The 72,089-nt window shown below is 45.9% G+C and overlaps 1 protein-coding gene across 4 annotated transcripts; it reads left to right on the top strand.

Moving 5' to 3' along the window:
* Nucleotides 1-21,403: 21,403 nt before the first annotated feature.
* Nucleotides 21,404-50,388, top strand: NFYA (nuclear transcription factor Y subunit alpha). Of its 4 annotated transcripts, XM_040424069.1 has the most exons (12): nucleotides 23,359-23,603; nucleotides 23,657-24,390; nucleotides 24,638-24,712; nucleotides 37,062-37,161; nucleotides 44,733-44,876; nucleotides 45,633-45,764; nucleotides 45,851-45,956; nucleotides 46,234-46,382; nucleotides 46,465-46,638; nucleotides 47,370-47,471; nucleotides 50,054-50,097; nucleotides 50,130-50,388. In XM_040424069.1, exons 4-12 carry the CDS (start codon nucleotides 37,087-37,089, stop codon nucleotides 50,140-50,142), a joined length of 939 nt encoding a protein of 312 aa, XP_040280003.1. In that variant the 5' UTR covers nucleotides 23,359-23,603; nucleotides 23,657-24,390; nucleotides 24,638-24,712; nucleotides 37,062-37,086; the 3' UTR covers nucleotides 50,143-50,388. The 4 variants fall into 4 exon arrangements, 3 of the variants coding, with proteins under 3 accessions (XP_040280004.1, XP_040280002.1, XP_040280003.1); XR_005777522.1 differs by lacking the exons at nucleotides 23,359-23,603; nucleotides 23,657-24,390; nucleotides 24,638-24,712 and adding exons at nucleotides 23,138-23,251; nucleotides 49,929-49,970; XM_040424070.1 differs by lacking the exons at nucleotides 23,359-23,603; nucleotides 23,657-24,390; nucleotides 24,638-24,712 and adding an exon at nucleotides 21,404-21,415.
* Nucleotides 50,389-72,089: the final 21,701 nt, after the last annotated feature.

Here is a 72,089-nt window from a genome sequence, read left to right as displayed (position 1 = left end):
ATATATGCGTGACTCTGCGCAGGGCTGCCGCCTCCAGAACGCGATCCTGCGTTAGGCGGTCCGGAGGCGGTTAAACAAATTTCCGTTTGTAATTTAAATGAAGCACTCTATATTGCGATTAGACCTTTATCAAAGCATCGATTAATGGTAGAGTTGTCGGTGCGGTAGCGGTGGTGTCCCACGTAGAGGACGCTAGACAGCGAGCAGAGGTCTGATTGCTAGCCTGATCTGAGATCTAATGAAAAATATTTTTTCTTATTGTACTCCTGTAACGGTGCAGCTTATAGGGCGAAAAATACGGTAGATATAAATGTTATACACCTATGAAAAAGGCACAACAAACACCAAGCGATCAAAAAGGTGTATGCCCCCCAAAATAGTACCAACTAACCGTCACCTCATCCCCAAAAAAATGAGCCCCTACCTAAAACAATCGCCCAAAAAATAAAAAAAACTGTGGCTCTCAGACTATGGAGACACTAAAATGATTTTTTTTTGTTTCAAAAATGATAGTATTGTGTAAAACTTAAATAAAAAAAGTAGACATATTAGGTATCGCTGCATCCGTAAGAACCTACTGTATAAAAATATCGCTTGACCTAACCCCTCAGGTGAACACCGTAAAAATTTTTTAATAAAGAGTGTCAAAAAAGCCTTACATCACAAAAAGTGTAATACCAAGTGATCAAAAAGTCATATGCACCCCACAATAGTACCAATCAAACCATCATCTCATACTGAAAAAAATGAGCCCCTATATAAGACAGTCACCCAAAAAATAAAAAAAACTACGGCTTTTAGAATGTGGAGACACTAAATAATCGTTATTATGTAAAACTGAAACAAACAACCAAAAAAAGTTGTCATATTGTCGTGTCCGTAACAACCTGCTATATAAAAATACCACCTGATCTAACCTGTCAGATGAACGTTGTAAGTAACAAAAAATAAACATAAAGATTATAAATATAACAAAAAGTGTAATATAGAGCAACCAATAATCATATGTACCCTAAAATGGTACCAACAAAACTGCCACCTTAGGCCTCATGCACACGACAGTATTTTTTCACGGTCCGCAAAACGGGGTTCCGTTGGTCCGTGACCGTTTTTTTCGTCCGTGGGTCTTCCTTGATTTTTGGAGGATCCACGGACATGAAAAAAAAGTCGTTTTGGTGTCCGCCTGGCCGTGCGGAGCCAAACGTCCTCCATTGACTTTCAATGTAAAGTCAGGAGTTAATATACCATAGGATCAGAGTTTTCTCCAATCCGATCGTATTTTTTAACTTGAAGCGTCCCCATCACCATGGGAACGCCTCTATGTTAGAATATACCATCGGATTTGAGTTAGATTGTGAAACTCAGATCCGACAGTATATTCTAACACAGAGGCGTTCCCATAGTGATGGGGACGCTTAAAGTTAGAATATCCTATGAACTGTATACATGACTGCCCCCTGCTGCCTGGCAGCACCCGATCTCTTACAGGGGGCTGTGATCAGCACAATTAACCCCTCAGGTGCCGCACCTAAGGGGTTAATTGTGCGTATCATAGCCCCCTGTAAGAGATCAGGTGCTGCCAGGCAGGAGGGGGCAGACCCCCCTCCCTCCCCTGTATTATATTCATTGGTGGCCAGTGCGGCCTCCCCTCTCCCCCCCCCTAATTAAAATCACGTTCCCCCATCATTGGTGGCCAGTGCGGCCTCACCTCTTCCCCCCCCCCCAGTTAAAATCACGTTCCGAATCCCCCATCATTGGTGGCCAGTGCGGCCTCACATCTCCCCCCCCCCCCCTAGTTAAAATCACGTTCCGAATCCCCCATCATTGGTGGCCAGTGTGGTTTTCTTTGATTCAAAGTTCATATCGACCTTAAAAGGATATGCTATAAGAGACTTTTCACATTCTCAGGATTCCTGTGGACACTTTATGAACACGCTCCCAGTGAATACACCTACAACATTTTCTGTGACATTCAGTTTCCCAAATTGGGATAGAGCGCTAGAAGATAATACCCCCTCTTTCCCAAATAACAGCATATACTTAAAGTTTTTTGGTGTGATATATGTTATTGAATTTATCGACACTATTGAGTGGTATCGAATATTCTATTAAATATTTCAACATTGAATTTTCTACCATTCAATTTATCGAATATTTCTATTGAATATATTTTTATCGAATATAGTATCGATCATATCTACCACAATATATGTGACTGTAATGTTGTATATTATTGCTACATTGTTCTTATAAATTTTATTACTTGTATTTTATGGGGATTTAATAAATATTTTCTGCACATGTCAATTTGGTTGCCAAGTGTATGAGTGCTCGCTCATTTTCCTATTACTCATATCTGAAAAAGCTTTTATGCAGACGGATCTGCGATCCGTCTGTGTGAAAGTTGCCAACGGCCACGGATCACAGACGCGGATGCCAATCTTGTGTGCCTCCGTGTTTTTTCACGGACCCATTGACTTGAATGGGTCCGTGAACCGTTGTCCGTCAAAAAAATAGGACAGGTCATATTTTTTTGACGGACAGGAAACACGGATCACGGACGCGGATGAACAACGGCGCATTTTCAGAGTTTTCAACGGACCCATTGAAAGTCAATGGGTCCGCAGAAAATCACGGAAAATGGAACAACGACCACGGATGCACACAACGGTCGTGTGCATGAGGCCTTATCCTGTATTTTCCAAAATGGGGTAAATTTTTGGGAGTTTCTACTCTAGGGGTGCATCAGGGGTGCTTCAAATGGGACATGGTGTCAAAAAACCAGTCCAGCAAAATCTGCCTTCCAAAAACCATATGGCGTTCCTTTCCTTCTGCGCCCTGCCGTGTGCCCGTACAGTAGTTTACTATCACAAATGGGGTGTTTCTGTAAACTACAGAATCAGGGCAATAAATAATGAGTTTTGTTTGGCTGTTAACCCTTGCTTTGTTACTGTAAAAAATGTATTAAAATGTAAAATCTGCCAAAAAAGTGAAATTCTGGAATTTCATCTCTAGTTTCCATTAATTCTTGTTGAACACCTAAAGGGTTAACAAAGTTTGTAAAATCAGTTTTGAATACCTTGAGGGGTGTAGTTTCTAAAATAGGGCCATTTTTGGGTGGTTTCTATTATGTAAGCCTCACAAAGTGACTTCAGACCTGAACTGGTTCTTAAAAAGTGTGTTTTGGAAATTTTCTGAAAAATTTCAGGATTTGCTTCTAAACTTCTAAGCCTTCTGACATCCCCAAAAAATAAAATGGCATTCACAAAATGATCCAAACATGAAGTAGACATATGGGGAATGTAAAGTAATAACTATTTTGGAGGTATTACTATCTATTATAAAAGTTGAGAAATTTAAATTTGCATTGTCATGAAGTACATTATGTGACGAGAAAACGATCTCAGAATGGCTTGGATAAGTAAAAGCGTTTTAAAGTTATCACCACATAAAGTGACACATGTCAGATTTGCAAAAAATGGCCTGGTCCTTAAGGGGAAATATAGCAGGGTCCTTAAGGGATTAATAGCTTTGCTTTCTCCTCATCGCCTTCTGCAACTTCTCCCTCATCACTCTGCAAAGGGCCGACACCTTCAGATTTATACTTTTTACCATTTATATAATTGAAGAACATTTTAGGGTTAGTTTTACTCTCTTTGGCAATGAATATCTCTGTCTGTAGTTTAGTTTAGCTGCTTTTATTTGTCTTTTACATATTCTATTTTTTTCCTTATAGTTTTTCAATTCTTCCTCGCTACCCTCCTGTTTTTGTGATTTAAATGCTTTCTTTTTGTCATTTATTATTTATTTATTGCTTTCTTTACAATTCTATTTATCCACATTTTATTTTATTTTTTCTTGTTCATTATCCTTTTATTCCCATAAGGTATGTACCTCTCACAATTAGATTTTAGGATGCTTTTAAAAATATCCCATTTTGTGGCTGCAGTACATGGGTGGATTCCTATAGATGAGGGGGCTTATGGATAAGGGGGATAATAGTCACATTTAATACAAACACAGGCCAATAATGGTACAGTCCTTGGATAGTGTTTATATTAAATGACTATAACCCCGCATATCCTTAAGAATGCATCCATGTACTGCAGTACATAATTGTATTCCTATGGGTGAGGGGAGGTTATAGTCATATGTAATACATACTTGTCCAGGTTGGCCCTTGAGGTCCTCTTCTTCATATGCAGGCTGTCACTCACTCAGTCTCAGGTGGAGACAGCCCAGGAGTTCCAGTAAAAGCGAAAACAGTGCTGCCGGAACGCGCCTTCCTTCTCTCTTTTACAGCGGTGGCCGGGCAACTGACTAAATTGGTGGAGGCTGTAGTTCCCACTGTGCTCACCACTAATTGGCTCAACATAGAGAGCAGCAGTGCCTCCTCTATCCTTTGCCTTGGAGCAGGACCCGGCTGCAGAGCACAGGACATGCAGGCTGGCGGCATTCAGCTTTAACGACCGCCGACGCCTCTACATAACTTAAGTCTCATGCAGACGTCCGTGGAACACAGTCCGTGAGATACCGGACTGGCATCCTGCTTAGTGCAGGAGTGCATGGCGTCATTGGTTGCTACGACGCCGTGCGCTTCGTGCCGCAGTACAGTAATACACTTGTATAGATCATATGAGTGTATTACTGTACTGTGGCGGCAGCACAAAGCGCATGGCGTCATAGTAACCAATGACACCGTGCGCTCCTGCACTAAACAGGATGCCAGTCCGGTATCTCACGGACTGTGTTCCACTGACGTCTGTATGAGGCTTTAGGCGGATGAACCGCCAGCGCAGGAGAGATAAGGACTGGCGTCTAAATTGCCGTCGGTTAGGTTAAGTTAGGGCTCATGCACACAAACATATTTTTAGTCTGTATCCGATCTGCAGTTTTTGTGGGTTGGATGCGGACCCATTCACTTCAATGGGGCCGCAAAAGATGCGGATAGCACACTGTATGCTGTCCACATCCATATGTCCGTTCTGTCGCATGCGTATGTCCTATTCTTGTCTGCATTACGGACAAGGATAGGACTGTTCTATAGAGGCCAGGAAGTGGAACGCACATGACCAGTATCCATGTTTTGCGGATCTATCATTTGTGGACCGCAAAAACAGCCGGCGTGTGCCGATCCAAAATTTGCCCTGGGGCCCATATAATTCTAGTTACGTCACTGCATAGATGAATGATGGGGCTGGGGTATAGATGGTAATGATGCCATCCTGCCTACAATATCCCACCATGTCTGAGCAGCCTGAGAGGAAAACTCAACAATATGTAGTGTACACAAGTGCCAGAATATAGTGTGTAGTGACGCTGTGCCCTTTTACCCACCTAGGCAGTTCTGCAAGTGGAGGCAACCAGCCCTGCTCACATTCTCAGACAGGTTCCTGGCAGCCTTTAAGCGATGTGCTATCCTCGGGGTGGGGGCCTTTTTTGAGGACACATTTAACACATGCGCCTATTTGTCCGTCCTTTATTGGCGTACAAAGTGGCTTAAAACTACAACACTTTGGGGGTGGCATAATTTAGACTTTTTGGTGCACTTTTTCAGATATGTTCTACAATGTAATCTTTGACCTTTTCCAAACAGCTTTTTGTCTAATAAACTTAAAATTTTACTGCCAATTTATTACATTTTTTCTTGCCAATGGGTAGGGACAGGAAAAACTTTTCTGATATACTTTATTTAGGGAAAACATTTATAGTAGAAAACTAGGGCTGAAATGTCCCCTTTTTCAGAACTGCTGCTAAGTGACATCCGTCTTCCTAACAGTGCAGTGCTGCACTGAGTAGGAAGATGGGCTGGGAGCAGGCGGGCGTCTGCCGTCACATAGTAGTGGGGCAATACAGTTATTATTGTTAAAGATGTGTGAATTTGACTGTTAAAGATGTGTGAATTTTATTCTATATTCAGTATCTCTAGGACTGTAATGAGTTAAACTTTTTCTTTTCCAAGTGCCTCCCTCCCACCCCTCTCTTTGTCTCAAGACTGGAGAAGAGAGGAGGGGGGGCAAAGTGCTGTGCTGTGGGCAGTGTCTGATTTCACATCTTTCTGCAGGTGTCCCATGGAGTGTGGTGGAATGTGTAAACCAATCATATGACTTGATGATATATGTTGTTCACTGCCTATAGATAAGCACCTCTTTGAAGTGTCACATATGACGTATGCAGTAGTAGTGTTAGACCGGTCACCATTAACAAATGGCGACCCTTAGATGTTTACATTAGCTTAACATTCCAAAGTGGTACCTACTGCGCAGATGTGAAGAGTGTTATCTCTGTTTCTCTTATCTCTTCTTAACTTTGACCAATGAAACAATGGTTTGTGTCTCAGTGAGGACTGCCCTCTTCTGAAGATATATATATATGCTTAACTCATGTAATAAAAGTTAGAGATTGCTTTGACCAACTTCTGTGTCAGTTTTCAGTCTCTCAGCCATGCGTGGATATTAATCCCCTGGGGGGGGGGTACATTGATCTGGAACACCAGAGTGTATCTAAAATGCCCTTATTTAGGGCTGCTTTAACAAATGGCGCCCCCAACGTGGGGCCCCAAGGCGAAGGGAGCATCAACAGCCGACACACAAGAGGCCCCAGGACTTGACGAACGGCAGAGAGGAGATGGCCGGCTTTCATAGAACGGTAAGAATACTCTTACCTGCCTTTCTGCCATTTAGTTCGTCACTTCATGTTGGCTTAGTCTGCTGTGAGGTGGTACCCATGTAAGTATAGTAGTCAGCTGTAATGCTGAAAGCCTGGGGTCCATAGAACCATAGTCTGAAATCATAGATCACTCTGGTGTGTATGTTTTGTGTGTGTTTGTAATTTATGTGAGGAGTGAGTTGAGCACAGACGGTAAAACCACAGACAAAGGGAGGGGACAGTAACCTCCTGGTTTGGAAGGGGGCGCTGTAGCGCCGAGGTGTGGGACAAGAAACTCCGGCTGACCTGACCAGGAAGACGGTAGAACCACATGACTCGTTGATCTAAGGGAAGACTGCGGAGACTACCTGACCTGACCCCAGGAAGACGCGACGGAGCCCGCCTGACACTCTAGGGGGAAGACGTGCGGAGAGTCCCAGCTGACTAGTCAGACGTGATAGTCAGATTTGAGCAAACCAGTGGGGAGGGTGAATCCTTTGTCTGCGGAGGAAAGGGTTAAAGGTGCTGATCACTCCTCTGTTTTGTGTGTGTGTCAGTTTGAAATACTGTTGTTAAGATGGGTCAGTCCCACTCACATGTAGAAGGAGAATATACTGCTCCTCAGATTGTAGCGAGAGAAGAAGGAAGTCAACATGTGAAGAATTATAAGAAATTAAGGGAGATTATAGGAAGTGATATGGAGAATTGAAAGTTAAAATGTGACAAAGAATGTTAGAGAAAGTGTGGCCCCGGACAGAAGGTCGCCCGGCTGGCAACAGGGATGAAAATCTGTAAGAAACGGTGAAGTTAGAGCTTACAGACTGAGGGCATCAGAACTCCGGTGATGTTGAAGGGGGAGTTTTAACGAGTGAGAAAACAGAGCAGTGTCAGGATGATAACTGATGGCATTAGCAAGAAAGAAAGTGCCCCAGTGTCTGCAATCAGAAAGGCGCTTGTGTTAAATGTTCAGAAATGAACTGGTTAAATAGGGAAGATCCTAAAGGAAGGTCAGTTAATGGAACTGTGAAATAGAGAAATTCATTTCCCCCCCACCTTCACACAGAAACATTCCTGAGATAAGAGCAGGGAAAGGGGGGAGGGAATCATGGGGGCAGGGAATCATGCAGAGTAAGTGATGTGTACTATATTATACAAGACAGAATTGTTCAATAATCTTTCTTCTTTCCCAAGCAGTGTACTGTGGGAATCCAGATTTTAACAAAATGACTGTATGATTATAACATGTATATTGTCTTACAGCGACAGACCATCAGCAATTCTGGGTGTGGTGTGGCTATCTGTTTCCAGGAAAGCTGTGTTTGTCTGTGCTGCAAGTTTTTGGGATGAAAACAGTGTGGCTAGGTTGGAAGACATAAATGATTCAGTGGAATGTGAATGGGTGTGGCTTTGTGACTGATGGATGTTTTTAGCAGAGCTGTGAATGCAATTCATATTTTATGTGTAAGGGCGTGGTTATGAGCTGTTAATGAAAATGAGCACATGAAAATGTATATGAATGCATATGGAGTACGGTATTTGTTTTTTAAATAATATGCGCATTGAGGATTTTATTTTATTTTTCTTGGAAGTTTTTGGTTTTTATTGGTGCCAACAGCATTGATCAAGCTGTACATTTTTTTTATATCGAAGTCAATAAAAAGTTCTTTATGGGCCCTTTGTGTGTTCATGTCTGTATTGTCAGATCTGTTTGTTTCAATGTTTTGAAGTTACGTGTTACATGTTAAGTGTTGTGCTAAACATCAGAGCTCTGTTCTAATGGACAGCTGGCAGATTACTGACGGACAAAAGGAGGACCACAGCGTCCGACTGAAGGGGGTGGACTTAGATGACTCAGAGCGGAGGGAGGAGGATAGGGGTGGACGTTACAGACAACGACAGCCCTTGTGACAAAAAGGAGAAGGTGAGGATTGATAGTAAGCAGCTGTTGGTGGGCGATTCCATCATAAGAGGTGTGAAGTTTGAGGAGAATGGTGTTGTGAGATGTCTCCCTGGTGCTACCGCTAGCAGGGATAGACGAGGGATCCTAAATATTGTTAGGCAAGCAAAGCAGAAAAGGGAAGTGGATGTTATTCTCCATCTTGGGACAAACGATCTGGCTTGCAATGAGGTTTCAAAGGTGAAAGAAGCTTTTCATACACTTGGAAAGGATATACGGGAGGTTGCATCAACTGTTTCATTCTCTGCAGTTTTGCCTGTGCATAACCTTCAGCATGACAGGAAGATGCGCATTAAGGAATTCAATGTATGGCTTGGTGAATGGTGTCTGAACCAAGGGTTTGGCTTTGTGTCTCATGATAGCTCTTGTTGGAATGGAAAAGAACTGTACAAGAAGGATGGTTTGCATCTTTCTCTCAAGGGAACGAATGTCCTCGGTGAGCAGTTCCAAGTATTTGCTAAGAAGCATTTAAACTAGGAAAGGGGGGCAAAAGAGTGATAATCCAGTAGTCCGACTGCCCCCCGGAACAATGCCAGAAGAGGCTAGTAGCACAAAGGTTAAGAAATGACAAGCTCAGAGTCTTGTCTACAAATGCTCGCAGTCTAGGGAATAAGATCAATGAGCTTGAGGCTATGATGGCATCTGAGAATATAGATGTAGTGGCTGTTACTGAGACGTGGTTCAAGGGGAGTAATGACTGGGATATATCAATACCAGGGTTCTCTCTATGCAGGAAAGACAGAGAAGGCAAGAAGGGGGGAGGGGTGGCCCTGTATGTGAAAGATAGCATAAAATCTAATTTGATACAAGTTAGCGAGAACAATTTAGAGTCAGTTTGGGTTACCTTGCAGCTTGATAATCATAAGGTAACTCGTGTAGGTGTGATATATAGACCACCTAGCCAAGTCAAAGAATTAGATAATCTACTAGTTGAGGAAATAGCTAAAATGACATTGAAGGGGGAAGTTATCATTGTGGGAGACTTCAATCTTCCAGATGTAAACTGGAAAACCAAAATAGCTAGTTCTGCCAAGAGTACAGATATTCTAAATTCCCTACTGGGATTATCTCTACAGCAAGTAGTGGAGGAGCCAACCCGGAAGGAGGCCATTTTAGATTTAGTATTCACAAATGGGAATTTGGTATATGATATTACTGTAGGGGAAAGCTTGGGATCTAGTGATCACCAGTCAGTGTGGTTTACTATAAGTACAGTGACTGAGTCACACCACACAAAAACAAAAGTTTTAGATTTTAGAAAAACAGACTTTTCTAAAATTAGATTAGTAGTATACGAGTCCCTGGAACAGTTTAATTGGAGTCCAGGAGAAATGGGACTACTTAAAAGTGGCACTATTGAAGGCAACAGAAGATTGCATTAGGCTTGTCAGTAAAAGCAAAAAAAGGAAGAGACCACTGTGGTACTCAGCAGAAGTGGCCAAAATCATTAAAAACAAAAAGATAGCATTTAGGAATTATAAAACAAAACAAAACGAGGATGACAGACAAATTTATAAGATTAGGCAGAGAGAGGCCAAACAAGTTATAAGAGCTTCTAAAGCACAGGCAGAAGAGAAATTAGCTCAATCAGGGAAAAAAGGCGATAAGGCATTCTTCAGATACATAAATGAAAAAAGGAAACTAAAACAAGGAATTACCAAATTAAAAACGAAAGAAGGAAGGTATATGGAAGAAGATAAAGAACTAGCTGACTGCCTCAATGAATACTTCTGTTCAGTTTTTACAAAGGAAAATGAAGGAGAAGGACCTCAGTTGGGAAAGAAGACTAATGAATCTTTTGACGCATGTGTCTTTACAGAGGAAGAGGTTCTAAGTCAACTGTCTAAAATTAATACAAATAAGTCACAGGGGCCTGATGGGATACACCCAAAGCTATTAAAAGAGCTCAGCGGTGAACTAGCAAAACCATTAACAGATTTATTTAACCAATCACTGGCAACAGGAGTCGTCCCAGAAGATTGGAAATTAGCAAATGTTGTGCCCATTCACAAGAAAGGTAGTAGGGAGGAATCAGGCAACTATAGGCCAGTAAGCCTGACATCAATAGTGGGGAAATTAATGGAAACCATACTTAAGGAGAGGATTGTGGACCATCTAAAATCCCATGTAATGAAAGATGAAAAACAGCATGGGTTTACTTGAGGGAGATCATGTCAAACTAATCTTTATTGATTTTTTTGATTGGGTGACTAAAATAATAGATGGAGGAGGTGCAGTAGACATCGCTTATCTAGACTTTAGTAAGGCTTTTGATACTATCCCACATAGAAGGCTTATCAATAAAGTGCAGTCATTGGGCTTGGACTCCCATATTGTTGAATGGATTAGGCAGTGGCTGAGGGACAGGCAACAGAGGGTTGTAGTCAATGGAGTATATTCAGACCAAGGTCTTGTTACCAGTGGGGTACCTCAGGGATCTGTTCTGGGACCCATATTGTTTAATATCTTTATCAGCGAAATTGCAGAAGGCCTCAATGATAAGGTTTGTCTTTTTGCTGATGACACAAAGATTTATAAAAGGGTTGATGTTCCTGGAGGAATACACCAAATGGAAAAGGACTTAGGAAAACTAGAGGAATGGTCAAAAATCTGGCAACTAAAATTTAATGTTGATAAGTGCAAGATAATGCACCTGGGACGTAAAAACCCAAGAGCAGAATATAAAATCAGTGATACAGTCCTAACCTCAGTATCTGAGGAAAGGGATTTAGGGATCATTATTTCAGAAGACTTAAAGGTAGGCAGACAATGTCACAGAGCAGCAGGAAATGCTAGCAGAATGCTTGGGTGTATAGCAAGAGGAATTACCAGTAGAAAGAGGGAGGTGCTCATGCCGCTCTACACAGCACTAGTGAGACCTCACTTGGAGTATTGTGCTCAGTACTGGAGACCATATCTCCAGAAGGATATTGATACTTTGGAGAGAGTTCAGAGAAGAGCTACTAAACTGGTACATGGATTGCAGGATAAAACTTACCAGGAAAGATTAAAGGACCTTAACATGTATAGCTTGGAAGAAAGACGAGACAGAGGGGATATGATAGAAACTTTTAAATACATAAAGGGAATCAACAAGGTAAAAGAGGAAAGAATATTTAAAAGAAGAAAAACTGCTACAAGAGTACATAGTTTTAAATTAGAGGGGCAAAGGTTTAAAAGTAATATCAGGAAGTATTACTTTACTGAGAGAGTAGTGGATGCATGGAATAGCCTTCCTGCAGAAGTGGCAGCTGCAAATACAGTGGAGGAGTTTAAGCATGCATGGGATAGGCATAAGGCCATCCTTCATATAAGATAGGGCCAGGGGCTATCCATAGTATTTAGTATATTGGGCAGACTAGATGGGCCAAATGGTTCTTATCTGCCGACACATTCTATGTTTCTATGTGCCCATCCCCTAGTTATAAGACACTCCCATGGAAGATGAGAAGTCCTGTTTTGTTTTCCAGTCTACTAATTCCGCGATAGGAAAAGTTGGATACTTCTGTAAGCCAAAATGCAAAGTAACATCAAGCGCATTGGGTGGTTCAGTGGTGCCAACCATAGGTAGTGTTCCTTTGGCATTGCTTCAGCCCTGATGTCAAACGCCTCATTGAAGTGAGGAAAAAGTAAGTCTGCCACCCTATGATGGGCCTGCAGAGTCTGTGGGACACAGATCCCAGAAGAGAGAGTGTTGTGCTGTGTGTGGTACTCCTCGTCCACACCACACGAGAGGATTGTATTCTATGTTGACCATGCCCGGATCACTGTCCGTCCCCACAGACACCCATGTTTTTTGTTATAAGGAGAACACAAAGACGGGGGGGGAGTTAGATCAAGATTAGGAAACAGGAAATCCAGTATCGGCTCTACTTTTAAACATTTTAAGCAGATTCAGTCTGGCCCAATGATATCCCTCACTCTGGGTGATAAAAAAGTAGTCCCGTTTTTTGATTGATACTGGAGCAGCCAAGACAGTTGTGCACAGCAAACATGGCCTCCCCTGATTTACTCCCCAAGCACTCCAGTCTTTGGGTAGAAGTGGATGGGAAAGTAGTACGCTCCTTTTCAACAGAAACCATCCATATTAGATTTGCCCCTAACCAAGATGCGCTTGCCCGTTTGCTGGTCAGTGATAACGCCCCTTGTTGCCTCCTAGGTGCAGATTTGCTTGCAAAAGTACATTCTGGTATCTCATATCAGGAGGACGACACTGTGAAGCTTACAGGTGCCCTCAACGACCAGGAACTTTGTTGGCCATTAGTGATAAAATTCCCTGGTCCATGTTTGTATCAGTACTCCCAGAAGCTGAGAAAAGCAAAACCACTCACCATTGGATGGTACATGACCTACATGTCGTTAATGAAACCACAGTTTCTAACACCCACATCGTGCCCAACACACACACCTTGTTGGCTCAGATTCCCATTACCCCTGCTCACTTCACTGTGATTGATTTGTCCTTCAGTCCCTACCGCCTCACAGATGAGGTGGTAGATGCTTTTTATGCCTAGAACTGGCAATTTTGTGTTCCCCCACACTGGGCCTATCAGGGAGGAGGGAAGAGTTAGGGCACCGCACTTTAAACTTTTCTTCCAGATTCAAAGGAAGAGGCTCCTGACTGTTTGCAGATGATGTCACAAGAGGTAGTGGGATTTGGTAAATCAGCCATTAGGTAATCTAGATCATGTGCTCTTTGTGGATGGATCGAGTTATGGCCAGGATGGCAGGTACTACACAGGTTGGGCAGTGGTGATTAAATGGGAATTACCACACATGTCTGCTCAAGAAGTGGAGTTAAAAGACTCTGAAGATGGCTTGCAGATATGCAGATGGAAAAACAGCCAACATTTACACTGATTCCAGGTGTGCTTTTGGGATAGCCCATGACTATGGGCCCATATGGAAAGCCAGAGACTCCTTGATCGCTTCAGGTAAACCCATCGAAAATGGGGAAGCAGTGAGGTCTCTGATGGAAGCCCTCTTGTCACTAACATGAGAGGTGATGATAGCAACGAAAGGCCACTGTAAACAGATGCAGAGGAGGCAAAGGGGAAAGCCACGGCAGATCAGGCGGCAAAAATGGCTGCCAAATTACCTAAGCAGACCCCTGTCTTAAGTGGCCACAGTTCAGGTCCCTGAAATAACTCCTCCTGTCTCCCGAAAGTTCTTAAGACCTTACAGAACCAAATGGGGAAGGAGGAAAGGGACTGGTGGATGGAAAAGGGGGGATTACAAATAAGAAGGGAAAGTTTACCTTCCCAGGTCCCTCTACTCCACGATGGCACAGGCAACCCATGGAGTGATGCACCAGACAAAAACTGCTATGTGTGATTTAGTACGTAGCATATGGTACGCCCCAGGGTTCAGCACTGTAACAGTCAGACATACTCAAGGATAAATGGTTCGTGTCCAGAACAACGTGGGCAAGGTGGTTAAGGTACCCAAGAAACACGTCTTGCTTTTTGTATCTGTTTCAACGTTTACAGACTACCTTCAACTACACAAGGTGGGCATGTATGAGTATGTATTGATATGTGATGACTTGTTTTCAGGATGGCCAAAACCGTACCCAAAGAAGTAAAGAGGATTATGGCCAAAGTTGTGTGCAGGTATGGGGTACCTTAGATCATTGAAAGTGACACAGGTGTTCACTTCACAGGTGAAGTGATGCAGGAGATAATGAAGGTTTTGGGTGTAGGACAGGCCTTACATGCTTCACAAAGCAGCAGTAGAGTAGGGAAAAGGAACAGAACGGGACACTAAGTTAAGATTCAAAAAGCCTTAGAGTGCCTGCTGGTAGCCCTCTTTTAGTAAGGTATACGCCTAACCGTGAGACAGGCCTTTGTCCCTATAAGGTCCTTTTTGGGTCAGCCCCTAGGATAGGATTTATTTCCCACAGCAGCTTCAGATGCAACATGGTTGTCTGGCAGATTATGTGATCAGTTTTGTACAAGCATTTGACTAAAGTACATTTTCGAGTTTTTGCTTCACTTCCAGGTTTTGATAAAGTACCAGGAACCCACCCACTTGTGTCTGGAGATTGGGTGGTAGAAAAAGACACGTTAGAAAGTCCTAAAACCCTGGTTTGATGGTCCATTCCGAGTGTTGTTGACCACAATCACAGTGAAGCTCAAAGAAAAGCATAATTGGATTGATTTCAAGGAAGTGTTGAGACTGGTTTTCCCTTGTGTGACTGTTGATCATGACTCAAAAGAATATGGAAAATTGTATGAAAACATCGATCCAGAAAATCAGAAGCATTGATGACCTCCAGTCCCCCCATATAATGTCAACGCCAGTTAGGAAAAGATCATCTGACTTCCCCGTGCTCAAATCCAGTGTCACGGGAGATTGTTCGCTAGGAATGACTTGTCGTGGAAGCTGGTGAAGAGGATGTCGGAGCATTGGGACAGATGTTTAGGTTTAGGGAGAGAATGAAATTCAAGGGGGGACTGTTAAAGATGTGTGAATTTGACTGTTAAAGATGTGTGAATTTTATTCTATATTCAGTATCTCTAGGACTGTAATGAGTTAAACTTTTTCTTTTCCAAGTGCCTCCCTCCCACCCCTCTCTTTGTCTCAAGATTGGAGAAGAGAGGGGGGGGGGGGGGCAAAGTGCTGTGGGCAGTGTCTGATTTCACATCTTTCTGCAGGTGTCCCATGGAGTGTGGTGGAATTTGTAAACCAATCATATGACTTGATGATATATGTTGTTCACTGCCTATAGAGAAGCACCTCTTTGAAGTGTCACATATGACGTATGCAGTAGTAGTGTTAGACTGTCCACCATTAACAAATGGCGACCCTTAGATGTTTACATTAGCTTAACATTCCAAAGTGGTACCTACTGCGCAGATGTGAAGAGTGTTATCTCTGTTTCTCTTATCTCTTCTTAACTTTGACCAATGAAACAATGGTTTGTGTCTCAGTGAGGACTGCCCTCTTCTGAAGATATATATATGCTTAACTCATGTAATAAAAGTTAGCGATTGCTTTGACCAACTTCTGTGTCAGTGTTCAGTCTCTCAGCCATGCGTGGATATTAACCCCCGGGGGGGGGGGGGGGGTACATTGATCTGGAACACCAGTGTGTATCTAAAATGCCCTAATTTAGGGCTGCTTTAACATTATCAATGAAATATACTGTATATTAATATAGAAATCTCTTTCCTTTCTGCTCATTGAGCAGCGTGACCAGCATAGGCCAATGAGCTCTTGTGTGAGTAACCAGGACATACAGTTGCAATAAAAAGTATGCAAACCCTTTGGAACTATATGGATTTCTGCACAAATTGGTCATAAAATGTGATCTGATCTTCATCTAAGTCACAACAATAGACAATCACAGTCTGCTTAAACTAATAACACACAAAGAATCAAATGTTACTATGTTTTTATTGCACACCATGTAAACATTCACAGTGCAGGTGGAAAAAGTATGTGAACCCCTAGACTGACCTCTCCAAGAGCTAATTGGAGTGAGGTGTCAGCCAACTGGAGTCCAATCAATGAGATGAGATTGGAGGTGTTGGTTACAGCTGCCCTATAAAAAACACACACCAGTTCTGAGTTTGCTTTTCACAAGAAGCATTGCCTGATGTGAATGATGCCTCGCGAAAAAGAGCTCTCAGAAGATCTACGATTAAGAATTGTTGACTTGCATAAAGCTGGAAAGGGTTATAAAAGTATCTCCAAAAGCCTTGCTGTTCATCAGTCCACGGTAAGACAAATTGCCTATAAGTGGAGAAAGTTCAGCACTCCTGCTACTCTCCCTAGGAGTGGCTGTCCTGTCAAGATGACTGCAAGAGCACAGTGCAGACTGCTCAATGAGGTGAAGAAGAATCCTAGAGTGTCAGCTAAAGACTTACAAAAGTCTCTGCCATATGCTAACATCCCTGTTAGCGGATCTACGATACGTAAAACACAAAACAAGAATGGATTTCATGGGAGGATACCACAGAGAAAGCCACTGCTGTCCAAAAAAAACATTGCTGCACGTTTACAGTTTGCTCAAGAGCGCCTGGATGTTCCACAGCAGTACTGGCAAAATATTCTGTGGACAGATTAAACCAAAGTTGAGTTGTTTGGAAGAAACTCACAACACTATGTGTGGAGAAAAAGAGGCACAGCACACCAACATCAAAACCTCATCCCAACTGTGAAGTATGGTGGTGGGGGCATCATGGTTTGGGGCTGCTTTGCTGCGTCAGGGCACAGCTAAAGCTCAACAGAAGATGGGTGTTGCAACAGGACAACGACCCAAAGCTTAGAAGTAAATCAACAGAATGGCTTAAACAGAAGAAAATACGCCTTCTGGAGTGGCCCAGTCAGAGTCCTGAAGTCAACCCGATTGAGATGCTGTGGCATGACCTCAAGAAAGCGATTCACACCAGACATCCAGTGGCGTCGCCAGGGGGGGGCCAGAGGGGGCCACGGCCTCCCCTACATCATGCTGTGCCCCCCCAACTAAAATGCCCCCCCCCCTAAGTGAGCCGCCGCCGGGCACAGGGAGATGAGCGCTTCCATTGCGCTCATCTCCATTGTAATCTGTGCCTGTGCCAGCGGAGGTGCAGGGGAGGGAGAGGCGTGTCCCTTCCCCTTCCTCTGATAGGCTGCAGGCACTAGGCCGGCAGCCTATCAGAGGCCGGCGCAGGCGGAGCGATGACGTCATCGCGCCGCCTAAGCCTTACAGCGCGGGACACAGGAAGAGTCTGCATCGCATCGCTGACACTGAGGTAAGTATCAGTGTTTTTTTTTATTTTTATTACAATAGTGTTACTGCCACATTGGGGGGGGGGGCTTATTACAATGGGGGGGAACTTAATACTGCCACATGATGGGGGGCTTAATACTGGAACATGGGGGGGCTTAATACTGGCACGTAATGGGGGGGCTTATTACTGGCACGTGATGGGGGGCTTATTACTGTCACATTGAGGGGCTTATTACTGGCACGTGATGGGGGGCTTATTACTGTCACATTGAGGGGCTTATTACTGGCATGTGATGGGGGGCTTATTACTGGCACGTGATGGGGGGCTTATTACTGGCACGTAATGGGGGGCTTATTACTGGCACGTGATGGGGGGCTTATTACTGGCACGTAATAGGGGGGCTTATTACTGGCACGTAATGGGGGGGCTTATTACTGGCACGTGATGGGGGGCTTATTACTGGCACGTGATGGGGGGCTTATTACTGGCACGTGATGGGGGGCTTATTACTAGCACGTAATGGGGGGGCTTATTACTGGCACGTGATGGGGGCTTATTACTGGCACATTGGGGGGCTCTTGTTACTGGCAGTGGCACGTTATTGAGGGCACTTATTACTGGCACATTATTGGTGGGCACTATAGGGGCATCTACTGAGGCCACAAAGAAGGGGTGTTTTATATGGGGGGGCTCTGTACAGTAGCATTTTATACTGGGACACATTATGGCGGGTACTATGGAGAAGGGGAGACAGGAGTACTATGGAGTCATCTACGGGGGGCACTAAGAAGGGGTATTTTATACTTGCAAATTATGGGGGACACTGAGGGCATCTACTGGGGCACGATATATGGGGCATTTTATACTGGTACATTATGGGGGGCACTAGCAGGAAGGGGAGAGAGGAGCACTATGGAGGCATTTACTGGGGCACTATATAGGGGTATTTTATACTGGCACATTATGGGGGACATTAGCTCAACTGGGGGCATAAGGGGGTATGTTTTGCACATTATAAGGAGAATTATTTCTACTGGGGGGGGCTTTATTACTCCCCCATGGTATGACCCCCTAGTAGCAGCACCAGCCTCTCCCTGCTCTGCTATCCCTCTGCCCCTTCTCCAAATCCTTATTATGAAATCTTTCTCATTAGGATAAAACACAACATCAGCTCCGCCGCGCCCCCGGCCAAAGTGTGGAAGTGGCGTCCGAGATCCCCAAGGGCCAAGCCAAGTAACTGTAGGTGTTCATGTGAAATATGTTTATTTTATATATGTACACTCCTGTGAGAGGCGGGGAGGGAGATCTGTGGATGACACTGTTATGGAGGGGGAAATGGGGATGACCCTGTCATGGGGTGGATCTGTGGATGACACATATAGCATAAGATGCTATATACGGTATGTGGAATCCACAGATCCCCCCCCCCATAGCAGTGTCATCCACAGATCCCCCTCTCTATAAAAGTGTCATCCACAGACAGCTGGACTTTTCTTCCCTGTTGCGGTTTTAGGTATTGGGTAAAGTATTGCAGCATTTCTAAGATTACTTGTGTAAATGTATCGTTGTTATAGCTGCCCCCCCTACTTTTGTCCTGGCCCCCAGTGTGCCCCCCTAAAATTTGAAAGCTAGAGACGCCACTGCAGACATCCCAAGAATATTGCTGAACTGAAACAGTTCTGTAAAGAGGAATGGTCAAGAATTACTCCTGACCATTGTGCACGTCTGATCTGCAACTACAGGAAACGTTTGGTTGAAGTTATTGCTGCCAAAGGAGGTTCAACCAGTTATTAAATCCAAGGGTTCACATACTTTTTCCACCTGCACTGTGAATGTTTACATGGTGTGTTCAATAAAAACATGGTAACATTTAATTCTTTGTGTGTTATTAGTTTAGGCAGACTGTGATTGTCTATTGTTGTGACTTAGATGAAGATCAGATCACATTTTATGACCAATTTGTGCAGAAATCCATATCATTCCAAAGGGTTCACATACTTTTTATTGCAACTGTATTACCGTATTTATTGCCATATAAGACGCCCCTAGGTTTTAGAGGCGGACAATAAGAAAACATTTTTTTCATTAGACCTCAGGTCAGACCAGCAATCAGACCCCTAATGTTAATCAGACCTTAGATCACAGCTCCAATCAGATCCTGAATGTTAATAAGACCCCAAAAATACCTCAGATCAGACCCCCCAATCAGACCTCAGCTCACACCCAAAAGTGAATGACCCCCAATCAGACCTCAGATAAGAGCCCCAAAATAAATAAGCTGACAGCCGAGGACCAGGAAGCGGTGAGTACAAACCCTTCACCGTTTCCCAGTACTCCGGTACTAATGAGCGCTTCCATAATGGAAGCGCTCATTAGTATTCACCCCATAAGACGCAGGGACATGGGGGAAAAAAACTGCGTCTTATGGGGCGAAAAATATGGAACATACCTTGCAGACAAAAAGCTTTCAGGAAAGATGAGACCAAATATTTTTCTCACACAGGCTGCCTGTATATGGGTAACGGAGGCGCCAAAAGCAACCTGGACCACATAGACACTTGGCAGCATGCGCCACTATAATACATTTAATAGTCTCGCACCACAATTGATAAGTACTATCAAACGTAAAACCTCTGTGCTGCAGACAAAATATGGCTCATTTTAGAACAGCAGTGTGCCAAATAATAAATCAAACCCTAAATGCGTGCACATGATGGGGAAGGGGGGTGGAGGGGGGGGGCAGAGAGCAGAAAATGACGGCGAAAAAGGCGAGCTTGGTAAATGTGCCCCCATGATTTCCTGTTCTATGCAGGTAACTTTTCATTAGCTATTGTTATTATAACCACAGGCAGAATTAAAATGTCAAGTAACACCTCTGTATAGACAACACATGATCCACCATTCACAATAGGTGATATTACAGCTTATCTACTTCTTCCTGACCTCTGCAGCTGTCACAGAGCATACCTAGAAAGCTCACCCATATAAGTCAATGGCGTCCCGTACTGTCCATTGTGTCTATGACGCATGTAGCTGCTCTCAAAAGACAGTAAGTCTAAGGGTCCATTCACACGTCCGCAATGTTTTGCGGATTCACAAAACACGGACAGCGGCAATGTGCGTTCCGCATTTTGCGGACCGCACATTGCTGGCACTAATAGAACATCACTGTCCTTGTCCGCAATTGCGGACAAGAATAGGACATGTTCTATTTTTTTTCAGGAACGGGTCCGCAATTCCGTGTCTCCATAGAAATTAATGGGTCCGTAATTCCATTCCGCAAAATGCGGAACGAAATTGCGGACGTGTGAATGGACCCTAAGACCTCTTTCAGACAAATGTCTCCTGTGCGGAAATCATGCTCCATGTGTGAGTGTGATTTCCCGTTATGGACACTGCTCGTTTTGTAGGATCGCAGGCATTATAATGATTTATAATGCTGGGTGTCTCTGCCTGACTTGTATCTACTGAATTAGGCCTCTTTCACACGACCGTATGGCTTTTTCAGTGTTTTGCGGGCTGTTTTTCACTGATCTGTTGTTCCATTTTTTGTTTCTGTTCCGTTTTTCCGTATGGCAAATACAGTAATTACATAGAAAAAATTGGGCTGGACATAAAATTTTCAAAATATGTTTCCGCAAAAACAGAACGGATACGGAAGATATATGGATGCATTTTTCTGCGCAGGCACGGTGAGAAAGCTGTCAGCCTGCGAGTGTCCTTCCCTCACCGCGCCTGAGCACAATACTAAACGGCGCAAGATTTCCCCAGGGCACAGGGCAGGCAGAAGGATGCGAATGATGCCTGGCCCTGTCAATCAACACTTGGAAGGTGTGACTTGAGGTGGGAGCCTCTAGGTCAGGGGTCAGCAACCTTCGGCACTCCAGCTGTGGTGAAACTACATCTCCCATCATGCACACTTGCTTGGCTGTTCTCAGAACTCTCCTAGAAGTAAATGGAGCATGCTGGGAGTTGTAGTTTCACCACAGCTGGAGTGCCGGAGGTTGCTGACCCCTGCTCTAGGTGCAGGAGCAACGACCCCCCCCCCCCCCCCCCCGGCTCATTTATATATTATAAAAGTAAGAATTCTACAGTAACGGGGGCACGGATCATCATCATTAGAATAGCAGAGTTAGGCGCAGCTGACAGTAACACATCACTAATGTCAGCCAGTTTAAAGCGAACCTTTCACCTCATTTTCACTTGTTAAACTAGCCACAGTACCTTATAGATTATATTGAATGTGTTGTTATCCATGTTAGTGCCGCTTTCCTGCGCTTTTTATTCATAAAAAAAACGTCTTATAAAGTTCTGATTTCTGCTCCAACAGTCAGGCAACAAGTCAAGGGGGTAGCCCTTCCCTCTCCTCTGGCCGTACCTCCCCTGCCCTAACGCCGCCTCTATGCTTTGTGATTGACAGCCGGCTCAGTCGCCGGGACGGCGCTTCTGAATCCTGCGCATGCGCCGTCCTCCTCATTCGCCGCGCGATCCCGTCTTTCTGGCGGACAGAAGCGCGACCATGTAACAGGATCGCGCATGCGCCGTACGCGATGCCTGCCTGTCTGCTCTCCCTCCCGTGAGCGCGCTCCACTATCTTCAGGCTCCAAGTGCCCCACGTGATCACTGTAGACTTGCCGCAGATTGCAAGCCAGTGATCATCGTGAGCGCCAGAAAGACGGGATCGCGCGGCGAATGAGGAGGACGGCGCATGCGCAGGATTCAGAAGCGCCGTCCCGGCGACTGAGCCGGCTGTCAATCACAAAGCATAGAGGCGGCGTTAGGGCAGGGGAGGTACGGCCAGAGGAGAGGGAAGGGCTACCCCCTTGACTTGTTGCCTGACTGTTGGAGCAGAAATCAGAACTTTATAAGACGGTTTTTTTATGAATAAAAAGCGCAGGAAAGCGGCACTAACATGGATAACAACACATTCAATATAATCTATAAGGTACTGTGGCTAGTTTATAAAGTGAAAATGAGGTGAAAGGTTCGCTTTAATACTGAAAATTCTAGTGACAGAAACCCTTTCAGTGTAGACCAGGGATCGGCAACCTCTGGCACTCCAGTAACTTCCAGCATTCTCCATTCACTTCAGTGGGAGATGTGAGAGCAAGCAATTGTGCATGCTGGGTGTGGTAGTTTCACCACAGCTGAAGTGCTGATCCAGGTTTAGGCCATGCTTGGACTCTGGTCCAGATGTACTAGTCCTAATCCACGAAGTGGAAATCGTGCCATTTCAAAACAGACTTTTGGTGCAGAGACCTTAGTAAATATGGGCCACTATATTCACTCCCGGGGGAGAGCAGGGCTTGCTCCTATGTATTTCGCCACAGCGTCCATTGTAATGCAGTCTGCACCGCATTATTATCACTTTCTGTGTCGTGTGTACTCTATTAAAAGACCGACAGTGTTTGTTTTCCAGTTTCCCCTCCGCATAGACCTATTACTCAGGCGGACACGGGCGCCATTTTCTGTAGCCGCAGACTGCTGTTATCAGGCACAGGATACCATGAGAGCACTACAGTCTCCGCGGTTCTAATGTATTCATGTGCCGGGGCAGCAGCGTCTCTCCTGCCTCCTACAGCTCTTTCTTCGCCGTTACAGACGATTTCTCTGACACCTATGTTTCGCATATAGGTAGGAGACTACAAGTCCCACCTCCATGGCGGACGTACGATTTTACTAGAAAGTTCCGCAGAAGAAGAGGCTAGTACGCGTGCTCGAACAATAATTTGGACAGAGGGTGGGTCTCCGCGTTGTCCTTGTGCGCCTGCGTAATAGGGTGGGCGTGGGAAATTACGCATGCGCGTGAAGAGCAGTTTTTCGGCGCCTTTGTCCTTCCGCCATTTTGCGTGTCTAGCGCTGATTGGGCTCCGTGCTCCGGTTCTGGAACCAATCAGAGCGGAGAGGAGAACCGAGACCGGGAGAGGTGGTGAGTAGGACCGGGGGAGAGAGCCAATAACACCACGGGGAGGGAGAAACATGACCTAAGCCTCACAGCCAATAACACCAATGTATTAGGCAGTAACATAAATAGCCAATCCGGGCAGACAAAGCCAGCATCTCCCGGACAAGACGCCTGATGATCCAGTAGTCAGGCTGCAGTGTGGAGAGCTGTGGTGACGCTGCTGCCAGTGCGGTCCCGCTAGATAGCGGCCTCCTGTACAGGGACTGTAGGGAGGGTATGGCGGTGTAGTGGTGGTCCTCCTGTACAGGGGCTGTAGGGAGGGTATGGCGGTGTAGTGGTGGTCCTCCTGTACAGGGGCTGTAGGGAGGGTATGGCGGTGTCGTGGTGGTCTTCCTGTACAGGGGCTGTAGGGAGGGTATGGCTGTGTAGTGGTGGTCCTCCTGTACAAGGGCTGTAGGGAGGGTATGGCTGTGTAGTGGTGGTCCTCCTGTACAGGGGCTGTAGGGAGGGTATGGCTGTGTAGTGGTGGTCCTCCTGTACAGGGGCTGTAGGGAGGGTATGGCTGTGTAGTGGTGGTCCTCCTGTACAGGGGCTGTAGGGAGGGTATGGCGGTGTCGTGGTGGTCCTCCTGTACAGGGGCTGTAGGGAGGGTATGGCGGTGTCGTGGTGGTCCTCCTGTACAGGGGCTGTAGGGAGGGTATGGCGGTGTCGTGGTGGTCCTCCTGTACAGGGGCTGTAGGGAGGGTATGGCGGTGTCGTGGTGGTCCTCCTGTACAGGGGCTGTAGGGAGGGTATGGCGGTGTCGTGGTGGTCCTCCTGTACAGGGGCTGTAGGGAGGGTATGGCGGTGTAGTGGTGGTCCTCCTGTACAGGGGCTGTAGGGAGGGTATGGCGGTGTAGTGGTGGTCCTCCTGTACAGGGGCTGTACTGAGTGGATAGAGAAGGTCTATGGATTGAGTAGATATTGGGGTGGTCCTTAGCATGTCCTGTGTATATATGATCCAGTGTGATATATACATGTAATTATTTCTCTGATGTGTTTAACCCCTGCAGCTGATAGTTACTACCCCCTTCCCCATCCCTTCCAATAAAACTTTGCTTTTGTTCATGTTAGCAAGAGTTTATTTCTCGGCTGCCGCCTGGAGCGCTGTGTGACAGTATGACCCCACTACGTCTCTCTTCTCCATCAATTCAGCATTTATTCACCAAATTTCTTAGCGACGTTTCGACCACACTGGTCGAAACGTCGCTAAGAAATTTGGTAAATAAATGCTGAATTGATGAAGAGAAGAGTGCCGCGGTATACTTTGAATATTTTATTTGCTGAGACGGGGTATGTGGACTGTCACCTGACACCGCAGGCACCACCACTATATAATCCCACTGTTGTGCTGCAGCATTTTTCTTTTGTCCCACTACGTCTCTGATATTGCACTTCTCTGGACATATAAAGGTGACCGTGTAATACTATTAAAGTCTGAGCTAGGTATCTGTACACTGCTGTGAGCATTATTGTGACTGTCTGGGAACAGTAACTATAGGCTAATTCATATCTATACCACCCTACAGCTCTTCTGTTTTGAATAAACCCACCTAGTCAAGTATATCTTCTATGTAGGGAATCCCTGCACCGTTTGAGTGGTGGTCCCGGGATTACGGTGGAATAATGATGGCTTATTCCAGTGCAGGGCGGCTGTCCTCCCCTGTCACAGAGGAGTATATGCGTCTACAGGATTGAGCCGGTATCGGCACCCTCCCCGCACTGAGAGGTTCAGAACCGCTGCATCCTCATTTTATTTATTTTTTTCCCCCCCAAATTTTTTTTTTGTCTCAAAATCCAAAAAATGATACAAACCACTCTGAACCACCTCTGATCCGGTGCTCTGATGTCATGTTTTCGCTGCAGCAGTGACAGCTCTGTTTACACCATGTGATCAGTTCAGCCAATCCCCAGCCTAAGCTCTATACTGCCTGAGACGGTTCAGGCCAGTGATTGGCTGCACTGAGGTTTACCGACATCACTACTGCAGTCATGAAAACAGCGCCTGACGCTAGGATGGAGCGGCACTGTGCGGAGTTCAGAGCAGTGAGTCACATGACCCGTGTGCCAGCTGAATCTCCTGACCCAAACTGACTTCATCGTAGTGATTTCCTTGGAGGACAACAGGCTGGACTGGATGGACAGATGTCTTTTTTTTCAGCCTTACAAACTATTGGGGTCATTTCTCAAACTGGTGTAAAGTAGAACTGGCTTAGTTGCTCATAGCAACCAATCAGATTCCACCTTTCATTTTGGACAGCTCTTTTGGAAAATGAAAGGAGGAATCTATGGGCAACTAAGCCAGTTCTACTTTACACCAGTTTGAGAAATGCCCCCCCATATGTTACTATTTATGATACAGTCAGTTCCTATCTGATTGTGGGTGTATTGTACTGTGCTTACATCATCATGTCAGTACTGTATAATAGACCCACCATCAGACAGGAACTGACTGTACCATAAGTCACTAATACACTCGGGTCAGTCCAGGAGGTGGCGGGCGATCACAGTTGTGTGAATTGGCTCCAAGTTTTTTATTTTATACCTTCATTGCCTTTAAAAGAGAATAACTGAGTGACTGAGACAACCCCTTTCATTTTCGACAGTGGTAGATGTTAGGCTACTTTCACACTAGCGTTTTTCTTTTCCGGCATAGAGTTCCGTCACAGGGGCTCTATACCGGAAAAGAACTGATCAGGCATATCCCCATGCATTCTGAATGGAGAGTAAGGGCTCTTTCACACTTGCGTTATTGTCTTCCGGCATAGAGTTCCGTCGTCGGGACTCTATGCCGGAAGAATACTGATCAGGATTATCCTAATGCATTCTGAATGGAGAGTAATCCGTTCAGGATGCATCAGGATGTCTTCAGTTCCGGTACGGAACGTTTTTTGGCCGGAGAAAATACCGCAGCATGCTGCGCTTTTTGCTCCGGCCAAAAATCCTGAAGACTTGCCGCAAGGCCGGATCCGGGATCAATGCCCATTGAAAGGCATTGATCCGGATCCGGCCTTAAGCTAAACGTCGTTTCGGCGCATTGCCGGACCCGACGTTTAGCTTTTTCTGAATAGTTACCATGGCTACCGGGACGCTAAAGTCCTGACAGCCATGGTAAGTGTAGCGGGGAGCAGGGGAGCAGTGTACTTACCGTCCGTGCGGCTCCCCGGGCGCTCCAGAGTGACGTCAGGGCGCCCCAAGCGCATGGATCACGTGATCACATGGATCACGTCATCCATGCGCATGGGGCGCTCTGACGTCATTCTGGAGCGCCCGGGGAGCCGCACGGACTGTAAGTATACCGCTCCCCCGCTCCCCGCTCCTACTATGGCAACCAGGACTTTAATAGCGTCCTGGGTGCCATAGTAACACTGAACGCATTTGGAAGACGGTTCCGTCTTCAAATGCTTTCAGTACACTTGCGTTGTTACGGATCCGGCAGGCACCTCCGGCAACGGAAGTGCATGCCGGATCCCAACAACGCAAGTGTGAAAGAGGCCTAATCCGTTCAGTTTGCATCAGGATGTCTTCAGTTCAGTCGTTTTGACTGATCAGGCAAAAGAGAAAACCGTAGCATGCTACGGTTTTATCTCCGGCGGAAAAAACTGAAGACTTTCCTGAATGCCGGATCTGGCATTTTTTCCCATAGGAATGTATTAGTGCCGGATCCGGCATTCAAAATACCGGAATGCCGGATCCGTCCTTCCGGTCTGCGCATGCGCAGACCTTTAAAAATGAGAAGAAAAAAAATACTGGATCCGTTTTGCCTGATGACACCGGAAAAACGGATCCGGTATTGCAATGCATTTTTCTGACTGATCAGGATCCTGATCAGTCTGGAAAATGCCTGATCAGTCAGAAAAAATGACATCCGTTTGCATACAGTTTGCCTGATCAGGCAGTCAGTTCAGGCAACGGAACTGCCTGCCGGAATCAAACAACGCAAGTGTGAAAGTACCCTTAGTCATTTTAAAGGGTTTTTTCTTTGTTCTAGAATATAAAATCTCCAGTATTCTTATACTTTGTTTCCATTCCGTCCCATGCGCCACATATTATTAACCTGCTGTCATCAGAACCCTACCGGTTCAGCTCTCAGTCCCGTGATCACCATGGCAACCAGTGACGGCGCTCACAGGAAACCGAATGGATTTTCCTGGGGTCTGCTGTTAGAAAACAGATTCTCAGAGAGTTCAGAGGTCATGTTTGACTGAAATTAGGGATGTTGTCCAGCTTAGAAACCCGTTTTCATACACCCTATCAGGGTGCGGTCACACGTGGCGGCTGTGCAGCAAATAGCACATACCTGCGGTTATGGAGCGTCTTCTTCCAGCAAAGGGAACACACAGCAGAAATGAATTATAGAATAGTTACATTAAGGTAATTTAACCCCTTAAAGCTATATCACGTACAGTACAGACTAGGGTTGTCCCGATACCACTTTTTTAGGACCGAGTACAAGTACCGATACTTTTTTTCAAGTAGTCACCGATACCGAATACCGATACTTTTTTTAAATGTCATGTGACCGTTTTGGGGGATCTGTGGATGACGCACTGTCATGTGGGGGATCTGTGGATGGCACTGTTATGGGGGACCTGTGGATGGCACTGTTATGGGGGATCTGTGGATGGCACTGTTATGGGGGATCTGTGGATGGCGCTGTTATGGGGGATCTGTGGATGGCGCTGTTATGGGGATCTGTGGATGGCGCTGTTATGGGGGATCTGTGGATGGCGCTGTTATGGGGGATCTGTGGATGGCGCTGTTATGGGGGATCTGTGGATGGCGCTGTTATGGGGGATCTGTGGATGGCACTGTTATGGGGATCTGTGGATGGCACTGTTATGGGGGATCTGTGGATGGCACTGTTATGGGGGATCTGTGGATGGCACTGTTATGGGGGATCTGTGGATGGCACTGTTATGGGGGATCTGTGGATGGCACTGTTATGGGGGATCTGTGGATGGCACTGTTATGGGGGATCTGTGGATGGCACTGTTATGGGGATCTGTGGATGGTACTGCTATGGGGTGGGATATCTGTGGATGGCATTGTTATGGGGTGGGGGGATCTGAGGATGGCATTATTTGGTGGGGGATCTGTGGATGGTGCTGTTATAGGGGATCTGTGGATGGAACTGTTATGGGGAGGATCTGTGGATGACACTGCTATATGTCATCCACAGATCCCCCTCATAACAGTGTCCCCCAATACACCGGGCCCCGCCGCTCACCGAAGTATTTATAAACGTGAATCCTTATCCTGTTGTTAAGTTGAACTAACGCTGCCCTCTCCCATGTTCCCCTGTATCCCCCTGTATCCCCACAGCACTTACTTAAGCTTCCATAGCAGGCAGAGCAGACGGCACCAGTAACGTCACTCACTGACGTCGCGCGTCTGCTCCGCCTGCTTCACTCATAAAGTGGGCGGAGCAGGCGCTCTACGTCAGTGAGTGACGTTACTGGTGCCGTCCGCTCTGCCTGCTATGGAAGCTTAAGTAAGTGCTGTGGGGATACAGGGGGGACATGGGAACATGGGAGAGGGCAGCGTTAGTTCAACTTAACAACAGGATAAGGATTCACGTTTATAAATACTTCGGTGAGCGGCGGGGCCCGGTGTAAGAGTACAGTGACTGCACCGGGCCCCGCCCATAGTTACGCCCATAGTATTCTATTTATGTATCGGGGCGGGGTATCGGCGGCTGAGTACCGCCGAGAAAACTCGGAATCGGTCCCGATACCGATACTAGTATCGGTATCGGGACAACCCTAGTACAGACCAAAAGTTTGGACACCCCTTCTCATTCAAAGAGTTTTCTTTATTTTCATGACTATGAAGGCATCAAAACTATGAATTAACACATGTGGAATTATATACATAACAAACAAGTGTGAAACAACTGAAAATGTCATATTCTAGGTTCTTCAAAGTAGCCACCTTTTGCTTTGATTACTGCTTTGCACACTCTTGGCATTCTCTTGATGAGCTTCAAGAGGTAGTCCCCTGAAATGGTCTTCCAACAGTCTTGAAGGAGTTCCCAGAGATGCTTAGCACTTGTTGGCCCTTTTGCCTTCACTCTGCGGTCCAGCTCACCCGCCCAAACCATCTCGATTGGGTTCAGGTCCGGTGACTGGAGGCCAGGTCATCTGGTGCAACACCCCATCACTCTCCTTCATGGTCAAATAGCCCTTACTTTCAAAGTTTTCCCATTTTTTTTTCGGCTGACTGACTGACCTTCATTTCTTAAAGTAATGATGGCCACTCATTTTTCTTTACTTAGCTGCTTTTTTCTTGCCATAATACCAATTCTAACAGTCTATTCAGTAGGACTATCAGCTGTGTATCCACCTAACTTCTCCTCAACGCAACTGATTGTCCCAACCCCATTTATATATAAGGCAAGAAATCCCACTTATTAAACCTGACAGGGCACACCTGTCAAGTGAAAACCATTTCAGGGGACTACCTCTTGCAGCTCATCAAGAGAATGCCAAGAGTGTGCAAAGCAGTAATCAAAGCAAAAGGTGGCTACTTTGAAGAACCTAAAATATGACATATTTTCAGTTGTTTCACACTTGTTTATGTATATAATTCCACATGTGTTAATTCATAGTTTTGATGCCTTCATAGTCATGAAAATAAAGAAAACTCTTTGAATTAGAAGGTATGTCCAAACTTTTGGTCTGTACTGTACATGTACGTCATAAGCATTAGGGGGTTGTATGGAGCAGACTTGCTCGCTGAGCTTTCTTCAAACATCGTATGTGTTGGCTGTATAATACTGCCTCCCACTGGCAGTAACTGGGATTGGTGATGCTGTTCCTGGTCATTTATCCCTAAAGATGCTGTTGCCAGTAGCAACTGTGAAGTTAGACAGAGGGAGGGGCCCCGTTCAGTTGCTATGACAGAGCAACAGATGGCGACCAAAATGGTCGCCAATGTGACTTAGAATTGCTAAATGGCGACACGACTTTGTAGTCTTGTCGCCATTTGCGCCTAGACCCGCCGCTGCTCTGCCTCTCACACGAGGAACTGACATGGCACGCGCTGACAGTGCGTCAGGTGCGGCACCTGAGGGGTTAATAGCGGTGAATCGCAGCGTGCAAAGAGGCTGGGTGCCGGGTATGGGATATGGCCGGCACCCGCAGCTCAGCCTGCGTTTGTATTAGGCATAAACTATATTCATTGGTGGCGCAGTGCACCGAACCCCCCCAACCCCAGTATTATAAAGTAGAATCATTGGTGGCGAAGTGCGGGTGGTCTTCAGGCATCTGATCGATGTTGCATGCTGTTACAACAATCCTCTGTGAAGAAAAGTATATGTTCTGGCAGTATGGTGCCATAGAACCAGCAATAAAAAAATAGGCCTCCAAATATGCTCTATTTGAAGTCTTGTGGTGAGCAAAGCCAGTAGATACATTACATAAGTAGCATCCATTTTCACAGTACAAACATACGGTAGAGGTTTTAGAAATGTTTTGTCTTGAAATCCTTTGTAACAGGAAAAGAAAATTGAGGAGAAATATAATTTCTCGCTGGTATCATTGGGGGACACAGAACCGTGGGTATAGCTTGCTGCTGCCACTAGGAGGCGACACTAGGCTGAAAAAAGACTTAGCTCCTCCCCTGCAGGCTATACCCCCTCCAGCCTGGAGAGAGCATGTCAGTTTTTAGCTTAGTGTCGTAGGAGGCAGACCCCCTGTTATTTTTTTGTTTTATTTTTAATTTTTATTTTCCTAGGTTAGGGGTCCAGGGCTACTAAGAGCTCTGCATCGCTGGGGGGGGGGGGGGGGCTGACCGGTGATGCTTATTCCACAGCTCTGCCTCCCACAAGAAGACAAAGTGGACCAGGAGGGCTTGACCTTCCTGCTCCCCCCAGCCATAGGGCCACCTGTTCCTGCCCTTCAACCCGGTCCCTGTCACTTGTGCCAGGGACTGAAGAGGTGGCTCTGCTGGTCCATGTCACAAGGGTGAAGAACACCGATGAAGGCAGGCTAATAGTCCGGAGTGGGTAAGTATCCTCAGCGAACCCCCCCCCCCCTTGATCACCTCGTCAAAATGGACCTTCTTTCTTAAAGTAGGCCATTACCACATTACCTCAGCCCCTGAGTTAGGTCTGGGCTTCTATCCATGTCCGGGGGTCTGGGTTCCCCCATTATACTCCGGGGGATCTTCTAAGGGCGCATCCCTAACTTTCTGCGGCATCACCTTATCCGGCCTGCGGGGTGAGCACCCGCGGCCGGTATACATCGAGAGCGGCGCCCCGGACACTCCGCTTCCCGGCCGGGCGCCAAAAATTTAGGCCCCGGCCTCTCTTCGGGCCTACTGGTACTCGGCCCGCGGCAGGGGGGCACAAGCGGACACATCCGACCGCCGATTGGAAGGTAAACTCCCAAGTCCCTCTGTTATACCGGTTGGCCATGCGCCTACTTTATGTCCCGGCTTTGCGGCCTACTAGGCCGCAACTTCATTCCGATTATGGAGGGGGCAGGTTCGTCCTTTAGGCGGGAATTCTCCCCGACTAGCGGTCCCCCTCCCAGGTGCCAGCTGAGCTCCGCCTTCGGTCCTCTAAGCTGGGTTAACCCTTCATGGTAAGCCACATTTTTGCAGCAGGCACTGGATATTCCAGTGTCCCTTTCTGCAGACCAAACGCCTTAAAGAGGACCTTTCACCGATTCTTACCCTATGAACTAACTATACAGATATGTAGAGAGGCGCCCGGGGATCTCACTGCACTTACTATTATCCCCGGGCGCCGCTCCGTTCTCCTGCTATGCCCTCTGGTATCTCCGCTCACTAAGTTATAGTAGGCGGAGATACCAGTCCCTAAGTTATGGTAGGCGGAGTCTGCCCTAGCGCTGGCCAATCGCAGCGCAGAGCTCACAGCCTGGGAGGTTATTTTCTCCCAGGCTGTGAGATCTGCAATGCGATTGGCCAGCGCTAGGGCAGACTCCGCCTACCATAACTTAGGGAACGGAGATACCGGAGGGCATAGCAGGAGAACGGAGCGGCGCCCGGGGATAATAGTAAGTGCAGAGAGATCCCCGGGCGCCGCTCCACATGTATGTATACTTAGTTCATAGGGTAAGATTCGGTGAAAGGTCCTCTTTAAGTTTTAAAAAAAATATTTAACCTTTTCCTGCCTCTTATTTATTTTGTGGGGGCATCACCGGTAATCCGGCCCCCCCCCCCCCCCCCCCCCTCCCTCAGCCCACATCACCACAGGACCATATACCATCCTGATGGTGTGATACCAGACTGGCCCATGTCCTATCCGATCAGTGGAGGATTGCTCACAGTTCCCAATCCTCCCTCCGGGGTCGTTTGGTTGATAAAGGACATCTGAAGAATCCCTAACCACCCTTCTGGGTCGTCTGGTGGATATGCCACCACCTGTGCAATCCAGTGGAGGACCCCTGTAATCCCAATCCGCCCTACGGGGCCGTTTGGTAGATGATACTCCATCTGCGCAAAATCAGGGGAGCACATCTGAAGGATTCCCAATCTGCCCTCTGAGGCCGTTTGGTTGATGATACGCCGCCTGCACAAATCCAGGGAAGCACATCTGAAGGTTCCCAATCCGCCCTATGGGGCCATTTGGTTGATAATACTCCACCTACACAAATCCGCCTTCTGAGGCCGTTTGGTTGATAACACTCCACCTGCACAAATCCAGGGGAGCACATCGGAAGGATCCCAATCCGCCCTACGGGGCCGTTTGGTTGATAATGCTCCACCTGCGCAAATCCAGGGGAGCACATCTGAAGGATTCCCAATCCACCCTCCTGGGTTATTTGGTTGATAATTCTCCACCTGTGCATTCCAAGGGGGACCTCTGGAAGTTCCCAATACACCCTCCGGGGTCGTGGGTTGATTAAGTACCGCCCACTCAATCCAGTGAGCGGTCCTGTAGAGGTGCCGATTCCACCTCCTGGGTGGTTTGATTGTTGTTTCATCACCAAAACAGCCTGCATCGCCATGGCTGATGCTGAGAGGTAGAACTGTGCACGAGCGGGCCAGAGCAGGACATGTTTCCTCCTCGGTCTCCTCCGCACCTCCTCCCTTCCTCAATAAGGTTATATTCAGAACCCTCCCTTCCGGCAGGGGTTGGTTCTGAGGAAAGGGGGGGATCTGTTCTGCGGACTCTGATATGAATCCAGTTCAATCTTCTGGTATTGCATCCATACTGACCAGCTGTACTGATGGTATGCATTACCCCCTTCCTTAGGCGGCATTGCACCACTACTGGATAGGTGGACTGACTGCACTAGCACTGGTCTCAGTGCCAGCCATTCGCGTCCCTCCTTCCGGACTTAATGGAATTACCGTTCCACTGAGTACAGTACTGGCAGTATACATTAGCCTCTCTCATAGGGGACGTTATGGCAATATCACTGGTGGCAGTGTTTACCGTAAGCATTCCCCCCTTACATAAGTGGAGGAATTTCTCTTCCCACCGGTTACAGGACTGATCATATGCATTACCCTCTTCCTTAGGGGCGTAATTCTCTACCATTGAGTTCAGTTCCTGCTGGGTGCATTACTCCCTGCCATAGGCGAGGTTCTTGTGCTAACTCAGGATACAGTACTTCCTGTATATTTTTCTCCCCTTCATAGTAGGAGTAATTACACTTCCACTGAGTTCAGTGCTTACCGTAGGTATTTCCCCCCTCCATGGAGGGGTGATTACATTACCGTTGGATACGGTTCTGATTATCTCGCTACCCCCCTTTCTTGACCGGAGGAGTGCGCTACTACTGAATACTATTCAACAGTCGTGGCATTACCCCCTTCTACAACTAATGGGAATCAGCTAAGCATCTTGCATGCTTTATTTCAACTAAGCCACGACACTAGATGCCTTGCCTTCGTTCAGGTGGGCCGTGGCAACAGTCGTCACTGTTGGTGCCTTGTACTTTTCATCTAGTGACATATGGATACTGCCACTGGATACTGTGGCTACTCTCATATTGTATCCTCCCTTTTTTTCCGGTGCTGGTTGGGGGCGCAGATGTGTCGTCCTTGTGCCACCACTCTTCCTTATCTAGGTGAGGGTGTTTTGCTGGCAATCTGCAATGGCAACTACAGAGTGTTCTTCTAAGCAGGGGAAGCTTTCACACTAGGACCGGAGATCGTAGTCACGGCAGTGGGACAGCCCCCTCGGGTAAGGGTTCTACCCTGGCACTGCATCGGTGGTCGCTCTGGTTCAGCCCCCTTTATTCACGGAGTACCTCAGGATGGCTCTACTTAACTGAGACAGCATGGTCCCATGCTACTTCTGGGTATCCTTAGGCCTCCCTCGATTTTTCGCTGGCGGAGCATGCTGTAGCTCTTACTGTACAAGGGGTATTTGCACCCCCACTACATACTAGGGTTCCTACTGCACAGTTCCTTCGTCAGATGACTGTTTCTACTGACTCTGGAATCAGTATCCTCTACGGTGCGGCCTCCTCCTCCTCAGCTGGAGTATGGCGTTAGCATTACCCTTGTGGCTCCCCTTGTACGGGCTCCTCCTCAGGCGGTGTATTGCATTACCAAGAGATTCTGTAGAGTGTCAGTCTCTTATGGCAATGGGCTTTAGCCCTGGCCTCTTAATGGTCTATGACCGTTGCTCTGACAACTGTTGTTCTGGTGTCGTCAACTCGGGCTTGCATTGACGTACATGCCATAGCTATCAGCACCTTACTTTGGGTGCGCTCTTCTGGGTAGCTGAGTCCCTGTGGCACTCGTCTACCACTACAGTGATACCTTTCCTCAGATATGATTACGGTCTGTGTCTCCTCAAGCCGTTGGTGGTATTTCCTTTCACTGCTCATTCCGGGGGTGGACTGCGGGTCCCCCTACGCCGGGCAGAGCGGGTGTCTTCACGCCTTGCCACCACTGGTGGGGGTTTCGTTCCTGGAACGGGACACCCTTTTTCTTTCCTGTCCTCCCTCTCGCTGGATATGGCTGGCCATCTTCCCCTTTGATCTACTTGACCGGTAGCTCTGGGTTGTACGGCTCGGGAATCCGGATTCTATTTTTTTTCCACGAGGAGTATTCTTGTTTCTTGGTCATCTGCCCGTCCAGGCAGTGTCCCGCATGCTCAACATTTATCACTTATGGGGCTTTCCATCACTGGTGATGTTCACCTCGTTTTTTGCTTCTACCTTTATCCGAGGTATTGGTTCTTGGCCTGCAGTTGGGCACGCCTGGCTCAGGAATTTTTTTCTCAGTAGCTTCTCTCGCTAGAAGTCTCACCACAAGCCCAAAGGCTCTAGGGACATTAGTCTACCAAGTTACCGCTTTCTCAGGGGTGTCCTTTTAACCAGAGGAGGACCCTGCGGACCTAGATTTTGGTTCTGCTTCCACAGTTGTGGCCAGCAGCCGGCTTCGTCCCAGCCACCTCTGGGACCTCTTCTCCTTTTTTTATTTCTGGGAAGGCGGCGTTCCGGGTGGCGGAATCTTCCACCCGGCGGCTTTCCGAGTTGATTGCGCCTTCTTGTACGTACATTTTTCCAAGTCATCTACATCCAGGGTTAGGGCCAGGTACCTGGTTTCGTCCAGACGACCGATGGGTCGTTTGGCGTTTCAGTGAGGAACATGTTCCCTCTCTGTGAGTCTTCTTCCCCTCTTTTTACTCTGGGAAGGTGGCATTCCTGGGGGCGGGCTTTTCCATCCAACAAATTTGGGAGTACCTTTCTTGTAAGTACGTTTTTCTTATCAGGTACTCGCATAAGGCAGTGCTCCGCCCACTACCTTCTTTTGCTGACGGTAGTCGCCGCCTTCCGTGTCGACAGGACGTTGTTTTCCCTTCTTTTTCCTTCTCCCTCGCACTCGAGAGAGTGAGCTTTCCATCAGAATGTATTCAAGCTCGGAGGTTTGCTTGTCCATGACTGGCTCTTCCGACGTGCGGATTTTTACCTGGTCATTCCTGGAGGTCCTTGGAAGTGCTCGATGGTCTCCAAGGGGTGTTCCAGGTGGATCCATTGGCGGCTGCTTAGGCATTCCGTTCCCGGGGCAAGACACTGCCCAGCGGAGTTCGGAACATCTGACCAGTGGTCAGCTCTTCGTGCCATACATGTTTCACCCTGCATCAGCTTCTGTCATCTATTGACACAAAAGAAAGGTCTTATGTTATACTTATCCCGCTCCCCGGCACGAACATACAGAGACAAGCCTCCCTAGCATTGCAGGAGACACTAGGGAGGCTATTGCCTGCCAATGTGGGACTGTACAGGAACCCACCCAAACTGGCAAACTGATATCACTCATCTAGACCTTCATTGTAAACTGTTAGTAGTTAATTCATATCTTCTGGTAGCAATACTAAAGAACATAATCATATGAATAGAGGCTTCAGAATTTTACGTGGAGATTGCATGTTAGGCGATGTAACAAGGCCTCTATGTGGTTAAAGAAATAGTAAACCTATAAATGATAAAAATAGGTGGCAATACACATTAAAGTCGGCCAAGCAACATATGTATATGAGGGCCTCTGACAGCAGATGTTTGGTATTGATGGTTTGAGCATGTCCGTGTTAGATTACATCCAGTACAGAGTCAATATGATGATATGGGCTTACAGTTGTTGGATTGTATAGTTCTGTGATGGCTAACCTCCGGCCCTCCAGCTGTGGCAAAACTACAACTCCCAAGATACACACTTGCTTGGCTGTTCTCAGAACTCCCCAGAAATGAATGGAGCATGCTAGGAGTCGTAGTTTCACCACAGCTGGAGTGCCAGAGGTTAGCCATCACTGGTATAGGGCATACCTAACTTATATCGCCGTTTTGATGTTGTTTTATCTCCGTAGATACTCATAGACTGCAGGACTGCAGATGGAGCAGTACACAACAAGCAGCAATGGCTCTCCAGAACAGATTGTGGTCCAGGCGGGGCAGATCCAGCAGCAGGTGAGGTCCTGAACTTGTACATGGTTGTATGATGCTGATATTCATATATCTCTTTAGCCCCTTAAGTACAGGTTGATTTGGGGCTTTCAGGACCCCAGTTTTTTTTTTGTTTTTTTTTCTCTCCTTCCAATTCTGTATAAGCACTTCTTGTCTGCAGGACTTATTTTAATTTTATTTTCTTGTTGTTCAATCACTTTTATTAAGGGTGAAAGCACAAATAGAAAGACATCATGTACAATTACATTGCAGTATGCACAGGAAAATATTGTTCGTTTAGGCTACTGAACATGGTTTGTAAGACATATTCATAATAGCATCCTGCGTTTCCATGACTAATTGACCCATAGAACAAATATAGAAATAAGACAGTACACACAAGACACATAAGGGAAGGAAGACAGACAAGGAAGGTATCCTAACATTAAACCTCAACTAGTTATTCCAGAGCAACTAGAGTTATTGGCCCGATCTAACCAATCCTGAAACGCTTGAGACCCCTTAAAAAGAATCCATGGCGTCCATAGTTTCATATACTTCTGGTCCCACCCTTCATCCTCAGCTATCAACTCCTCCGTCCTACGTATATTTTCGAACGTCTCCCGCCATTCCCCCACATGTGGGGCATCTCGAGACTTCCAGCGCCGCGGCACCACCAAACGGGCCGCCTGCACAAAAATCTCAGGAGGCCCCGTTTTGCTAAACGAATGGGACCTGGAACCATCGACAGCAAAGCCCCTTCTAGAGTCCATCGGGACGTGGAACCTGATACTTGATTATATAGATCATTCAATGCTGTCCAAAAAGGAACTATTTTAGGGCACTGCCACCAAATATGGGACATCGTGCCAACCGCCCCCTCACACCTCCAACATAAATTTGTACAAGCCGGTTAGAAGGAGTGTAAGACGGCAGGAGTCCTATACCATCTGGAGAGGATCTTGTAATTCTTCTCCTGCAGCCCGCAACAGATGGGGGACTTGTGAGACAACGTAAATGCCTTAACCCATTGTTCTGCAGAGAATTCCCTGCCTAGTTCTTTCTCCCACGCCCGAACATAAGGAGGAGGGAGGTCCACCGCCCTTTTGGAGCAGCCCATACACCAGAGACACCAAATGAGTAGGCGGGGGTGTTTGCATGCAAAGCGCCTCAAAGGATGTTAGGTCCCTGGATAAAGTAGCAAATGGGCCCAGGGATAAAATTAAGTTCTTAAAGGGAACCTGTCACCAGGATTTTGTGCATAGAGCTGGGGACATGGGCTGCTAGATGGCTGCTAGCACATCTGCAATACCCAGTCCCCATAGCTCTCTCTGCTTTTATTGTGTTAAAAAAACTTTTGATCCATATGCAAATGAACCTGATATGAGTCTTGTGTCCGGAGAGGAGTCAAGCGGAAAGGAGCCCAGCACCGCCCCGCGTCCTCCGAATCTCCTCCTTGCTGGCTGACGTCACAGAGCTGGAGTGCCAAAATCTCGCGCATCGCGAGATTTCAGCGCTCCAGCTCTGTGACGTCAGCCAGCAAGGAGGAGATTCGGAGGACGCGGGGCGGTGCTGGGCTCCTTTCCGCTTGACTCCTCTCCGGACACAAGACTCATATCAGGTTCATTTGCATATGGATCAAAAGTTTTTTTAACACAATAAAAGCACAGAGGGCTATGGGGACTGGGTATTGCGGATGTGCTAGCGGCCATCTAGCAGCCGATGTCCCCAGCTCTATGCACAAAATCCTGGTGACAGGTTCCCTTTAAACCCGTTAAAAAAGTATTCAGGCCCCCCTCTCGCTTCGCCCCGGGAAAGAGTCTAAAGGGCGAACGGAGGTCTTCGTTAACAGCTGAAACACTCTAACGTTATCCTCCTTGCGTAAACCCAATATCTCCCCCCGCTCCATTCCCATCGGGAAGTTAGGGTTATCAAATATGGGCGCCATAGGACCCGGGAAGGACGTACACCCTGAGGGAACTGCGCATCTGTCCCACACCTGAAGAACACCTACCGTGAGGAACGGGAGCCTGCTACTATGTAAAGATTTAGGAACCCATAGAACATTCTGAGGTGGTACCCCAACGTCACACTTCTCAAAACTAACCCATCTTTTAGATGCCACACCATGAAACCAATCCAATATATATGCAAGGATCGCCGCTCTATGATAAGAAGGTATATAAGGGACTCCCGCCCCGCCCCTCCCCTCCCCTTTGGTCTCATTAAAAACTTAATCCCCAATCTAGGGGATGCCCCTGCCCAGATAAAGTCAAGAAACATAGTACGCATGGTTTTGAAAAACACACGCGGCAGTGGGATGGGAATGGTCCTAAGTAGGTATAAAATCCTGGGTAATACATTCATTTTCAGCGCGTGTATCCTCCCAAACCACAACAATGGTAATTGTTTCCCGGCAGATAAGTCCCTCCTAATCTCTGACAGTAATGTGGCAAAGTTCAACTGGTACAGGTCCTTAAGTCGGGATGGGATAGTCACCCCCAGATAAGATATGCTATCCGTTTTCCATTGAAACGGAAAAGCCTGTCTCACGGATTGTACAGTAGTGTGTGGAACCGTGACATTCAAGATCTCGAACTTGTGGAAGTTCACCTTGAAGTTACTTAAATCCCCAAATAAAGAGAACTCTCTCACAATGTTCAGTAAGCCGACCACCGGGTCAGAGCAATAGATTAATAGGTCATCCGCATAAATGGGGATTTTAGATTCTAGGGATCCAAAACAAAGACCCCGTATGGACGCGTTAGCCCTAAGCGCCCCTTGCCAGAAACTCCATGACCAGAATATACAGCAGAGGGGACAGAGGACATCCCTGCCGAGTCCCGTTGTGGATCTCAAAAGGGGATGATAAAGCACCATTCACCCTCACCTGGGATCTTGGCTTATGATAAAGAGCCATTATTCTGAGCACATGTTAGGACCAAGGCCAAATGCCCTCAGGGTCTCTCTCAGGAAATCCCAGTCGACGCGGTCGAAAGCCTTCTCCGCATCGACTGAGAGAAGGCACAGAGGTGAGTTCGTGGACGAAGCCCTTGCAATATGTGCTAGGGATCTAATAGGATTCCTGCCCAGGTACAAACCCCACTTGATCTACGTATATCAGGGAAGGTATATGGACCTTCAACCTGTTGGCTATAATTTTAGCATAGATCTTTACATCTATGTTAATTAAAGAGATTGGTCGGTAGTTACTACATACCGAAGGATCCTTCCCTTGTTTAGGGAGTACGCAGATGTGTGCCGTCAGGGCCTGCGACGGGAACAGAGAGCGCTTCGTAATGTAATTACACATATCCGTCAAAGGACCTGTCTCCTCGTCCAGAATTTTTTTGTAAAAACGTGGCGTAAACCCATCCGGGCCCGGACACTTACCCGTCTCTAAGGCTGGGTTCACACTTGAGCGTTTTACAGCGCGTTCAAACGCGCTGTAAAACGCTCAACACATGAAAACCAATGCTTCCCTATGGCCCTGGTTCTCACTTGAGCGTTTTACAGCGCGTTTGAACGCGCTGAAAAACGCCCTACGCTCAAACAAGTTCTTGAGCTTCTTTGGGGCGTTTTGTCGCGCGTTTGCAGCCATAGGACACTGCTGTTAATCACACAAACGCGCACTATGGACAAAAACGCGCGACACAAACGCGCGTTAAACGCGCATATCAAATACGCTCAGGTCTGAACCCAGCCTAACTGTCTCACAACCCCCTGAATCTCCTGCTCAGACACTTCTCCCTCTAAGTCTTCCCTTTCCTCAACCTACAGTTTTGGCCCCTACAACCTTGACAAGTACTGTCTGAGCTTTAAGTTCAGGAGCCAGGTCCTCGTATTTCCCCTTCAGGTTATACAGCTTCTCGTAGTAGGCATGAAACTCCTTCAGTATGACCCCGGTAGCATGCACCTTTCCTCCCACTCTGCAGTTAATGGATTGTACATAACCAGAGGCCATCCGCGGACGCAATGTCCTCGCTAGAAGCCTACCACTCTTGTCCCCCAGTCCGTAAAATAACCGCTTTATTTTATTTTTTTGTGTCACTTCAGCAAGTTGCGTTTATTATGTAGACAAAGTTGATACAAGGCACTTATGTATTGTTATTGTCCATATTGCTTCCTTTACTGGCTGGATTCATTTTTCCATCTCATTATATACTGCTCGTTTCCATGGATATGACTTCGCCCTGTAATCCATCGCGGTGGTCATGCTTGCACAATACAGGGAAAAGTGCCGTCCTCTCTGGTAGCTGGATCCGTGGGGGCACACATAGGCTGGTGCTTTTTCCTATAGTGTGCAAGCACCACCACCACTGCTGGATTGCAGTACCATGGAAACGAGCAGTATATAATGAGATGGAGTGAGACAACTCCTTTTAAAGTACCTTTTTTTTTATAATTTTAAAAATCCATACAACACCACAGTGAGGAGATAGTGGTGCAATTTTTTGTGGGGCGGAGGTTAAATGTGGGTTTGTGAACATTACCCATCCATCTTGGGTATGACTTTCCCACTGTGGAGCAGTTTTGTGTAATGAGATAAACCTTACTAGTGAAGAAACCTGGTTGAAAGATGTCTCACTTTTGACCCCTGGTACAGTCTCATGGTCAGGCCGTCTTTTCTTGTTCCTTTCCCTTTTCGTAGCCTGGTGCAGTTACTGCTGTCCAGTTACAGACCGAGGCTCAGGTCGGAGCAGCCTCTGGACAGCAAGTACAGACCCTCCAGGTAGTTGTGTCTGACGAATGCATGAGCATTTCAATTTCTCATTGCCTCCTCGGTCTTGTGTATAGGGGCATGGATGTGTTGTCTTCATATTTGGTCGATGTATAAGTTGTCACATGCATGAGGTAGTATATGGCAGAGTCTGCATGGTTAATAGTATCTTTTTGTTTTTGATCCTGCATGACTCTATCCATTTTATCATGGTACAGTTCCTTTTTTCAGTGTTGTGTAAAGTTCCTGTTTATCTATCACCTTAAAGGGGACTCATCCCACAAAAAGTAGTTATTAGGGTACTTTCACACTAGCGTTTTTCTTTTCCGGCATAGAGTTCCGTCCTAGGGGCTCTATACCGGAAAAGAACTGATCGTTTTATCCTATTGCATTCTGAATGGAGAGCGATGCATCAGGATGTCTTCAGTTCAGTCTTTTTTGCCTTTTCAGGACTGAGATAATACCGCAGCATGCTGCGGTTTTATCTCCGTTCAAAATTACGGAAGACTTGCCGGAATGCCGGATCCGGCATTTTTTCCCATTGACATGCATTAATGCCGGATCCGGCCCTGAGTGTTCCTGCAAAACGGATCCGTTTTCGCGGTCTGCCCATGCTCAGACCGCAAAAAATGTGAAAAAATAAATGCCGGATACATTTTTCCGGATGACAACGGAGAGACGGATCCAGCATTTCAAAGCATTTGTCAGACTGATCGGGATCCTGATCCGTCTGACAAAGTCCATCAGTTTGCATATGTTTTGACTGATCCGGCAGGCAGATCCAGCGACGGAACTGCCTGCCGGAATCCTCTGCTGCAAGTGCGAAAGTACCCTTAGTACTTAAAATTACCTATCCACAGGGTCGATGATGCATATTGAACTGTGGGGGACCAACTGCCGGGACCCCCAGCGGTACTGGGAAGGGGGAGGGTCCCAATGTTCTCTGGCCATAGATATGAATGGACCCTCTGTTCTGAGAATTGAGGCTGTGACCCAGTATTTATCACTCCTCCTGTGGATGGGTGATGTAACTCCAAAGCACCTTATGACTGGAGAGTAATTTGTTGCAAGGGAAATCCAAATACAATATATCACTTAATTTTGAAGTGAATTATAGAAATTGGTTTCAGAATCCATAGACGTGGTCCAAGTTCTAGGACAGGGGTATTCAAGTACTTTTCGTGAAGGTCCACTTGCCCATTTAGTGCCCTAAGGCTACTTTCACACACTCGTTTTGGGTGGATCCGTCATGGATCTGCAAAAACGGATCCTTTACAATAATACAACCGCATGCATCCGGCATGAACAGATCCGGTTGTATTATCTGTAACATAGCCAAGACTGATCCGTCGTATTGAAAGTCAATGTGGGACGGATCCGTTTTCTATTGTGTCAGAGAAAACGGATCTGTCCCATTAACTTACATTTTGTGCCAGGACGGATCCGTTTGGCTCAATTTCGTTGGAATGGAGACTGATCGGAGGCAAACTGATGCATTCTGAGTGGATCCTTATCCATTCAGAATGCATTAGGGCAAAACTGATCCGTTTTGGACCGCTTGTGAGAGCCCTGAACGGATCTCACAAACGGAAAGCCAAAACGCGAGAGTGAAAGTAGCCTTAGAAAGGCATCCTACTATGTGGGGAGTCACTAAGTGCCCCACCCACGGAGCAGTACACCCTTTATGTGCCCCATGCATGCAGTATGATGCTCTTAAGTCCCCCCCGCCCCTAATTTGAATAATCTACCCCATGTTCACCTGACGAACAGACTGGAGCAGGTCTGCGCTGTTACTGTGCAGCAGGCGTGATGTCACTGCTCGTGCTTATAGCCCTGAATCGCCTATGGCAGGGGAATGGTAAAGCAGGGAGCTGACTGTTCCCTGCTTCACCATTGTTTTAGGGCTCATGCACACAGCTGTTGGATGTTTTGTGGTCCGCAAATTCCAGATCTGCAAAACACTGTTCTGGCTGCGTTCATTCTGCATTTTCTGGAACGGAACAGCTGGTCCCTAACAGAACATTCCTGTCCTTGTCTGTAATGCGGACAATAATGGGTCATGTTCTGTTTTTTAGCAGAACGGACATATGGACACGGAGTCATTTCCATTTTTTGCGGCTCCAGTGAAGTGAATGGAGCCGCAACAAAAATGTTTGTGGATTCTGAAGATACAGTTGACATCATGACATGCAGGGGTCTGGACAGCTGGCACCCATGGTCCAGATTTGGGATGCGTTTCGTCAATTGAGTACCCCTGCTATAGAATAACATTTTTGTTCTTATTAACTGTAGTACCATAAGTCTCACGCTTTCCCCAATGGTGCTGACCGTTTTGCTTGATCTGAAGAATAAATTAGACACATTTACCGTTTTTATAGTTTTTCTACGACAAATGGTTGGTGGGTGGCAAAGGCATCTATTTTTCTGACTGTTGTGCCTTTCCTTTTCTATTTCTGCTAGAAGTTATGCATGAATTGCTAGAAGTTTGCAATAAAGGTCCAGATGGGTGTTACCAGTTGGTACAGTCTGACACTGGCAGCGCCGATTGGATAATGTCAGACTGCAGGAACACATTCCCAACTGGTAACACCCATCTGTACCTTAATTGTAGACTGCTAGCAATTTATTCCTAACATCTATCAGGAATAATAAAGGAAAAGTACAGCAAGGAGTCATAAGAATAGATACATGGGGAATGCAAGTAGTCACTGACGTACATCAGGAGGTTAGAGAAAACATCTGTGTTACCATGATAGCATCTGTATGCCGTCTAGGTTCCTGAAGATAATAAAATGCCAGTAGTTCTGTATGATTCTGGGATTAGCATTAAATATATTTGTTTTCTGCCTAACACCAGGTTACTTTCTCCATTTAGGTACAAGGCCAGCCGCTAATGGTACAAGTCAGTGGCGGTCAACTGATTACTTCTACTGGACAACCAATTATGGTTCAGGCAATGGGTGGACAAGGTCAAACTCTTATGCAAGTACCTGTATCTGGATCCCAAGGTCTTCAGCAGGTACGTTTTGTGGACTAAGAATTTATGATTTAGGGGTTATTCACACGACTGTAGACCGTCTGTGCCCATATTGCGGACCGCAAATGACTTGGAATGGGTTCGCAATCTGCAAGAAATGGTGAGGAGCGGAGGCAGGAATCGGAAGCACTATGAATACCTTTCTGTAGGCATTTGGGTCCGTACTCCGCATTGCAAAAGATAGGACACTTCCTATCTTTTGCCATATGTTGCGGATCGTGGACCATTCAAGCCAATGGGTCCTGTCCGCAATACAGGATTCATACGGCCGGTGCCCATGCTTTGTGGTTCGCGGCATGGACGGCCTCCTGTCGTCCTTAGGCCTCATGCACATGACCATGTCTGTATTTTGGACTGCAAACAGCGGATTTGGGAAATACAGATTCCTTCTGTGTGCATTCTGCATTTTTCTCACTGCCATCAATAAAAAGGACTGCTCTTGTCCGCAGTACGCACCAGATTAGGACATATTCTATAATTTGCAGAACTGCCACATGAACCTGCAAAAAAACAGGGTGTGCACGGGCTCCTAGAAAATGGGGTTAGCGCACGGATGAAAAATACAATTATGCGCATGAGGCCTTATGCAGCACAAAACACGAGCCAAAGATTTTTAATACCTGATACTGTGGATATTTTTTATTTATTTATTTTCCCTAGGGAAATATTTGCATACTTCAGTTGGATGCCAGAAATTAGTGTGAAAGGCCCCTCATTGTTTTTCTGTATTCCTAACAGATCCAGTTGGTGCAGCCAGGGCAGATTCAGATCCAAGGAGGACAGGCTGTCCAGCTTCAAACGCAGCAGGGCCAGCCACAGCAAATAATCATTCAGCAGCCACAGACTGCGGTCACAGCAGGGCAGAGTCAGGTATGGGGGCTTTTAAATGCAGAATACCATCATCTTTTCATTCTGAAGTTTTCACATAACCCGCAATTCTTCTTGTTTCTGTCCAGAGTCAACAGCAGATAGCTGTTCAGGGTCAGCAGGTTGCACAGACAGCCGAAGGACAAACCATCGTTTACCAGCCAGTGAATGCTGATGGTACAATTCTACAGCAAGGTAAGTCATTCATTTTCATTTAGGTTTTTAGGACAATCAGCTGGATGCTCCATTTCTGTTCACTTTTACCATGACTATGCACTTCCCCCAACCATGCCAGTTGTCAGTTTGTCTTCTCTGTAATTGTTTCCTTCTGTTTGCAACATACACCTCTATACTAGTCTTCTTGTCCATGGTGAACACTAGAGGTTCCCAGGAATTAACTGTGACCCCCCCCCCATTTGTCCCTCTGTTTCCTATTTTGTGTTATTTCCTAAAGTGACAGTCCCTGTTACAGGAATGATCACCATACCAGCTGCCAGCTTGGCAGGAGCCCAGATTGTACAAGCCGGAGGAAACGCCACTACCGCAAATAGTAGCCAGGGAACAGTGACTGTTACTTTACCTATGACGGGAAATGTGATGAACTCTGGGGGTATGGTTATGGTAGGTATTGGGATGTAATTGTATTTTCTCTCCTAATGCTTGTTGCTGTCCAGCTTATTAAAGAAATCTTCTGCCTATTTAGATGGTTCCTGGTGCAAGTTCTGTGCCTGCTCTGCAAAGAATCCCTCTACCAGGAGCTGAGATGCTGGAGGAGGAACCATTATATGTTAACGCCAAGCAATATCATCGAATTCTGAAGAGGCGCCAGGCAAGAGCCAAATTGGAGGCTGAGGGCAAAATCCCCAAAGAGAGGAGAGTGAGTAGTTATGGCGGTCAATGTCGTTAACAGTATGAATGACAGTACATCGAATTTGTATGTGACGCATTCTCCATGAAGTTGGAGATTTAAAAAGGGGGAGGGGGCTTCATGAAGTACAGGGTCCCCACCAATCTAATAGTAATTACTTGAGATTTCTCACTGTGTAGGCAAATATGACATTCACCACTGTTAGAAAGATCGATTACAAGCCTTGTGGAGCTGTACACACTGCCACACTGTGCAGGTAACCCAACTTTCCTAGGACCCTAAAGGCAAATCTACTTAGTGAGGAGAAGGATGTATTTAGGTAGACTTAGTATTTAGTCCCTATTGCAGCTGCAGATAATTTGCTACTCAGCTTTCTTGTTTATTGCTTATTGATTCAGTGTTCCTTTAACAAACCCCCTTTTTACCACATGAAATCCAGTAAGTTGCTGAACTTCAGTATGATCGGTATACTTATAAGCAGTAAAAATATCTTTCCATACCGGAAGGAGAAAAAAATACAAAAAGAGAACTGTTTTAAAGGAATAAAGGGGATTTAGGGGTGTTTAATATTTGACTTGTCTTCTTCAAACAGCGGATCAGCGGGGGTCCTGGGAGCCAGAGCCCTACCAATCTGATATTGAGGACCTATCCTCGGACAGCCTTTTTAAGGATTGTTAGTATAGTGTTACTATTTTGATGTTGACAGTGTTTCAATGACACTATTTATTTCTGACCTGTAGAAATATTTGCATGAATCACGTCATCGCCATGCTATGGCCAGGAAAAGGGGAGATGGCGGACGTTTCTTCTCCCCAAAAGAAAAAGAGGGTCATCACTTGCAGGTAAATGTTGATGGTTTATGTTCTTACAAGACAGGGTTGATTTGCACTGCGTTGTGCAGTATCTGTTTAGTAAATGCATCGGAAAGTGTATCTGTAGGTACCATTCACCTGAGGCCCAACAGAGGCCAAAGCAGTGTTGTTTTTCCTTTTAGTCAGGCTGGCATACGTCAAAATACCTTATATGATAATCGAATAGTGCCATCTACAGATGCATCCAGTAACAACCGTATACAATGTGGTATGCAGGAATTTTGTTATTTTTTTTTGCATGAAAGCCGAGGAGCAGCAGATGCCGCGGCCACTAAAAAAGACATCCCTTATCTCCTTATCCCATCTGAATGGAGCACTGTTACACACGTCCACCAATCAATTCACTTCTTTGAGGTTGACTAAGCTCTGTCTACATCTGCCCCATAAAAGTGAATGTTGCCTCATGTGCACTACTGCTTCGCTCAGGGGGACCTCTTATTTTCAGAATCAGAATGGGAGTCCCAGCAGTTGGACCTTTCAAAGTTCATATTTTATTTCCTATCTTGTGGGGGCGATTAAATAGCGTTTGTGATTTGGAAAAGGGGTAATCCATCAGGACATTAAAGTGTTGTACACATTTTGATTGGTTTATTTCTGTACATGGTAATGTTGAGAAAAAAACCATACAGTATATAAAACAATATTGGGTAGTTGCATGTCCGTTAATAATTGGTGTATGATTGAAGGTAATTCTGGAACCTCTAGCTCTTCCTGTGTTCAGTACGGCAGTGTTTAAAGGCACGGGAGATGTAGCCTTTAATTTTGCTTGCTTATCATTTTGCTTACCTATTTAAAGGGATTGTGAGAGAGAATTACAAATCTCGGATAAGCCCTAAAATATTAAAATCTTCACCCCTTAGGCTACTTTTACTCTAGCATTTTTACTGGATCCGGCAGGGTTCAGCAAAAAATACTTCCGTTACTGATAATACAACCATCTGCATCAGTTATGAACAGATCAGTTTGTATTATCTTTAACATACCCAAGACGGATCCGTCATGAACTCTATTGAAAGTCAATGGGGGACGGATCCGTTTTCTATTGTGGCAGACTGAGAAAACTGATCCGTCCCCATTGACTTGCATTGTGGGTCATGCCGGATCCATCTTGCTCCGCATCCCAGGACGGAAAGCAAACTGCAGCATGCTGCGGTTTGCTCTCCGGTATGAGAACGGAATGCATTTTGGAGCTTTACGTTATGTTTTGTTCCCATTGACAATGAATGCGGAACAAAACAGAAGCGTTTTTTTCCGGTATTGAGACCCTATGACGGATCTCAATACCGTAAAATATTAACGCTAGTGTGAAAGTAGCCTTACTCTTCATTGCCGGTCCGGTTTTCCTGCAGCTGTTTCAAAGTGGCATTGACTGGCCTGGATAAGGCATGTGACCGCTGAAGCCAATTACTGTCCTCAGCTGTCTAGACAGCAGCAGGAGAGCCACAGAGGACAGCACTGGATAAAGAGGTGAATATAAGACATTTACTTTTTAGTCATTTTAGGGCTTGTCCGAGATTTTTATATGTCTTGGACGAACTCTTTAAAGGGCTTCTGTCACCCCACTAAAGTCATATATTTTTTTGGGCTACTTAAATTCCTTATACTGCGATATATCAATATATAATGCTTTTACTGATTTTCGTTCTGTAGTTTCTTCAAAAAACCGACTTTTATAATATGTAAATTACCTCTCTACCATCAAGTAGGGCGGCTACTTGATGGTAGCAGCCGCATCCTCCTTTCATAAAGATGCCCCCTCCTCATGTTGATTGACAGGGCCAGCGAACGCGCTCGTTCACTGACTGGCCCTGTCTGCGTTCAAAATTTCGCGCCTGCGCCGTACCGGTCTTCAGTCTGCGCAGGTGCACTGAGAGGAGGACGCTCGCTCGCCGCTCCTTCCTCAGTGCACCTGCGCCTGGCATTGTGGATGGAGCGGCCGAGCGAGCGGCCTCCTCTCAGTGCGCCTGCACCGACTGAAGACCGGTACGGCGCAGGCGCGAAATTTTGAACGCAAACAGGGCCAGTCAGAGGACGAGCGCGTTCGCTGGCCCTGTCAATCAACATGAGGAGGGGGCGTCATTAAGAAAGGAGGATGCGGCTGCTACCAGCAAGTAGCCACCCTACTTGCTGGTAGAGAGGTAATTTACATATTATAAAAGTCATTTTTTTTTTTAAGAAACTACAGAACGAAAATCAGTAAGAGCATTATATATTGATATATCGCAGTATAAGGAATTTAAGTAGCCAAAAAAATAAATAAATGACTTTAGTGGGGTGACGGAAGCCCTTTAAATATTTAGGAGATTGTGTGTGTGTGTGTGTGTGTGTGTGTGTGTGTGTTTTTTAAATACATATATTATTTCTTACAAGAACATGAAAAGGGAGAGAAATCTTCTGTTACATAATATATTTTCTCTTATGATTCAGGAAGTGGAGTTTCAATGAACATAAGATGGAGCCGATCGAACGGTAAATCCTTTTCTGAAGTTAGTTATCTTAGGTTTTGTGTTTTGGTGTTTTAGGTCTATGTTTTCATTTTTCTGTTTCCGCAGGATTCATCTCAGGGAAGAGAAGTTTACACACATGATGCAGCCATTCTGTCAGCATCCTGAACACAGCAGTGATAAAGCTGGAACAGTGACTTTATAACTTCCACTCTGTCAGATTTATAACCTTCCTCGACCTACATTTAACCAAATGGCACTGTGCCCATAAAGGTAGTCAGTCGCCAGGAATTTTACTGTCAAAGCAGGCACAAGTCTTGTAGCCCAGCTGAATGTAATGATACTTTTCACATAGCAATCTGTTATCTTTCTGGAGAAAATACTATTCATCTCTATGTAAATAAGCAGTAAAGGCTACTTTTACACTTGCGGCAGGGTTGATCTGGCAAGCAGTTCCGTCGCCGGAACTGCCTGCCGGATCCGGCAAAGCGTATGCCAACTGATTGCATTTTAAGACTGATCAGGATCCTGATCCGTCTTACAAATGCATTGCAAAAACTGATCCGTCTGTCTGTTTGTCATACAGACAGTTTAGATTTTTATATTTTTTTTCGGTCTGCGCAGACCGGAAGGACGGATCCGGCATTGCAGTATTTTAAATGCCAGATCCAGCACTAATACATTCCTATGGAAAAAAATGCCGGCCAAAAAAAAAAAGAAGACTTGCCTGGAGATAAAACCGTAGCATGCTGCGGTATTATCTCCGTCCTGAACAGTCAAAAAGACTGAACTGAAGACACCTTGATGCATCCTGAACGGATTTCTCTCCATTCAGAATGCATGGGGATAGAATTTATCTGTTTTTTTTCCTGTATAGAGCCCCTGTGACGGAACTCAACACCGGAAAAGAAAAACGCAAGTGTGAAAGTACCCTAAGTGCATGGAGGGCATGGCAGGTCACTCTGTGCACTCTTGCACCTCCTTCCAGCCCTTTCCTCTCCTCCTTGATTAACAAGGCCAGTCAAAAAAAACTGTTACTAGATGCCTGACCCTGTCCATGAAGAGGGAAAGAGAGGGACTGGCAGAGGAAGCAGGAAGTAGCAAGGATGCACAGACTGGGTTGGCCTGGCCTTGGTGCAGGCTACATGCACACGACCATATGTATTTTGCAGTTTGCAAACTGCAGATCCACAAAAAAAAATATATGGACACCGGCCATGTGCATGGCACATTTACCTAATAGAACTGCCAATTGTCCGCAAAAAGGACAAGAATTGGACATATTCTGTATTATGCGGAATGGCCGGGTGGATGTAGGCAGCACAGGGATGATTTGTGGTCCCATAGAAATGAAAGGGTCAGTTTGTGATCTGCAGAAAATGTAGATGCGGACCCAAAATACGGTAATGTGCATGAGCCCTTAAAGGGGTATTCCCATCTTGGACATTTCGCTGGGATATGCCCCCAATGTCTGATAGGTGCAGGTCCTGCAAAGTGAATGAGGGTGCACCGCTCAAGCTTGGCCGCCCTCTATTCATTCCTATGGGAGCACCTAAAATAGCAGAGCGACACGAAATTATTGGGAAGCACACCGCGCACGCGCTGCCACTGCTTAATTCACTAATATGGGGCTGACTAATATAGCCGTGTCAGCGCTCCCACTGAATGAATGAATGGAGGGAGGCTGCGAACGAACATTGCACCCACATTCACTTTACGGGCTCCGTTCTAAAGATAAGTGCGGGTTACAGAGGTGGGACCTGCACTTATTAGACATTGGGGGCATATCCTTGCAATATGCCCCCAATTTCCCAGATGGGAATAGTCCTTCAAGGCCCCTTTCACACGGGCGAGTATTCCACGCGGATGCGATGCGTGAGGTGAACGCATTGCACCCGCACTGAATCCTGACCCATTCATTTCTATGGGGCTGTGCACACGAGCAGTGATTTTCACGCATCACTTATGCGTTGCGTGAAAATCGCAGCATGCTCTATATTCTGCGTTTTTCACGCAACGCAGGCCCCATAGAAGTGAATGGGGTTGCGTGAAAATCGCAAGCATCCGCAAGCAAGTGCGGATGCGGTGCGATTTTCACGCACGGTTGCTAGGAGACGATCGGGATGGAGACCCGATCATTATTATTTTCCCTTATAACATGGTTATAAGGGAAAATAATAGTATTCTGAATACAGAATGCAAAGTAAAATAGCGCTGGAGGGGTTAAAAAAAATAAAAAATAATTTAACTCACCTTAATCCACTTGCTCGCGTAGCCCGGCATCTCCTTGTGTCTCCTTTGTTGAAGGACCTATGGTGAGCATTAAATACAGTTACAGGACCTTTGATGACGTCACTCCGGTCATCACATGGTACGTCACATGATCTTTTACCATGGTGATTCACCATGGTAAAAGATCATGTGACGTACCATGTGATGACCGGAGTGACGTCATCAAAGGTCCTTTACCCAGGTCCTAAAGAAAGAATACAGAAGCAGATGCCGGCTGCGCTATCAAGTGGACTAAGGTGAGTTAAACATTTTTTTTAAACCCCTCCAGCGCTATTGTACTATGCATTCTGTATTCAGAATGCTATTATTTTCCCTTATAACCATGTTATAAGGGAAAATAATACAATCTACAGAACATTGATCCCAAGCCCGAACTTCTGTGAAGAAGTTCGGGTTTGGGTACCAAACATGCCGATTTTTCTCACGCGAGTGCAAAACGCATTACAATGTTCCCGCAACGCACCCGCACATTTTCCCGCAATGCCCGTGTGAAAGAGGCCTAAGTGTTTATTTGCATTTGGATTAAAATGACATTTTCTCCAGAATAACTTATTGGCAGTGGATCGCTTAGGCTACTTTCACACTTGCGTTGTTCTTTTCCGGCATAGAGTTCCGTCACAGGGGCTCTATACCGGAAAAGAACTGATCAGGTATGTCCCCATGCATTCTGAATGGAGAGTAATCCGTTCAGTTTGCATCAGTATGTCTTCAGTTCAGTCGTTTTGACTGATCAGGCAAAAGAGAAAACCGTAGCATGCTACGGTTTTATCTCCGGCTAAAAAAACTGAAGACTTGCCTGAATGCCGGATCAGGCATTTTTTCCCATAGGAATGTATTAGTGCCGGATCCGGCATTCAGAATACCTGAATGCCGGATCCGTCCTTCCGGTATGCGCATGCGCAGACTGAAAAAAAAGGTGAAAAAATAAATGCCGGATCCGTTTTTGCCGGATGACACCGGAAAGACGGATCCGGCATTTCAATGCATTTTTTCGACTGATCAGGCATTTTTAAGACTGATCAGGATCCTGATCAGTCTTACTAATGCCATCAGTTAGCATACATTTTGCCTGATCCGGCAGGCAGTTCCGGCGACGGAACTGCTTGCCGGATCTCTCTGCCGCAAGTGTGAAAGTAGCCTAAGTGAAAGGTGTTTGTTCTCAGCTGAGCTAGCCTAGAAGGCATTGTGCCTTCAACAATGAATTTCTTGGTGACAGACTCCCAGTAGAATTTGTGTCGGATCCCATTTATGAATTCATTACAAGTGTTCCATCATGCCCACCTGTTCAGTGAATTTGTTAGGTGTTCTGTATTTTGCTTTACGACTGGACCTGTATATACTGTAAAGGAGATCAGGTTTTCTGTAAAGAAGGAAATGTCTATTTAAAGTTATTGAAAATGTAAGTGTACAAGTTACAGTTTTTAATATTCAGCTAGATCAGTTTTCCTATGAACTTTTTAAATTGAGGAATTGACATAATGACCTTTTTCACAAATTGGGAGGGGGGATTGTAACTTGCGTTTATAAACTGCTGTGAAGAAACAGTTATATATAGTTTTCTACAGTTTGATTTCTAATGCTCAAAAACATGTTCAAGTATTTATTTTTTTCAGACTAGAAAATGCTCCAGAAGTATTAGAAATGTTACTGATCACATGCATCACAGTGTTTAAAGAGGTACTCCTACAACTTTTCTCTGGCCTGTTAGACAGATACACGATGTATAATCTAGGGAATGTAATCTTGTAGGTAATGACTGTACTGAGTTATATTCTACATTCTGTATTCAGGCTGTGTTATGTGTTCGACAACTGATACATTTAGGGTTATGAACTAAAGACTGGCATTTCACATGCCGGTTTTAGTAAAAATAAAAGTCCACTGGCAAAAGGTGTGACCAAGGAAACAGACGTCCTAAAGGGGTTGTCCCATGACAACTTATCCACAGGATAGGTGATAAGTGTGTGATCGGCGAAGATCCGACTGCTGTGGCCCCTGCCGATCACTAAAATTGGTGCCCATGTTTCCCATCTGAATAAAGTCGTGGACACGCATTTATGTCTGCTGCACTATTTAGCTATATGGGGCTTCTGAAAATGTAATTCTGTAACTCTGGCAGTCCCATAGAGGTAAATGGAGTAGTGGACACAGGACTCATATCCCCTGTCCTACAACCGCTAGATTTCAGGTAAAATTTACACCAGTTTTCTGGAGTGAATCATATTAAAAGAATTGTGGGATGTGGTGGGTCCGCCCCTTTCTAAAAATGACATTTTGCCAAATTTTTTATTTTTATTTTAACTTTTGTTTTGTGTCAGAAATCAAGCATAAATATTTTGTAAGTTACCCCCCAGTGTTTTGTGTGTGGACAGAAAGTCAGTTTCTCTCATTGGTATCAGAGCCTCAATATCTATCTGTCTCATGAGAATGATTAAAGATTCTGACTTCCTGTCCATACAGAAAACACTGGGGTTACATATATCAAAGTGTTTACACATAAAAAAAAAGTCACAAATTATGGCACATGCCATATTTGCACTATGATTTGTGACGTTTCGCACTTTTCTAAAGTGCCTCAAAAAAAGGGTAAGCTTAGCAGGCAGGGCCAGTCGGGCCCTCCAGATTTACTGTAATGTGTGAAGCGTTAGTCACAGTAAATCTGCCCCAGTCAGTCAGATGATACAGCTTAGGACTGGGAAGGAGTGGATAACAGTCACCAGTAAGGAAATTACCTCAACTCCAGTTTACATCATGTGTTTTTCTAAGAGGCCAGGGATTAAAAAATGTTGTGGGAGTGCTTCTTTAGCGGACTCTGTTTATCACTTGTCAACAGGTAGATGAGCAGCATGGGATCCAAAAGTGATAGAAGCCTCATTGTTGGACACTTCGAACTAGTACTAGTCTTCAGGGTAACTTTTCAGCAGGTTTCCACTTCTAGGGTGACATTAGCCCCAAGATGGAAATGGAATTCTTATATCCTTGTGATACGAGGGCTTCTATTAGTAAATTAAGGGCTAGATCCTTTGGGGGAGGGTGGGTCCATAAAGGGGTTTTCCAGGAATTATTTAAATTGACTGCAAACAAGCTGTCCTTAAATATTAATATAATGGGTGGCCTCTACTTGTAGACCTGCTCGGGGTGTTGAGGGGATGGGTCCAAATTACTTGCTATGCTGAGCCTTTCAGGATCACATAGTCTGATATTATGTTGGAACTCTGCTCTTAGAATTCTATTGATGTAACTCTGCTTATAATATGCCATCATGGCTGAGCAGCCTGAAAGGAACAGGAAGCAAGATTGCATCATACTGATCCCAGTTCCTGTCAGGCTGTTCAGCCATGATAGCATCATTACTATCTATTATAGAGTAGATTTCCTATTCTACAATAGCTTGTAAAGATGTTATCCTGAAAAGCTCAGCAGTGTAAACTGTGTAGTGTGGCCCCAACCCTCAACACCTAGGCAGGTCTCCAAGCGGATGCAACCCATCCTATTCACATTTTAGGGGGGGTTGCTTATGGCTATTGTAAATAATTCCCAGAGAACCCCAGCATGCTTGGACCCTCCCTGGGCTGTGGCTACCAAAATAATAACGAAACCTATGAATCTACAGTGACTGTGTTTTTACCCACTCTCCAGCCAGTTTATTTTTTCAATAATTGAAGTTAACACTATTTGATAAAACATGACTTTGTAAAAAAAAAATCCTGAATGTGACCCAGAATGAAAGCATAGGTCTGCACCCGCTGTTTTGGTTGCTGTAGTAGTTCACCTCAGAAGCCTTGTTTATTGTAATGGACAGAACATTAAGCTTCCCTTTGTACAATGTGGCCACGCCACTACCAGCACATATGAAACTTTACCTCCCAATCTTTAAGTTGAAAAGTGCATGTGGTATGGGCATTTTCTTTGCCAGTTAACGCTCCTTTACACAGTCTTCACAGAAACGTAGAAATTTTTATATAAATGTCTTTTAGGGACCTCAGAGTAGCGATGTTATCAGTATGACGCCACCAAGAGGTTAATTAAATATGACAAGAAGAAATTTATGTATTAAGATGTCACTATAAAAATTGCATGTGGGAATGTTATATTTCTGACAGTAAATGTCTGGTGAAGTAGAGCAGACATAAATTATGAATTTGTTATTAACAAAATATTTGTACATAACGTTTTATTTTATATATTTTTTTCAGATGTTTTTGTTTCTTTTTTTTAATTAGCTGTATTTGTAAGTACTGTGTACCTTGCCCAGCTAATAATAAAACCTTTATAAAAGCAATTTCTTTTCATCCTTGCTTTGGTTTATATCAGCCAGTGAAGTGTAGCTAATTCACCACACAGAGGAAGCTACAGTTTGCAGTGATTAACCATCAATAAATGTGTTTTATACATTTCATATATCATCATTTCTTATGTGAGATCGAAAAGGCTGTGGACACATTGCAGGGCTGCTTATCATTTGGTAAAATTCACTTTTCCATTTGGTCTTTATAAAAAGTTTTCAACAGTTTTGTCCTTTACAGCCTTCAAGTTTCAGAGACCTCTGCTGTCTACTGAAATCCTGAGCTGCTCGGTCAGCTTGATCTGTAGTCCTTATCTGTTCATTCTAGGGTCTCACCGGTTATCGAATTATCAATACTTTTTCGAGATTTTTTTGATTCGATGCCGGGATTGGCCTTTTTTGTTCTATACCAAGCTGTTTGCTGTTCTATTGTGCATCTTAGTATCAGTCCCTATCGGAGAACATGGTGCACCCCATGCTCTCATAAGCGGCTGCACAGAGGAGAAGGAGGGAGAGCATCCTTCTCTTCAATGTGACGCGGTCGGCCAATGCCACCAACGGAATAACTGAGTGGCCCGATGGGGGGAGGAGAATAGGATGGCAGGCGAGAGAGAAACTCAACGTAGTTAAAGGACCTTTGATGTCATCGACATGTGTCCAGCAACATCCTTTTTTTTTATCCTTCTGTTTTTACAGGTATATGCTGTATGCCTGCATTAATGTGAGGCACAAGGTTTTATTACTTTTAGTACCTCCATGTGGCTCACATTAATAGCAACAGTGACCCAATCATGTACCTCATATAATGGGCAACATGGGGTTAATGATGATGTCACTATTAATATAAGACACATGGAGGTTCAAAATTAAGGACACCATGTGCCTCACATTAAGGCTCAGTTCACACCTGAGCGTTTTACAGCGCGTTCCTACGCGCTGTAAAACGCTCAACAAGGAGAAACCAATGGTTCTCACCTGGGCGTTTTACAGCGCGTATGATCGCGCTGTAAAACGCCCGACGCTCACACAAGTACAGGAGCGGTTTTTTGGGCGCTTGTCGCGCCTTCCCGTACATAGACTTTCGGGAACGCGCGACACTGTGTGTACACTTGTCTCTGTATGCGCGATTGTAAACGCCCGTACAATCGCGCATACAGAGCGCTCCTTTCAGAACGCTCAGGTGTGAACTGAGCCTTATAGTAACCCCATTATGTACCTGCCCACATAATGGGCAACATCGGGTTAATGTGAGGCACATGATGGGGGTATGTACCATTAAACTGTAACACTTTTTTATTTATTTTTTGCTAATGTCTAAGGATAAAGATGGGGAACATTTTTCTAATCTTTACTTAGAGAAGTACATTTATAGTAGAAAACTTGCCCAGAGTTGTCCCTTAAGCTTTCTCTAAATGACCGTTGCTAAGGCACATCTGTCTGCAGTACTGACTGTGAAGACAGGCTGGGCTTCTGCCCTCACATAGTGGACCATAGATTTATCTGTACCCTAAATATCTTCCTTGCTCTCTCTCACTGATTAGCGTGGCCATCGCTGTCAGTGAATTCCCGGCACACTGAGTAACTAACCAGCCGCCAAGAGATACATGACCGCGAGCCGTAAGTGCTCCCTATTGTCAGTGCAGGGAGACAGAGAGAAGCTGTTCTACAGTATATAAGGAGAGTCATATACTTTGACTGTCCCTAAATAACGCAGAACAGCTTCCCCCTGCCTCCTAGCATTGATAGTAGCGATCACTTACTGCTCGCTGTCATGTATCTCCTGGAAGCGGGAAAATGACAAGAAATATTAATACGTATTTAGGGTACAGATATTAGTCTATTGTCCACTATATGAGGGCAGCAGCGCCCAGCCCATCTTCACAGTCAGTACTGCAGACGGATGTGCCCTAGCAATGCTCATTTCGAGTGCGCTGCTAAGGGACACTTCTGGGCAAGTTTTCTAGTATAAGTGTGCGATTTCTCTGAATAAATGAGTTTAGAAAAAAGTTCCCTCTGTCCCTTCACATTACCAAAAAAAAAAAAAAAAAAGAACGTTACACTTTAACCACCTCAGGACCGCCGTACGCAGGATTGCGTCTTTGCGGCGGTCCTGTTGTTCTGGGTGGACGCGCCGGTGCGTCCTCTCGCGAGACGCGAGATTTCGTGCATTGCCGGCCCGCGCATGCGCATCGCGGGCCGGCAAAAGTTAAAGAAGTATTTCGTCACCAGCCTGCCAGCAACGATCATTGGCTGGCAGGCTGGCGATTTTCAAAAAATCGAATCAGAAGCCAGATAACAGATCATATTAGTAAATATGATCTGTTATATGGCTTGTCTGCTCCTGTGCTGGTCCTTTTCGTCGGTTGGATCCAGCAGAGGAGCAGACTTCACAGTGAGTAGCACCAACACCACACTTTAGCCCCAGATCACCCCCCTGCACCCCAATTAACCCTTTGATCACCCCTTTGATCGCCCCTGTCAATCACTATTGAAAGGAAAAAAAGTGATCAGTGTAAACTGTCACTTTTTTTTTTTCACTAGTATTGGCTGTTAGGTTTTAGGGATAGTTTAGGCCCCTTGGTTAGGTAGTTAGCGCCCAGCCCACCGCACCGCAGTCACTTTTATTCGCTGATTAGCGTATCGCTAATCAGCATTTGTACTTTTATAGTATCTGTAAGTGATCAAAACTGATCACGGTCAGATCTATAATAGTATTAGTGTCACTTTAGTTCGCCCTCCACCCAAAACGCAGTGTTTGCCCGATCAGGCCTGATCGGTCGCCCACACGTGCGTTCACCCACGCCCGCCCCACCGCAGTGACAAAAAAAATTTTGTTTTTTGATCACTGCACATTCACTTTACAAGCACTGCGGCGATAAAAAAATCAGTTTTGATATTTTTTATCAACCGCAGCAGCCTCCGGTACTTCGCTAGCCTCCCCTTTGTAAGACAGGTTTGCTTTTTTTCTTGGGTAGTCTCAGGGAATACCCCTAAATTTAGTAGTCCAAATGTCAAACAGGGGGTATTCTTCTGAAGAGGCCTACAGGATTCTGACCCAGTCGGATGAGGAGTGGGAACCCTCATCTGATGAATCTAGCGGGTCAGAATATGAACCTGTGGAAAGCAGTGGCTCTCTGACCCAAAGTTCGGACGAGGAGGTGGAGGTCCCTGGCAGCACCAGGCGTACCCGGCCCCGTGTCGCTAGACCACAGGTTACGCAGGATCCGTTTCAAGAGCAGCAGAGTGGGGCTGTCGCTGCCGGATCACGTGGTGAGGCATACACCAGCAGCGCAGCCCTTCCTGGACCTAGTACCAGCACTGCCGTACAACATGGTGACGTGGCGAGCACCAGAAGGGCAGTTGAAGCTGGTACGGTGGCATGTGCACTAGTTACCCCGTCGCAGCCACCGCGCAGACAGGCCCGTAGAGCCCCTAGAATCCCTGAGGTGCTGGCAAACCCTGATTGGCAGTCACCAACTTCAGCCGCACCTGTAGTTCCCCCTTTCACCGCCCAGTCTGGAGTTCGGGTTGAGACGGCTCAAATCGGTTCGGCCCTGGGATTTTTTGAGCTGTTCTTGACTGCGGAGCTCTTGGACTTAGTCGTGGCAGAAACAAATCGGTATGCCACACAATTTATATCCGCCAACCCGGGAAGCTCTTATGCCCAGTCTTTCCGGTGGAAACCAGTCCAAGTTTCCGAAATTAAAATTTTTTTGGGCCTTCTCCTCAACATGGGTCTAACTAAAAAGCATGAATTGCGGTCATATTGGTCCACGAACCCAATTCATCACATGCCCATGTTCTCTGCTGCTATGTCCAGGACACGATTTGAGACCATCCTACGTTTTCTGCATTTTAGCGACAACACCACCTCCCGTCCCAGAGGCCACCCAGCTTTTGACCGGCTCCACAAAATTCGGCCCCTCATAGACCATTTCAACCAGAAATTTGCAGATTTGTATACCCCTGAGCAAAACATCTGCGTAGACGAGTCCCTAATACATTTTACCGGGCGCCTTGGCTTCAAACAATACATCCCAAGCAAGCGTGCCCGGTATGGGGTCAAATTGTATAAGCTCTGTGAAAGGGCCACAGGCTATACCCACAAATTTCGGATCTATGAGGGAAAAGATCAGACCCTGGAGCCGGTCGGTTGCCCTGACTACCTGGGGAGCAGTGGGAAGACAGTCTGGGACTTGGTGTCACCCTTATTCGGCAAGGGGTACCATCTTTATGTGGACAATTTCTACACAAGTGTGGCCCTCTTTAGGCATTTGTTTCTAGAACGGATTTGCGCCTGTGGCACCGCGCGAACTAGTCGCGTGGGCTTCCCCCAACGGCTTGTAACCACCCGTCTTGCAAGGGGGGAGAGGGCTGCCTTGTGTAACGAAGAACTGCTCGCGGTGAAATGGAGAGACAAGCGTGACGTTTACATGCTCTCCTCCATTCACGCAGACACGACAATCCAAATTGAAAGGGCAACCCGTGTCATTGAAAAGCCCCTCTCAGTCCACGACTATAATGCGCTCATGGGAGGGGTGGACTTCAATGACCAGATGTTGGCTCCCTATTTAGTTTCCCGCAGAACCAGACGCTGGTATAAGAAGGTGTCTGTATATTTAATTCAATTGGCGCTGTATAATAGTTTTGTTCTCTACAGTAAGGCTGGGAGAACAGGATCCTTCCTCAAATTCCAGGAAGAGATCATCGAGAACCTCCTTTACCCAGGAGGTTCCGTGGCCCCATCCACCAGTGTAGTTAGCCGTCTACACGAGCGACATTTCCCCAGTGTCGTTGCTGGTACCTCAACCCAACCGCCACCCCGAAAAAAATGTCGTGTCTGTAGCAGGAGTGGAATAAGGCGTGACACCCGCTATTTCTGTCCTGACTGTCCTGACCACCCTGCCCTATGCTTTGGTGAGTGTTTCCGGAAGTACCACACACAGGTACACCTAGCATAGGGATTGCATCTCACAGGACAGGCACACAGGGCTATTAGGGCCCTTTTACTCACAGCTGCTGCAAACCTCTCCTTTCACCTGGGATAAAGTGCATAATGTACTTCGCCACATCTTTGGGCAATTTGCGCTTTGCACATTGTCCCATGGGGAAGGAGAGGTTTGTTCTATAAAGGTAAAAAAAACTAAACAAAAAAAAAATTACCGGTAAGTAAAAAAGTTAAACGTTCAGTTAAAAAAGTTAAAAAAAAGTTTCTATGTTCTGTTCAACAGTTAATAAATTTATTGCGTTGCGGCCTGGTTTTTTCTTTTTTGTTTTGTTTTTTTTACCTTTCAGGTGGACCAACCGATCGACTAGCTGCAGCACTGATGTGCATTCTGACAGAAGCATTGCGCTGCTGTCAGATTACACGCAAGTCGGTGTATGCGGCGCTGCAAGACGAGATTTCTCCTCTGCAGTAAAAGATATGTTTGCCGAGGCATATGAGCTGAGGAGGTGGCGGTGTTCATATACTTTGGCAAACACTTTGTATATATAAAAAAAAAAATCCCGGCAATGATTTATTCATCCACATCGATTGATGTGAATGGAGAAATCTGGTTTGCCAGGGCATACGAGCTGAAGTGGGTATGGATGTTGGGCGGAGCTCCTATGTCCTGGCAGACGCCTTTCCCCTCCTTTTTTTTTTTTTGGCAGAGATTTTTTCATCCACATTGATCGATGCGAATGAAGAAATCTGTGCCGTTCATTTTTTTCTTTCAGCCCAGAGGCTGAACGGAAAAAAAAAATCTCATTACCCGTATGCTCAATATAAGGAGAATAGCAGAAACTCCTAATGCTGGGCATACATGTAATGATTGTGGAGACCCTCAAATGCCAGGGCAGTACAAACACCCCACAAATAACACCATTTTGGAAAGAAGACACCCCAAGGTATTCGCTGAGGGGCATATTGAGTCCATGAAAGATTGAAATTTTTGTCCCAAGTTAGCGGAAAGGGAGACTTTGTGAGAACAAAATCAAAAAAATCAATTTCCGCTAACTTGTGCCAAAATTATTTTTTTTCTATGAACTCGCCATGCCCCTCATTGAATACCTTGGGGTGTCTTCTTTCGAAAATGGGGTCACATGTGGGGTATTTATACTGCCCTGGCATTTTAGGGGCCCCAAAGCGTGAGAAGAAGTCTGGTATCCAAATGTCTAAAAATGCCCTCCTAAAAGGAATTTGGGCCCCTTTGCCCACCTAGGCTGCAAAAAAGTGTCACACATGTGGTATCTCCGTATTCAGCAGAAGTTGGGGAATATGTTTTGGGGTGTCATTTTACATATACCCATGCTGGGTGAGATAAATATCTTGGTCAAATGCCAACTTTGTATAAAAAAAATGGGAAAAGTTGTCTTTTGCCAAGATATTTATCTCACCCAGCATGGGTATATGTAAAATGACACCCCAAAACACATTCCCCACCTTCTCCTGAGTACGGAGATACCAGATGTGTGACACTTTTTTGCAGCCTAGGTGGGCAAAGGGGCCCACATTCCAAAGAGCACCTTTCAGATTTCACAGGTCATTTACCTACTTACCAGACATTAGGGCCCCTGGAAAATGCCAGGGCAGTATAACTACCCCACAAGTGACCCCATTTTGGAAAGAAGACACCCCAAGGTATTCCGTGAGGGGCATGGCGAGTTCCTAGAATTTTTTATTTTTTGTCACAAGTTAGTGGAAAATGATGATTTTTTTTTTTTTTTTTTTTCATACAAAGTCTCATATTCCACTAACTTGTGACAAAAAATAAAAACTTCCATGAACTCACTATGCCCATCAGCGAATACCTTGGGGTCTCTTCTTTCCAAAATGGGGTCACTTGTGGGGTAGTTATACTGCCCTGGCATTCTAGGGGCCCAAATGTGTGGTAAGGAGTTTGAAATCAAATTCTGTAAAAAATGACGAGTGAAATCCGAAAGGTGCTCTTTGGAATATGGGCCCCTTTGCCCACCTAGGCTGCAAAAAAGTGTCACACATCTGGTATCTCCGTACTCAGGAGAAGGTGGGGAATGTGTTTTGGGGTGTCATTTTATATATACCCATGCTGGGTGAGAGAAATATCTTGGCAAAAGACAACTTTTCCCATTTTTTTATACAAAGTTGTCATTTGACCAAGATATTTATCTCACCCAGCATGGGTATATGTAAAAAGACACCCCAAAACACATTCCTCAACTTCTCCTGAGTACGGGGATACCAGATGTGTGACACTTTTTTGCAGCCTAGGTGGGCAAAGGGGCCCATATTCCAAAGAGCACCTTTCGGATTTCACAGGTCAATTTTTACTGAATTTGATTTCAAACTCCTTACCACACATTTGGGCCCCTAGAATGCCAGGGCAGTATAACTACCCCACAAGTGACCCCATTTTGGAAAGAAGAGACCCCAAGGTATTCGCTGATGGGCATAGTGAGTTCATGGAAGTTTTTATTTTTTGTCACAAGTTAGTGGAATATGAGACTTTGTATGAAAAAAAAAAAAAAAAAAAAAATCATCATTTTCCACTAACTTGTGACAAAAAATAAAAAATTCTAGGAACTCGCCATGCCCCTCACGGAATACCTTGGGGTCTCTTCTTTCCAAAATGGGGTCACTTGTGGGGTAGTTATACTGCCCTGGCATTCTAGGGGCCCGAATGTGTGGTAAGGAGTTTGAAATCAAATTCAGTAAAAAATGACGAGTGAAATCCGAAAGGTGCTCTTTGGAATATGGGCCCCTTTGCCCACCTAGGCTGCAAAAAAGTGTCACACATCTGGTATCTCCGTACTCAGGAGAAGGTGGGGAATGTGTTTTGGGGTGTCATTTTATATATACCCATGCTGGGTGAGAGAAATATCTTGGCAAAAGACAACTTTTCCCATTTTTTTATACAAAGTTGTCATTTGACCAAGATATTTATCTCACCCAGCATGGGTATATGTAAAAAGACACCCCAAAACACATTCCTCAACTTCTCCTGAGTACGGGGATACCAGATGTGTGACACTTTTTTGCAGCCTAGGTGGGCAAAGGGGCCCATATTCCAAAGAGCACCTTTCGGATTTCACAGGTCAATTTTTACTGAATTTGATTTCAAACTCCTTACCACACATTTGGGCCCCTAGAATGCCAGGGCAGTATAACTACCCCACAAGTGACCCCATTTTGGAAAGAAGAGACCCCAAGGTATTCGCTGATGGGCATAGTGAGTTCATGGAAGTTTTTATTTTTTGTCACAAGTTAGTGGAATATGAGACTTTGTATGAAAAAAAAATAAATTAAAAAAAAATCATCATTTTCCACTAACTTGTGACAAAAAATAAAAAATTCTAGGAACTCGCCATGCCCCTCACGGAATACCTTGGGGTCTCTTCTTTCCAAAATGGGGTCACTTGTGGGGTAGTTATACTGCCCTGGCATTCTAGGGGCCCGAATGTGTGGTAAGGAGTTTGAAATCAAATTCAGTAAAAAATGACGAGTGAAATCCGAAAGGTGCTCTTTGGAATATGGGCCCCTTTGCCCACCTAGGCTGCAAAAAAGTGTCACACATCTGGTATCTCCGTACTCAGGAGAAGGTGGGGAATGTGTTTTGGGGTGTCATTTTATATATACCCATGCTGGGTGAGAGAAATATCTTGGCAAAAGACAACTTTTCCCATTTTTTTATACAAAGTTGTCATTTGACCAAGATATTTATCTCACCCAGCATGGGTATATGTAAAAAGACACCCCAAAACACATTCCTCAACTTCTCCTGAGTACGGGGATACCAGATGTGTGACACTTTTTTGCAGCCTAGGTGGGCAAAGGGGCCCATATTCCAAAGAGCACCTTTCGGATTTCACAGGTCATTTTTTACTGAATTTGATTTCAAACTCCTTACCACACATTTGGGCCCCTAGAATGCCAGGGCAGTATAACTACCCCACAAGTGACCCCATTTTGGAAAGAAGAGACCCCAAGGTATTCGCTGATGGGCATAGTGAGTTCATAGAACTTTTTATTTTTTGTCACAAGTTAGTGGAATATGAGACTTTGTAAGAAAAAAAAAAAAAAAAAAATCATCATTTTCCGCTAACTTGTGACAAAAAATAAAAAGTTCTATGAACTCACTATGCCCATCAGCGAATACCTTAGGGTGTGTACTTTCAGAAATGGGGTCATTTGTGGGGTGTTTGTACTGTCTGGGCATTGTAGAACCTCAGGAAACATGACAGGTGCTCAGAAAGTCAGAGCTGCTTCAAAAAGCGGAAATTCACATTTTTGTACCATAGTTTGTAAACGCTATAACTTTTACCCAAACCATTTTTTTTCTACCCAAACATTTTTTTTTTATCAAAGACATGTAGAACTATAAATTTAGAGCAAAATTTCTATATGGATGTCGTTTTTTTTTGCAAAATTTTACAACTGAAAGTGAAAAATGTCATTTTTTTGCAAAAAAATCGTTAAATTTAGATCAATAACAAAAAAAGTAAAAATGTCAGCAGCAATGAAATACCACCAAATGAAAGCTCTATTAGTGAGAAGAAAAGGAGGTAAAATTCATTTGGGTGGTAAGTTGCATGACCGAGCAATAAACGGTGAAAGTAGTGTAGGTCAGAAGTGTAAAAAGTGGCCTGGTCTTTCAGGGTGTTTAAGCACTGGGGGCTGAGGTGGTTAAAGGGGTTGTCTCGCTTCAGCAGATAGCATTTATCATGTAGAGGAAGTTAATACAAGCCACTCACTAATGTGATTGCCCATATTGCTTCCTTTATTGGCTGGATTTATTTTTCCATCACGTTATACACTTGTCGTATCCATGGTTATGACTAGAGTTGAGCGAACACCTGGATGTTCGGGTTCGAGAAGTTCGGCCGAACTTCCCGGAAATGTTCGGGTTCGGGATCCGAACCCGACCCGAACTTCGTCCCGAACCCGAACCCCATTGAAGTCAATGGGGACCCGAACTTTTCGGCACTAAAAAGGCTGTAAAACAGCCCAGGAAAGAGCTAGAGGGCTGCAAAAGGCAGCAACATGTATGTAAATCCCCTGCAAACAAATGTGGATAGGAAAATGAATTAAAAAAAAAAAAATTAACCAATATCAATTGGACAGAGGTCCCATAGCAGAGAATCAGTCTCTTCATGCCATAGCAGAGAATCAGTCTCTTCATGCCATAGCAGAGAATCAGTCTCTTCATGCCATAGCAGAGAATCAGTCTCTTCATGCCATAGCAGAGAATCAGTCTCTTCATGCCATAGCAGAGAATCAGTCTCTTCATGCCATAGCAGAGAATCAGTCTCTTCATGCCATAGCAGAGAATCAGTCTCTTCATGCCATAGCAGAGAATCAGTCTCTTCATGCCATAGCAGAGAATCAGTCTCTTCATGCCATAGCAGAGAATCAGTCTCTTCATGCCATAGCAGAGAATCAGTCTCTTCATGCCATAGCAGAGAATCAGTCTCTTCATGCCATAGCAGAGAATCAGTCTCTTCATGCCATAGCAGAGAATCAGTCTCTTCATGCCATAGCAGAGAATCAGTCTCTTCATGCCATAGCAGAGAATCAGTCTCTTCATGCCATAGCAGAGAATCAGTCTCTTCATGCCATAGCAGAGAATCAGTCTCTTCATGCCATAGCAGAGAATCAGTCTCTTCATGCCATAGCAGAGAATCTGGCTTCATGTCAGCACAGAATCAGGCTTCATGTCATAGCAGAGAATCAGGCTTCACGTCACCCACCACTGGAACAGGCCACTGTCACATATTTAGACCCAGGCAGAGGAGAGAGGTCACGTAACAGAGAATCTGGCTTCATGTCAGCACAGAATCAGTCTTCATGTCATAGCAGAGAATCAGGCTTCACGTCACCCACCACTGGAACAGGCCACTGTCACATATTTAGACCCAGGCAGAGGAGAGAGGTCACGTAACAGAGAATCTGGCTTCATGTCAGCACAGAATCAGTCTTCATGTCATAGCAGAGAATCAGGCTTCACGTCACCCACCACTGGAACAGGCCACTGTCACATATTTAGGCCCCGGCACCCAGACAGAGGAGAGGTTCATTCAACTTTGGGTTGCCCCGCAATATAATGGTAAAATGAAAATAAAAATAGGATTGAATGAGGAAGTGCCCTGGAGTACAATAATATATTGTTAAGGAGAGGTAGTTAATGTCTAATCTGCACAAGGGATGGACAGGTCCTGTGGGATCCATGCCTGGTTCATTTTTATGAACGTCAGCTTGTCCACATTGGCTGTAGACAGGCGGCTGCGTTTGTCTGTAATGACGCCCCCTGCCGTGCTGAATACACGTTCAGACAAAACGCTGGCCGCCGGGCAGGCCAGCACCTCCAAGGCATAAAAGGCTAGCTCTGGCCACGTGGACAATTTGGAGACCCAGAAGTTGAATGGGGCCGAACCATCAGTCAGTACGTGCAGGGGTGTGCACAGGTACTGTTCCACCATGTTATTGAAATGTTGCCTCCTGCTAACACGTTCCGTATCAGGTGGTGGTGCAGTTAGCTGTGGCGTGGTGACAAAACTTTTCCACATCTCTGCCATGCTAACCCTGCCCTCAGAGGAGCTGGCCGTGACACAGCTGCGTTGGCGACCTCTTGCTCCTCCTCTGCCTTCGCCTTGGGCTTCCACTGGTTCCCCTGTGACATTTGGGAATGCTCTCAGTAGCGCGTCTACCAACGTGCGCTTGTACTCGCGCATCTTCCTATCACGCTCCAGTGTAGGAAGTAAGGTGGGCACATTGTCTTTGTACCGGGGATCCAGCAGGGTGGCAACCCAGTAGTCCGCACACGTTAAAATGTGGGTAACTCTGCTGTCGTTGCGCTGGCACTGCAGGATGTAGTCGCTCATGTGTGCCAGACTGCCCAGAGGTAAGGACAAGCTGTCCTCTGTGGGAGGCGTATCTTCATCGTCCTGTGTTTCCCCCCAGCCACGCACCAGTGATGGGCCCGAGCTGCGTTGGGTGCCAGCCCGCTGTGAACCTGCTTCATCCTCATCCTCCCCCACCTCATCCTCATCCTCCCCCACCTCTTCCTCATCCTCGTCCTCCAGTAGTGGGCCCTGTCTGGCCACATTTGTACCTGGCCTCTGCTGTTGCAAAAAACCTCCCTCTGAGTCACTTCGAAGAGACAGGCCTGAAAGTGCTAAAAATGACCCCTCTTCCTCCTGGGCCACCTCCTCTTCCATCATCGCCCTAAGTGTTTTCTCAAGGAGACATAGAAGTGGTATTGTAACGCTGATAACGGCATCATCGCCACTGGCCATGTTGGTGGAGTACTCGAAACAGCGCAACAGGGCACACAGGTCTCGCATGGAGGCCCAGTCATTGGTGGTAAAGTGGTGCTGTTCCGCAGTGCGACTGACCCGTGTGTGCTGCAGCTGAAACTCCACTATGGCCTGCTGCTACTCGCACAGTCTGTCCAGCATGTGCAAGGTGGAGTTCCACCTGGTGGGCACGTCTCATATGAGGCGGTGAGCGGGAAGGCCGAAGTTACGCTGTAGCGCAGACAGGCGAGCAGCGGCAGGGTGTGAACGCCGGAAGCGCGAACAGACGGCCCGCACTTTATGCAGCAGCTCTGACATGTCGGGGTAGTTGTGAATGAACTTCTGCACCACCAAATTCAGCACATGCGCCAGGCAAGGGATGTGCGTCAAACGGGCTAGTCCCAGAGCTGCAACGAGATTTCACCCATTATCGCACACCACCAGGCCAGGCTTGAGGCTCACCGGCAGCAACCACTCGTCGGTCTGTTGTTCTATACCCCGCCACAACTCCTGTGCGGTGTGGGGCCTGTCCCCCAAACATATGAGTTTCAGAACGGCCTGCTGACGTTTACCCCGGGCTATGCTGAAGTTGGTGGTGAAGGTGTGTGGCTGACTGGATGAGCAGGTGGAAGAAGAGGAGGAGGAAGCTGAGTAGGAGGAGGAGGAGACAGGAGGCAAAGAATGTTGCCCTGCGATCCTTGCCGGCGGAAGGACGTGCGCCAAACAGCTCTCCGCCTGGGGCCCAGCCGCCACTACATTTACCCAGTGTGCAGTTAGGGAGATATAGCGTCCCTGGCCGTGCTTACTGGTCCACGTATCTGTGGTTAGGTGGATCTTGCCACAGATGGCGTTGCGCAGTGCACACTTGATTTTATCGGATACTTGGTTGTGCAGGGAAGGCACGGCTCTCTTGGAGAAGTAGTGCCGGCTGGGAAGAACATACTGTGGGACAGCAAGCGACATGAGCTGTTTGAAGCTGTCTGTCTCCACCAGCCTAAATGACAGCATTTCATAGGCCAGTAGTTTAGAAATGCTGGCATTGAGGGCCAGGGATCGAGGGTGGCTAGGTGGGAATTTACGCTTTCTCTCAAATGTTTGTGAGATGGAGAGCTGAACGCTGCCGTGTGACATGGTTGAGATGCTTGGTGACGCAGGTGGTGGTGTTGGTGGTACATCCCATGTTTGCTGGGCGGCAAGTGCCAACGTCCCTCCAGAGGCGGAGGAAGAGGCCGAGGCGGCGGCAGCAGCAGAAGAGGCCGAGGCGGCAGCAGCAGAAGAGGTAGCAGGGGGAGCCTGAGTGACTTCCTTGTTTTTAAGGTGTTTACTCCACTGCAGTTCATGCTTTGCATGCAGGTGCCTGGTCATGCAGGTTGTGCTAAGGTTCAGAACGTTAATGCCTCGCTTCAGGCTCTGATGGCACAGCGTGCAAGCCACTCGGGTCTTGTCGTCAGCACATTGTTTGAAGAAGTGCCATGCCAGGGAACTCCTTAAAGCTGCCTTTGGGGTGCTCAGTCCCAGATGGCGGCGGTCAGTAGCAGGCGGAGTCTCTTGGCGGCGGGTGTTCTGATTTTGCCCACTGCTCCCTCTTTGTCTTTTGCTACGCTGTTTGCTCGGTCTCACCACTGCCTCTTCCTCCGAACTGTGAAAGTCAGTGGCACGACCTTCATTTCATGTGGGGTCTAGGACCTCATCGTCCCCTGCATCGTCTTCCACCCAGTCTTGATCCCTGACCTCCTGTTCAGTCTGCACACTGCAGAAAGACGCAGCAGTTGGCATCTGTGTTTCGTCATCATCAGAGACGTGCTGAGGTGGTATTTCCATGTCCTCATCATCAGGAAACATAAGTGGTTGTGCGTTAGTGCATTCTATCTCTTCCACCCCTGGGGAAGGGCTAGGTGGATGCCCTTGGGAAACCCTGGCAGCAGAGTCTTCAAACAGCATAAGAGACTGCTGCATAACTTGAGGCTCAGACAGTTTCCCTGATATGCATGGGGGTGATGTGACAGACTGATGTGCTTGTTTTTCATGCGCCATCTGTGCGCTTTCTGCAGAAGACTGGGTGGGCCACCCAATTGACTAATGCCTGTACCTGCTCAGGCCTTACCATCCTTAGAACGGCATTGGGCCCCACCAAATATCCCTGTAAATTCTGGCGGCTACTGGGACCTGAGGTAGTTGGTACACTAGGACGTGTGGCTGTGGCAGAACGGCCACGTCCTCTCCCAGCACCAGAGGGTCCACTAACACCACCACGACCATGTCCACGTCCGCGTCCGCGTCCCTTACTAGATGTTTTCCTCATTGTTACCGTTCACCACAATAAGAAAAATATTATTCGGGCCAATGTATTGAATTCAAATTCAGGCCTTTTTTTTACAGACACCTAACACTGTCTGGCTATCTATTTAGGTACCGTATTACACTAATACAGGCACACCAGTAATGACAGATTTAGCTGAATATAAATGTGAGGCCTATTTTTTAGGCGCTGTGTGACAGGTATACGTTTAATCACAGAATTAGACTTGTATCTGCACTGTAGCGTGTGTGTTAAGTTTTTCAGAATGACCCTATCAGCACCTTGAATCTAGTATACCCTTTTAGGGATAGATTTAAAGTAGGCCTGATACAGCAGAAACCACTAATTTTGAGAATGGCAAATTTGGGAATTGTTTTTCAACCCAGAACAAAAACTGTGCTTTTACGGTCACTAAAAATAACTTGACCAGCTAAAACAGTACTGATTTGGAGGAATATAAATGTCAGGCCTATTTTTTAGGCGCTGTGTGACAGGCTCAACTTGCCCCTGATGTAGTATATGGCCAAAAAATAACCACACTATTGATGGTTAAATGCACTTGGGTGACACAGGCTCAGCCTGCACCTGATGTAGTATATGGCCAAAAAATAACCACACTATTGATGGTTAAATGCACTTGATGAAAGCTTGACCCTGATGTAGGATATAGCAAAAAATAACCACACTATTGATGGTTAAATGCACTTGGTGGTAGCTTGTGCTGGCGCACCACAAGCCACAAAATGGCCGCCGATCACCCCAGAAAAAAGTGATATAAAAACGCTCTGGGCAGCCTAAAAAAAGTGAGCAATTGAATATCAGCACTTCAATGATCCACAGCTGTAGATCGATCACTGAATGAAGTCTTTTGGAGGAGTTAATCTGCCTAATCTCGCCCGAACGTCGCAGCTGCAACCTCTCCCTACGCTTGTATCAGCAGAGTGACGTGCAGCGCTACGTGACCCAAGCTTATATAGAGGCTGGGTCACATGCTGCACTGGCCAATCACAGCC

This window comes from Bufo bufo, chromosome 3 (assembly GCF_905171765.1).
Source record: "Bufo bufo chromosome 3, aBufBuf1.1, whole genome shotgun sequence".
NCBI lineage: Eukaryota > Metazoa > Chordata > Amphibia > Anura > Bufonidae > Bufo > Bufo bufo.
Note: the sequence above shows the minus strand (reverse complement) of the source record. Positions and strands in the feature narration are given on the sequence as shown.

Excerpts from the sequence above, each read along its gene's own strand:
- NFYA (XM_040424070.1), top strand. The coding sequence starts at position 37,087 with ATGGAGCAGTACACAACAAGCAGCAATGGCTCTCCAGAACAGATTGTG. Across the intron at positions 37,162-44,732 it reads CGGGGCAGATCCAGCAGCAG|GTACAAGGCCAGCCGCTAAT; the intron begins GTGAGGTCCTGA and ends TTCTCCATTTAG. Across the intron at positions 44,877-45,632 it reads GATCCCAAGGTCTTCAGCAG|ATCCAGTTGGTGCAGCCAGG; the intron begins GTACGTTTTGTG and ends TATTCCTAACAG.